General features: G+C 40.4%; 1 long non-coding RNA gene across 2 annotated transcripts; it reads left to right on the forward strand.

Moving 5' to 3' along the window:
* The first annotated feature begins 31,515 nt into the window (after nucleotides 1–31,515).
* LOC131358866 (uncharacterized) lies at nucleotides 31,516–55,948 on the forward strand. Of its 2 annotated transcripts, none has more exons than XR_009205702.1 (3): nucleotides 31,516–31,798; nucleotides 48,651–48,827; nucleotides 54,178–55,948. It is a non-coding gene; the product is annotated as an uncharacterized LOC131358866 (long non-coding RNA). The 2 variants fall into 2 exon arrangements; XR_009205703.1 differs by lacking the exon at nucleotides 54,178–55,948 and adding an exon at nucleotides 52,360–52,845.
* Nucleotides 55,949–63,973: the final 8,025 nt, after the last annotated feature.

Consider the following 63,973-nt stretch of genomic DNA (forward strand, 5'->3'; position numbering starts at 1 on the left):
CGTTTGTCCATGTGTTTCGGAAATGTGAATCTCCATTCTGTTTCCAGGGGGGGTGTTTTTATTAGATACATCAGATACTGTTGAAAGTTGAGAGGTAATCAATTGTTTTTGTCATTTTGTTTGTGTGTGTGCTTATCTCTTTATGTAAGTGTTTTTATCTTATTCATATCTATATTGTATTTGTGAAAAGCAATAATACATTAAAAAACTACCCTTTATCCATCATTCTTTATCTCATCTTTTTGGATGTGGATTTTTTGTTCCAAACACACAAATTTAAAACATCCCATGGATGGATAGAACAACACACAGTCTCACTCAGACTCTTGCTAGCTTTTGTTTTTTTGGCATTCAGTCGCTGTATCTTTGCCAGGACGGTGCATTTGGCTCCTCAGAACAGCGTCACCTCGGTCACCGCAGCCCTCGCTAATGAACCACATTATTCACTAATATTTGGCAGAGCTTCACGTTTGTGAGCTTCACTGTGATGGAAAAAGCTACAGTACTAGCATGTGAGAGAGACCAGCTAGCTAATTAGTGTATCCGTTCTAGACAAACAAACCCAAACTCTAGTTGCATGACTCATTTCAACTTGTCTCATTGTTTCATTTAGAGAGAAGACAAACTCACAAAAGGTTATATAAAGCTTATGAAATAAAATAATATTTTGCTGTGTTTTAGCTGAAGACTGTAATTAGATTCTGGGCTGAGAATCCAAACAAATCTCTCTGCTCTTGGGGAAAAAATGTGCGGTTTATTTTTACACCCTGTTCGAGAACCACAGCAGACTCAGATATTAAGCTGCTAAATCTGGAACATTACCACATTATTTGCTACTCTAACAGGACAAAAAGTGCAGGCTTGAGTTAATTACTCGCTCTCCATTAATCTGGGATAAGTGAATTGTGATATTAGAGAATTATCAGTGTGCAGTTATCAACAGGTTTGCAGTGTTTATGCTCATGTTGTTCGCTTGTTAACAGGGTTAATGTGGATGTGATGAAATTCTGCTAAGCTTGAATTTAGCATGGTGCAAGAGTTTAGAAAAAAGAAAACTTATTCTGTCTTATTATAGAACTGATGTAAATGCTGATGATACGCTATAGAGGGCAGCAAATCAGCCATGTGACTGTTTCTATGGTGATACTGTCACATATTCCACCATTACCACATTACTAACATGCTAGCAAGAAAATGTAGCTGGGTTAAGTGGGGTGTTTTTTTTTTTTGCTGTTGCAACTGTAGCAGGAAGCTGCAGGATTTTCTCTTTGAAATCCAAAGATTCCTGGTTTGAGTCCTCTTAAGCCATTCCTGGCTGGCTCACTGATTGCTGTATTATGATGTAGTCTTTAGTCAAAATGCTGGATCATTATAGTCTTTTGTAGATCCCCTCTTGCCAGATTGCTAGATTATCATAAACATTTGGATCTCCTGGCTGGCTCACCAATTGTTAGATTATTGTATTTTAAGATCTTGGCTGGCTCAGCAATTTTAGATTATTGCAGTCTTTTTAATTCTTCCCCTGCCTCACCATTTGTTAGATTTTCATGGTGGCTTTGAAGCCTTTTGCATTTCATGGCCGGATTACCAGTTCTTTGACTTTCATGGTATTTTAAGATCCTGTCTGAATCAGCAATCCTATTGGATATCATACCATTTTTGAAGATCCTAGCTGGCTCAGAATGTGTTAGATTACCATAGTATTGTGGATTATCATAGTAACTCTTGGCTGGTTTTCTGATTTTTAGATGATCATAGTCTTTTTGCATATAGTATAACAATATCATACTACTTGGCTGGTTTGCTAATTACTAGATGATCATGTTCTTGCAGCTCATGGCTGTTTATGCAGATTATAATGTACACTATATATTTCTGTACACAGACAAACAGCAAGCAGTGAAAGATATTATTTCCTTTTTCTGCAAAAATGTTCTCAGCAATGAAGTTTTTTTTCTCCACACAAAATTATGGCCAATGAGGAAGAAAAAGCTCACAGAGTGATCCAGTTAGCCAGCACTAATGCTTATAAAGTCTGCAAAAATTGTCATTCAGTCATTTTCCTGTGTAATAGTTGTCGAAATTCTGGTTCTGCTGTTATAGAGCTGTGTGTGTGTGTGTGTGATGTGCTGATCTCATTATTTCTTATTATCCAGCAGGCTCAAGGCTTCAGTGTTCAACATGGTCCTCGTATATCTGAAAGTGCAATACTTTAAAGACTTCATCACTTATTCATTAATGGTGGTGTTTGATGGTTAATAATTCAGAAGCTTGGCGTCATTCCTGACTCGTGCAGACGTAGAGGCTGATTTACAGTTTGGCGTCGTTAACAAGTGCCCCCCGGATACCATCATAAACACAGGACACACCGTCGCTTAAAATAACTAATTCATCTATTTAGGTCATGTGCAGTAAAAAATATCATGGAATATTAAAGTCTGTTACTTTAATCTCATACTCTACTTCTCTGTACTTATTCAGTTTTTTTATCTCCCATGTTAAATGATAGTATTTGTGCTCATCCTGGCTGGCTCACTAATTTTAAAATGCTCATAGTCCATTTCTCCTATTCCCTCCCTTGGTCCTTTGCCTGCTCTTTTTCCCTCTTTTTCATTACTCTATCCTTCTCTCACCTCCACCCCCTTGTCTTTTAATGTTCTTTTTCCTTAATCTATGTTTAGTTTAGTTTTTTTTAATTCCCTCTTCCAGTTTTTCCTTTTATTTTCTCTCAGTCTGATTCAGGCTTAAGAGAACCTGAGAACCGAAACGAACTTATGTCACAGACGATCCACGACACTAAATGTAACTATAAACTGATAAAAAAACACTCATCATTCTTTAATATCTGAAAGCAGCTGTGGTTAGAGGAGTAACATCAGCACTATACTCTGATTTATTCTTTACTTCTTCTCGCCTCTCAGTTCTTTTCAAGGGTAGAGAGGAGAAGAGAAACAACACACAGCATTGCAGTAGTTAATGGAGCATTTAGTTCCAGTCTGGCTAAGACTCTGTGTGTGTGTGTGTGTGTGTGTGTTTGGCTCACTTCTAGCTAATAACACGCCCTTGCAAAGCATCTAGATGGCACATGGTGTCTGAAGAGCACTTTGACTCTGAAGTGCCCATGCAGTGAGGATGAGTGTGTGAAGAAGATTTGCAGAGAATCCAGGGTTACCATCCAAACCGCAAGGCATCATGGGTAATCATCTGAGATCCGACTGGCACTTCTCAGGAGGATTATCTGCAGTAGATGCATGAAGAACCATGAAGTGTGAACGTGATTGTAAACAGATTAGACTCTGAGCTTGCTCTATGACCTTGCTAGACACTCGGTCACTTGGCCGCCGTACTGCTGTCTCTCCGTTACGCTCCAATTGCAGAGATGTTACACGTTGGTTAATAAAAATGGCGGTTAGCCGTTGTGAGTTACACACCTACAGAAGACATGCTAAAGTTCATGCTGAAGGAACGTCATACTTAATACATTAAACTTGTGAAAAAGTCTAGACACTTCACTCCGTGTCACTTGAGGCTAATGCTGAATGTGTGTATTTATTCTTCATTCTGAAGTGTAATGTTATTATATCCATCCTCAGCTTCCTGTGGCCACACCCCATACCTCCACATGTCTCACTCCCTTTAAAATACTGTAGTTTAGGCCACAGCATACTCCCAATGGATTCATGTCAGCACCATGTCCCTTCAGCAGCTTTGTAGCCTCTTTTCTGATATCAGTTTTGTATTTGCGTATACATTTCATACACCGATCATTCATAACACTGTGAGCAGTGCCAGGTGAAGTGAATAAGACTGAGTATCTCCTCATCATGGCACCTGTTAGTGGGTGGGATATATTAGGCAGCAAGTCAACATTTTGTCCTCAAAGTTGATGTTAGAAGCAGGAAAAATGGACAAGTGTGAGGATTTGAGCGAGTTTGATGAAGGGCCAAATTGTGATGTCTAGACCACTGGATCAGAGCATCTCCAAAACTGCAGCTCTTGTGGGGTGTTCCCGGTCTGCAGTGGTCAGTATCTATCAAAAGTGCTCCAAGGAAGGAACAGTGGTGAACTGGCGACAGGATCATGGGCGGTCAAGATGGGTCAGGGCTGTCTTGGCAGCAAAAGGGGGACCAACACAATATTAGACAGGTGGTCATAATGTTATGCCTGATCTGTGTATTTTATAATGAGAAGAGCAGCCAGTAAACAGAGCAGACATGCAGCAGGATTTTAGCAGGATTGATATACACCCCATGTGTCAGTGTCACCCCTTGGCAATGTGCCCTCCTACACAATTTTCCTGTCTTTCCAAGAAGGCCAGATGGTAGCAGTGTGTGTTCTGCAAATAATAACAGTGAGGATGCTCCAAATATTACAGGCAAGGTTTAAAAATATAGCTTGAGATGATGTGCTCTGCAGTGCTGCGTTGGTTTTACTGTATGCTTTGTTAATTATTGTGTCCGGCTGAACAGAGCTGCATGAACACCGAAAAGAATCTGTCCTGAATATGTCAGAAAGCTTTACAGCTTTAAGCTCGGACAATGGAGACTCCTTCCATACATTAAAAAAAAACCCTCATTAATGAATGATGTTAATAAAGGATGATTAGAAACTGCGGAGTGAACCTGCATACGATTTGTGATAGCTGTTTGAAATAAACGCTCTCAGGCTTTTAGACTGGACTGTAGATAAAACACACATCAGGACAGAAAAAAACCCCAGAGTGAAGCCTTTACACATATTTAAAGAGAAGAGGAGATCCCAGGCTGGGAGAGGAGGATGATGAAGACTTCAGAAGAATTGAAATGACAAGTGATTTCTGAGCAGTCTGCATCCACGCTGACCTTTAAAACTTTAATAAGCTAAATACAGCAGCGATGCAGCTCACATTCTCACTTCATTTAAGAGGCCAGTGAATGCTTCAGAAAGCCAATGAGCGAGTGAGCGGGCGTGTCAGGTGAGCGAGGGAAAAATCACTCTGCTGTTTGACGTTCTCTTTAAACACGCTGGACTTCTTCTGCTTTAGTGTTAATCAATAAAAAAGGTTGAATTTAAACAAAACTATATCATATACACTACATTGTCAAAAGTTTTGGGACACAGGGGTTCAGGGGTTCGGCTCGGCACAGTCATGTTGGAACAGGAAGGGGTCATCCTCAAACTGTTCCCACAAAGAGCATGAAATTGTCCAAAATGTCTTGGTATGAAGCTGAAGCATTAAGAGTTCCTTTCACTGGAACTAAGGGGCGGAGTCCAACCCCTGAAACACAACACCTGAACTCAATGATCTGGAGGGGTGTCCCAATACTTATGGCAACATAGTGTATTCAAAGACTTTGAGACTTTATGATCACAGCAATAAGTAGATCTTAAGAGAACTTAATCTTGTGCTCTATTCATGCGCTTGCTTTAACGTTATCGTTTCTATAGCAACGGCTCACTCATGGGGCGTGGCCAGCACACAATCCATTGATAATGAACTGATTAAAAAATTTCTATTATCAGTGAAGTTTCTTGTGAGGAGAAATGCGTGTGTGTGTGTATGTGTGTATGTGTGTGTGTGTGTGTGTGTGTGTGTGTGTGTAGGATGTGGTGAAGGAGTCCCCAGTGTCAGTGCTGTGTATCAGTTTGTATATCAGTGTGTGTATCAGTGTGTATATCAGTGTGTGTATCAGTGTGTGTATCAGTGTGTATATCAGTGTGTATATCAGTGTGTATCAGTGTGTGTATCAGTGTGTATCAGTGTGTGTATCAGTGTGTGTATCAGTGTGTGTATCAGTGTGTGTATCAGTGTGTATCAGTGTGTGTATCAGTGTGTATCAGTGTGTGTGTCAGTGTGTGTATCAGTGTGTATATCAGTGTGTATATCAGTGTGTGTCAGTGTGTATATCAGTGTGTATATCAGTGTGTGTATCAGTGTGTGTATCAGTGTGTATATCAGTGTGTGTATCAGTGTGTGTATCAGTGTGTGTATCAGTGTGTGTATCAGTGTGTATATCAGTGTGTATCAGTGTGTGTATCAGTGTGTGTATCAGTGTGTGTATCAGTGTGTGTATCAGTGTGTGTATCAGTGTGTATCAGTGTGTGTGTCAGTGTGTGTATCAGTGTGTGTATCAGTGTGTGTATCAGTGTGTGTATCAGTGTGTATCAGTGTGTGTATCAGTGTGTATCAGTGTGTGTGTCAGTGTGTGTATCAGTGTGTGTATCAGTGTGTGTATCAGTGTGTGTATCAGTGTGTATCAGTGTGTATATCAGTGTGTATATCAGTGTGTATATCAGTGTGTATCAGTGTGTGTATCAGTGTGTGTATCAGTGTGTGTATCAGTGTGTGTATCAGTGTGTATCAGTGTGTGTATCAGTGTGTATCAGTGTGTGTGTCAGTGTGTGTATCAGTGTGTGTATCAGTGTGTGTATCAGTGTGTGTATCAGTGTGTATCAGTGTGTGTATCAGTGTGTATCAGTGTGTGTGTCAGTGTGTGTATCAGTGTGTGTATCAGTGTGTGTATCAGTGTGTGTATCAGTGTGTATCAGTGTGTGTATCAGTGTGTATCAGTGTGTGTGTCAGTGTGTGTATCAGTGTGTGTATCAGTGTGTGTATCAGTGTGTGTATCAGTGTGTATCAGTGTGTGTATCAGTGTGTATCAGTGTGTGTGTCAGTGTGTGTATCAGTGTGTGTATCAGTGTGTATCAGTGTGTGTATCAGTGTGTGTATCAGTGTGTGTATCAGTGTGTGTATCAGTGTGTATCAGTGTGTGTGTCAGTGTGTGTATCAGTGTGTGTATCAGTGTGTGTATCAGTGTGTGTATCAGTGTGTATCAGTGTGTGTATCAGTGTGTATCAGTGTGTGTGTCAGTGTGTGTATCAGTGTGTGTATCAGTGTGTGTATCAGTGTGTGTATCAGTGTGTATCAGTGTGTATATCAGTGTGTATATCAGATGTATATATCAGTGTGTATATCTGTTTGTGTATCAGTGTGTGTATCAGTTTGTGTATCAGTGTGTGTATAAGTGAGTATCAGTGTGTATCAGTGTGTGTATCAGTGTGTGTATCAGTGTGTGTATCAGTGTGTGTATCAGTGTGTGTATCAGTCTGTGTATCAGTGTGTGTATCAGTGTGTGTATCAGTGTGTATATCAGATGTATATATCAGTGTGTATATCTGTTTGTGTATCAGTGTGTGTATCAGTGTGTGTATCAGTTTGTGTATCAGTGTGTGTATAAGTGAGTATCAGTGTGTATCAGTGTGTGTATCAGTGTGTGTATCAGTCTGTGTATCAGTGTGTGTATCAGTGTGTGTATCAGTGTGTGTATCAGTGTGTGTATCAGTCTGTGTATCAGTGTGTGTATCAGTGTGTGTATCAGTGTGTATATCAGATGTATATATCAGTGTGTATATCTGTTTGTGTATCAGTGTGTGTATCAGTGTGTGTATCAGTTTGTGTATCAGTGTGTGTATAAGTGAGTATCAGTGTGTCAGTGTGTGTACCAGTGTGTGTATCAGTGTGTGTATCAGTCTGTGTCAGTGTGTGTATCAGTTTGTGTATCAGTGTGTGTCAGTGTGTGTATCAGTTTGTGTATCAGTGTGTATATCAGTGTGTGTATCAGTTTGTGTATCAGTTTGTGTATCAGTGTGTATATCAGTGTGTGTATCAGTGTGTATATCAGTGTGTGTATCAGTGTGTATCAGTGTGTGTATCAGTGTGTATCTCAGTGTGTGTATCAGTGTGTATCAGTGTGTGTATCAGTGTGTATCAGTGTGTGTATCAGTATGTGTATCAGTGTGTGTATCAGTGTGTGTCAGTGTGTGTATCAGTGTGTGTATCAGTTTGAGTATCAGTTTGTGTATCAGTGTGTATATCAGTGTGTGTATCAGTTTGTGTATCAGTGTGTATATCAGTGTGTGTATCAGTTTGTGTATCAGTTTGTGTATCAGTGTGTGTATAAGTGAGTATCAGTGTGTATCAGTGTGTGTATCAGTGTGTATATCAGTGTGTGTATCAGTTTGTGTATCAGTGTGTGTATCACTGTGTATCAGTGTGTGTATCAGTGTGTGTATCAGTTTGTGTATCAGTGTGTATCAGTGTGTATCAGTGTGTATCAGTGTGTGTATCAGTGTGTATCAGTGTGTGTATCAGTGTGTATATCAGTGTGTGTATCAGTATGTGTATCAGTGTATATATCAGTGTGTGTATCAGTTTGTGTATCAGTTTGTGTCAGTGTGTGTATCAGTGTGTATCAGTTTGTGTATCAGTGTGTATATCAGTGTGTGTATCAGTTTGTGTATCAGTGTGTGTATCAGTGTGTATCAGTGTGTGTATAAGTATCAGTGTGTATCAGTGTGTGTATCAGTGTGTGTACCAGTGTGTGTATCAGTGTGTGTATCAGTCTGTGTATCAGTGTGTGTATCAGTGTGTGTATCAGTGTGTATATCAGTGTGTGTATCAGTGTGTGTATCAGTGTGTATATCAGTGTGTGTATCAGTGTGTGTATCAGTGTGTATCAGTGTGTATATCAGTGTGTGTATCAGTGTGTGTATCAGTGTGTGTATCAGATGTATATATCAGTGTGTATATCTGTTTGTGTATCAGTTTGTGTATCAATGTGTGTATAAGTGAGTATCAGTGTGTATCAGTGTGTGTATCAGTGTGTCAGTGTGTGTACCAGTGTGTGTATCAGTGTGTGTATCAGTCTGTGTCAGTGTGTGTATCAGTTTGTGTATCAGTGTGTGTCAGTGTGTGTATCAGTTTGTGTATCAGTGTGTATATCAGTGTGTGTATCAGTTTGTGTATCAGTTTGTGTATCAGTGTGTGTATCAGTGTGTGTATCAGTGTGTGTATCAGTGTGTATATCAGAGTGTGTTTCAGTGTGTATCAGTGTGTGTATCAGTGTGTATCAGTGTGTGTGTCAGTGTGTGTATCAGTGTGTGTATCAGTGTGTGTCAGTGTGTGTATCAGTGTGTGTATCAGTTTGTGTATCAGTTTGTGTATCAGTGTGTATATCAGTGTGTGTATCAGTTTGTGTATCAGTGTGTATATCAGTTTGTGTATCAGTGTGTGTATCAGTGTGTGTCAGTGTGTGTATCAGTGTGTGTGTCAGTGTGTGTATCAGTTTGTGTATCAGTGTGTATATCAGTGTGTGTATCAGTTTGTGTATCAGTGTGTATATCAGATGTATATATCAGTGTGTATATCTGTTTGTGTATCAGTGTGTGTATCAGTTTGTGTATCAGTGTGTGTATAAGTGAGTATCAGTGTGTATCAGTGTGTGTATCAGTGTGTCAGTGTGTGTATCAGTGTGTGTATCAGTCTGTGTATCAGTGTGTGTATCAGTGTGTGTATCAGTGTGTGTATCAGTTTGTGTATCAGTGTGTGTATCAGTGTGTGTATCAGTCTGTGTCAGTGTGTGTATCAGTGTGTGTCAGTGTGTGTATCAGTGTGTGTATCAGTGTGTGTCAGTGTGTGTATCAGTGTGTGTATCAGTGTGTGTATCAGTGTGTATATCAGTGTGTGTATCAGTGTGTGTATCAGTGTGTGTATCAGTGTGTGTATCAGTGTGTGTATCAGTGTGTATATCAGTGTGTGTACCAGTGTGTGTATCAGTTTGTGTATCAGTGTGTGTATCAGTGTGTGTATCAGTGTGTATATCAGTGTGTGTATCAGTGTGTGTATCAGTTTGTGTATCAGTGTGTGTATCAGTGTGTATCAGTGTGTGTATCAGTGTGTATATCAGTGTGTGTATCAGTGTGTGTATCAGTGTGTGTATCAGTGTGTATATCAGTGTGTGTATCAGTGTGTGTATCAGTTTGTGTATCAGTGTGTATCAGTGTGTGTATCAGTGTGTGTATCAGTGTGTATATCAGTGTGTGTATCAGTTTGTGTATCAGTGTGTATATCAGTGTGTGTATCAGTGTGTGTATCAGTGTGTATATCAGTGTGTGTATCAGTGTGTGTATCAGTGTGTATATCAGTGTGTGTATCAGTGTGTATATCAGTGTGTGTATCAGTGTGTATATCAGTGTGTGTATCAGTGTGTGTATCAGTGTGTGTATCAGTGTGTATCAGTGTGTGTATCAGTGTGTGTATCAGTGTGTATATCAGTGTGTGTATCAGTTTGTGTATCAGTGTGTATATCAGTGTGTGTATCAGTTTGTGTATCAGTTTGTGTATCAGTGTGTGTATCAGTGTGTATCAGTTTGTGTATCAGTGTGTGTATCAGTGTGTATCAGTGTGTATATCAGTGTGTGTATCAGTGTGTGTATCAGTGTGTGTATCAGTGTGTATATCAGTGTGTGTATCAGTGTGTGTATCAGTTTGTGTATCAGTGTGTGTATCAGTGTGTATCAGTGTGTGTATCAGTGTGTGTATCAGTGTGTATATCAGTGTGTGTATCAGTTTGTGTATCAGTGTGTATATCAGTGTGTGTATCAGTTTGTGTATCAGTGTGTGTATCAGTGTGTATATCAGTGTGTGTATCAGTGTGTGTATCAGTGTGTATATCAGTGTGTGTATCAGTGTGTATATCAGTGTGTGTATCAGTGTGTATATCAGTGTGTGTATCAGTGTGTGTATCAGTGTGTGTGTCAGTGTGTGTATCAGTTTGTGTATCAGTGTGTGTATCAGTTTGTGTATCAGTTTGTGTATCAGTGTGTATATCAGTGTGTATATCAGTGTGTGTATCAGTGTGTGTATCAGTGTGTGTCAGTGTGTGTATCAGTGTGTGTATCAGTTTGTGTATCAGTTTGTGTATCAGTGTGTATATCAGTGTGTATATCAGTTTGTGTATCAGTGTGTGTATCAGTGTGTGTATCAGTGTGTGTCAGTGTGTGTATCAGTGTGTGTATCAGTTTGTGTATCAGTTTGTGTATCAGTGTGTGTCAGTGTGTGTATCAGTGTGTGTGTCAGTGTGTGTATCAGTTTGTGTATCAGTGTGTATATCAGTGTGTGTATCAGTTTGTGTATCAGTGTGTATATCAGATGTATATATCAGTGTGTATATCTGTTTGTGTATCAGTGTGTGTATCAGTTTGTGTATCAGTGTGTGTATAAGTGAGTATCAGTGTGTATCAGTGTGTGTATCAGTGTGTCAGTGTGTGTATCAGTGTGTGTATCAGTGTGTGTATCAGTCTGTGTATCAGTGTGTGTATCAGTGTGTGTATCAGTTTGTGTATCAGTGTGTGTATCAGTGTGTGTATCAGTCTGTGTCAGTGTGTGTATCAGTGTGTGTCAGTGTGTGTATCAGTGTGTGTATCAGTGTGTGTCAGTGTGTGTATCAGTGTGTATCAGTGTGTGTATCAGTGTGTGTATCAGTGTGTATATCAGTGTGTGTATCAGTTTGTGTATCAGTGTGTATATCAGTGTGTGTATCAGTTTGTGTATCAGTTTGTGTATCAGTGTGTGTATCAGTGTGTGTATCAGTGTGTATATCTGTGTGTGTATCAGTGTGTGTATCAGTGTGTGTATCAGTGTGTATATCAGTGTGTGTATCAGTTTGTGTATCAGTGTGTGTATCAGTGTGTATCAGTGTGTGTATCAGTGTGTATATCAGTGTGTGTATCAGTGTGTGTATCAGTGTGTGTATCAGTGTGTATCAGTGTGTGTATCAGTGTGTGTATCAGTGTGTATATCAGTGTGTGTATCAGTTTGTGTATCAGTTTGTGTATCAGTGTGTGTATCAGTGTGTGTATCAGTGTGTATATCTGTGTGTGTATCAGTGTGTGTATCAGTGTGTGTATCAGTGTGTATATCAGTGTGTGTATCAGTTTGTGTATCAGTGTGTGTATCAGTGTGTATCAGTGTGTGTATCAGTGTGTATATCAGTGTGTGTATCAGTGTGTGTATCAGTGTGTATCAGTGTGTGTATCAGTGTGTGTATCAGTGTGTGTATCAGTGTGTGTATCAGTGTGTATCAGTGTGTGTATCAGTGTGTGTATCAGTGTGTATATCAGTGTGTGTATCAGTGTGTATCAGTGTGTGTATCAGTGTGTGTATCAGTGTGTGTATCAGTTTGTGTATCAGTGTGTGTATCAGTGTGTATCAGTGTGTGTATCAGTGTGTGTATCAGTGTGTGTATCAGTGTGTATATCAGTGTGTGTATCAGTGTGTGTATCAGTTTGTGTATCAGTGTGTGTATCAGTGTGTGTATCAGTGTGTGTATCAGTGTGTGTATCAGTCTGTGTCAGTGTGTGTATCAGTGTGTGTCAGTGTGTGTATCAGTGTGTGTATCAGTGTGTGTCAGTGTGTGTATCAGTGTGTGTATCAGTGTGTGTATCAGTGTGTATCAGTGTGTATATCAGTGTGTGTCAGTGTGTGTATCAGTGTGTATATCAGTGTGTGTATCAGTGTGTGTATCAGTGTGTGTATCAGTGTGTGTATCAGTCTGTGTCAGTGTGTGTATCAGTGTGTGTCAGTGTGTGTATCAGTGTGTGTATCAGTGTGTGTCAGTGTGTGTATCAGTGTGTATATCAGTGTGTGTATCAGTGTGTGTATCAGTGTGTGTATCAATGTGTATCAGTGTGTGTATCAGTGTGTGTATCAGTGTGTGTATCAGTCTGTGTCAGTGTGTGTATCAGTGTGTGTCAGTGTGTGTATCAGTCTGTGTCAGTGTGTGTATCAGTGTGTGTATCAGTGTGTGTATCAGTGTGTGTATCAGTGTGTGTATCAATGTGTATCAGTGTGTGTATCAGTGTGTGTATCAGTCTGTGTCAGTGTGTGTATCAGTGTGTGTATCAGTGTGTGTATCAGTGTGTGTATCAGTGTGTGTATCAATGTGTATCAGTGTGTGTATCAGTGTGTGTCAGTGTGTGTATCAGTGTGTGTATCAGTGTGTATCAGTGTGTGTATCAGTGTGTGTATCAGTGTGTGTATCAGTGTGTGTATCAGTCTGTGTCAGTGTGTGTATCAGTGTGTGTCAGTGTGTGTATCAGTGTGTGTATCAGTGTGTGTATCAGTGTGTATCAGTCTGTGTCAGTGTGTGTATCAGTGTGTGTCAGTGTGTGTATCAGTGTGTATATCAGTGTGTGTATCAGTGTGTGTATCAGTGTGTGTGTCAGTGTGTGTATCAGTGTGTATCAGTGTGTGTATCAGTGTGTGTATCAGTGTGTATATCAGTGTGTGTATCAGTTTGTGTATCAGTTTGTGTATCAGTGTGTGTATCAGTGTGTATCAGTTTGTGTATCAGTGTGTGTATCAGTGTGTATCAGTGTGTGTATCAGTGTGTATATCAGTGTGTGTATCAGTGTGTATCAGTGTGTATATCAGTGTGTGTATCAGTGTGTGTATCAGTGTGTATCAGTGTGTGTATCAGTATGTGTATCAGTGTGTGTATCAGTGTGTGTCAGTGTGTGTATCAGTGTGTGTATCAGTTTGAGTATCAGTTTGTGTATCAGTGTGTATATCAGTGTGTGTATCAGTTTGTGTATCAGTGTGTATATCAGTGTGTGTATCAGTTTGTGTATCAGTTTGTGTATCAGTGTGTGTATAAGTGAGTATCAGTGTGTATCAGTGTGTGTATCAGTGTGTATATCAGTGTGTGTATCAGTTTGTGTATCAGTGTGTGTATCACTGTGTATCAGTGTGTGTATCAGTGTGTGTATCAGTTTGTGTATCAGTGTGTATCAGTGTGTATCAGTGTGTATCAGTGTGTGTATCAGTGTGTATCAGTGTGTGTATCAGTGTGTATATCAGTGTGTGTATCAGTATGTGTATCAGTGTATATATCAGTGTGTGTATCAGTTTGTGTATCAGTTTGTGTCAGTGTGTGTATCAGTGTGTATCAGTTTGTGTATCAGTGTGTATATCAGTGTGTGTATCAGTTTGTGTATCAGTGTGTGTATCAGTGTGTATCAGTGTGTGTATAAGTATCAGTGTGTATCAGTGTGTGTATCAGTGTGTGTACCAGTGTGTGTATCAGTGTGTGTATCAGTCTGTGTATCAGTGTGTGTATCAGTGTGTGTATCAGTGTGTATATCAGTGTGTGTATCAGTGTGTGTATCAGTGTGTATATCAGTGTGTGTATCAGTGTGTGTATCAGTGTGTATCAGTGTGTATATCAGTGTGTGTATCAGTGTGTGTATCAGTGTGTGTATCAGATGTATATATCAGTGTGTATATCTGTTTGTGTATCAGTTTGTGTATCAATGTGTGTATAAGTGAGTATCAGTGTGTATCAGTGTGTGTATCAGTGTGTCAGTGTGTGTACCAGTGTGTGTATCAGTGTGTGTATCAGTCTGTGTCAGTGTGTGTATCAGTTTGTGTATCAGTGTGTGTCAGTGTGTGTATCAGTTTGTGTATCAGTGTGTATATCAGTGTGTGTATCAGTTTGTGTATCAGTTTGTGTATCAGTGTGTGTATCAGTGTGTGTATCAGTGTGTGTATCAGTGTGTATATCAGAGTGTGTTTCAGTGTGTATCAGTGTGTGTATCAGTGTGTATCAGTGTGTGTGTCAGTGTGTGTATCAGTGTGTGTATCAGTGTGTGTCAGTGTGTGTATCAGTGTGTGTATCAGTTTGTGTATCAGTTTGTGTATCAGTGTGTATATCAGTGTGTGTATCAGTTTGTGTATCAGTGTGTATATCAGTTTGTGTATCAGTGTGTGTATCAGTGTGTGTCAGTGTGTGTATCAGTGTGTGTGTCAGTGTGTGTATCAGTTTGTGTATCAGTGTGTATATCAGTGTGTGTATCAGTTTGTGTATCAGTGTGTATATCAGATGTATATATCAGTGTGTATATCTGTTTGTGTATCAGTGTGTGTATCAGTTTGTGTATCAGTGTGTGTATAAGTGAGTATCAGTGTGTATCAGTGTGTGTATCAGTGTGTCAGTGTGTGTATCAGTGTGTGTATCAGTCTGTGTATCAGTGTGTGTATCAGTGTGTGTATCAGTGTGTGTATCAGTTTGTGTATCAGTGTGTGTATCAGTGTGTGTATCAGTCTGTGTCAGTGTGTGTATCAGTGTGTGTCAGTGTGTGTATCAGTGTGTGTATCAGTGTGTGTCAGTGTGTGTATCAGTGTGTGTATCAGTGTGTGTATCAGTGTGTATATCAGTGTGTGTATCAGTGTGTGTATCAGTGTGTGTATCAGTGTGTGTATCAGTGTGTATATCAGTGTGTGTACCAGTGTGTGTATCAGTTTGTGTATCAGTGTGTGTATCAGTGTGTGTATCAGTGTGTATATCAGTGTGTGTATCAGTGTGTGTATCAGTTTGTGTATCAGTGTGTGTATCAGTGTGTATCAGTGTGTGTATCAGTGTGTATATCAGTGTGTGTATCAGTGTGTGTATCAGTGTGTGTATCAGTGTGTATATCAGTGTGTGTATCAGTGTGTGTATCAGTTTGTGTATCAGTGTGTGTATCAGTGTGTATCAGTGTGTGTATCAGTGTGTGTATCAGTGTGTATATCAGTGTGTGTATCAGTTTGTGTATCAGTGTGTATATCAGTGTGTGTATCAGTGTGTGTATCAGTGTGTATATCAGTGTGTGTATCAGTGTGTGTATCAGTGTGTATATCAGTGTGTGTATCAGTGTGTATATCAGTGTGTATATCAGTGTGTGTATCAGTTTGTGTATCAGTGTGTATATCAGTGTGTGTATCAGTGTGTATCAGTGTGTGTATCAGTGTGTGTATCAGTGTGTATATCAGTGTGTGTATCAGTTTGTGTATCAGTGTGTATATCAGTGTGTGTATCAGTTTGTGTATCAGTTTGTGTATCAGTGTGTGTATCAGTGTGTATCAGTTTGTGTATCAGTGTGTGTATCAGTGTGTATCAGTGTGTATATCAGTGTGTGTATCAGTGTGTGTATCAGTGTGTGTATCAGTGTGTATATCAGTGTGTGTATCAGTGTGTGTATCAGTTTGTGTATCAGTGTGTGTATCAGTGTGTATCAGTGTGTGTATCAGTGTGTGTATCAGTGTGTATATCAGTGTGTGTATCAGTTTGTGTATCAGTGTGTATATCAGTGTGTGTATCAGTTTGTGTATCAGTGTGTGTATCAGTGTGTATATCAGTGTGTGTATCAGTGTGTGTATCAGTGTGTATATCAGTGTGTGTATCAGTGTGTATATCAGTGTGTGTATCAGTGTGTATATCAGTGTGTGTATCAGTGTGTGTATCAGTGTGTGTATCAGTGTGTGTGTCAGTGTGTGTATCAGTTTGTGTATCAGTGTGTGTATCAGTTTGTGTATCAGTTTGTGTATCAGTGTGTATATCAGTGTGTATATCAGTGTGTGTATCAGTGTGTGTATCAGTGTGTGTCAGTGTGTGTGTCAGTGTGTGTCTCAGTGTGTGTATCAGTGTGTGTGTCAGTGTTTGTATCAGTGTGTGTCAGTGTGTGTATCAGTGTGTGTGTCAGTGTGTGCCAGTGTGTGTCAGTGTGTGTATCAGTGTGTGTATCAGTGTGTGTATCAGTGTGTGTGTCAGTGAGTGTCAGTGTGTGTATCAGTGTGTGTGTCAGTGTGTGTATCAGTGTGTGTATCAGTGTGTGGGTCAGTGTGTGTGTCAGTGTGTGTGTCAGTGTGTGTATCAGTGTGTGTATCAGTGTGTGTATCAGTGTGTGTATCAGTGTGTGTATCAGTGTGTGTATCAGTGTGTGTATAAGTGAGTATCAGTGTGTATCAGTGTGTGTATCAGTGTGTCAGTGTGTGTATCAGTGTGTGTATCAGTGTGTGTATCAGTCTGTGTATCAGTGTGTGTATCAGTGTGTGTATCAGTTTGTGTATCAGTGTGTGTATCAGTGTGTGTATCAGTCTGTGTCAGTGTGTGTATCAGTGTGTGTCAGTGTGTGTATCAGTGTGTGTATCAGTGTGTGTCAGTGTGTGTATCAGTGTGTATCAGTGTGTGTATCAGTGTGTGTATCAGTGTGTGTATCAGTGTGTGTACCAGTGTGTATCAGTGTGTGTATCAGTGTGTGTATCAGTTTGTGTATCAGTGTGTGTATCAGTGTGTGTATCAGTGTGTGTATCAGTGTGTATATCTGTGTGTGTATCAGTGTGTGTATCAGTGTGTGTATCAGTGTGTATATCAGTGTGTGTATCAGTTTGTGTATCAGTGTGTGTATCAGTGTGTATCAGTGTGTGTATCAGTGTGTATATCAGTGTGTGTATCAGTGTGTGTATCAGTGTGTGTATCAGTGTGTATCAGTGTGTGTATCAGTGTGTGTATCAGTGTGTATATCAGTGTGTGTATCAGTTTGTGTATCAGTTTGTGTATCAGTGTGTGTATCAGTGTGTGTATCAGTGTGTATATCTGTGTGTGTATCAGTGTGTGTATCAGTGTGTGTATCAGTGTGTATATCAGTGTGTGTATCAGTTTGTGTATCAGTGTGTGTATCAGTGTGTATCAGTGTGTGTATCAGTGTGTATATCAGTGTGTGTATCAGTGTGTGTATCAGTGTGTATCAGTGTGTGTATCAGTGTGTGTATCAGTGTGTGTATCAGTGTGTGTATCAGTGTGTATCAGTGTGTGTATCAGTGTGTGTATCAGTGTGTATATCAGTGTGTGTATCAGTGTGTGTATCAGTGTGTGTATCAGTGTGTGTATCAGTGTGTGTGTCAGTGTGTGTATCAGTGTGTGTGTCAGTGTGTGTGTCAGTGTGTGTCAGTGTGTGTATCAGTGTGTGTATCAGTGTGTGTATCGGTGTGTGTATCAGTGTTTGTCAGTGTGTGTATCAGTGTGTGTGTCAGTGTTTGTGTGTCAGTGTGTGTGTCAGTGTGTGGGTCAGTGTGTGTATCAGTGTGTGTCAGTGTGTGTATCAGTGTGTCTATCAGTGTGTGTGTCAGTGTGTGTATCAGTGTGTGTGTCTGTGTGTGTGTATCAGTGTGTGGGTCAGTGTGTGTATCAGAGTGTGTATCAGTGTGTGTCAGTGTGTGTGTCAGTGTGTTTTTCAGTGTGTGTATCAGTGTGTCTCAGTGTGTGTATCAGTGTGTGGGTCAGTGTGTGTGTCAGTGTGTGTGTCAGTGTGTGTGTCAGTGTGTGTATCAGTGTGTGTATCAGTGTGTGTGTCAGTGTGTGTATCAGTGTGTGTATCAGTGTGTGTATCAGTGTGTGTATCAGTGTGTGTATCAGTGTGTGTATCAGTGTGTGTATCAGTGTGTGTATCAGTGTGTGTATCAGTGTGTGTATCAGTGTGTGTCAGTGTGTGTATCAGTGTGTGTCAGTGTGTGTATCAGTGTGTGTATCAGTGTGTGTCAGTGTGTGTATCAGTGTGTGTATCAGTGTGTGTATCAGTGTGTGTCAGTGTGTGTGTCAGTGTGTGTCAGTGTGTGTATTAGTGTGTGTATCAGTGTGTGTATTAGTGTGTGTATTAGTGTGTGTGTCAGTGTGTGTGTCAGTGTGTGTATTAGTGTGTGTGTCAGTGTGTGTCAGTGTGTGTATCAGTGTGTGTATCAGTGTGTGTCAGTGTGTGTATCAGTGTGTGTATCAGTGTGTGTGTCAGTGTGTGTATCAGTGTGTGTATCAGTGTGTATCAGTGTGTGTATCAGTGTGTGTATCAGTGTGTGTATCAGTCTGTGTCAGTGTGTGTATCAGTGTGTGTCAGTGTGTGTATCAGTGTGTGTGTCAGTGTGTGTATCAGTGTGTGTATCAGTGTGTGTATCAGTGTGTGTATCAGTGTGTGTATCAGTGTGTGTCAGTGTGTGTATCAGTGTGTGTGTCAGTGTGTGTGTCAGTGTGTGTATCAGTGTGTGTATCAGTGTGTGTATCAGTGTGTGTATCAGTGTGTGTATCAGTGTGTGTCAGTGTGTGTATCAGTGTGTGTCAGTGTGTGTATCAGTGTGTGTATCAGTGTGTGTATCAGTGTGTGTCAGTGTGTGTATCAGTGTGTGTGTCAGTGTGTGTATCAGTGTGTGTGTCAGTGTGTGTATCAGTGTGTGTCAGTGTGTGTATCAGTGTGTATATCAGTGTGTGTGTCAGTGTGTGTCAGTGTGTGTATCAGTGTGTGTATCAGTGTGTGTATCAGTGTGTGTATCAGTGTGTGTATCAGTGTGTGTATCAGTGTGTGTATCAGTGTGTGTATCAGTGTGTGTATCAGTGTGTATATCAGTGTGTGTATCAGTGTGTGTATCAGTGTGTGTATCAGTGTGTATCAGTGTGTGTATCAGTGTGTGTATCAGTGTGTATCAGTGTGTGTATCAGTGTGTATATCAGTGTGTGTATCAGTGTGTGTATCAGTGTGTATATCAGTGTGTGTATCAGTGTGTGTATCAGTTTGTGTATCAGTGTGTGTATCAGTGTGTATCAGTGTGTGTATCAGTGTGTGTATCAGTGTGTATATCAGTGTGTGTATCAGTGTGTGTATCAGTGTGTATATCAGTGTGTGTATCAGTGTGTGTATCAGTTTGTGTATCAGTGTGTGTATCAGTGTGTATCAGTGTGTGTATCAGTGTGTGTATCAGTTTGTGTATCAGTGTGTGTATCAGTGTGTGTATCAGTGTGTGTACCAGTGTGTGTATCAGTGTGTGTATCAGTGTGTATATCAGTGTGTGTATCAGTTTGTGTATCAGTGTGTATATCAGTGTGTGTATCAGTTTGTGTATCAGTGTGTATATCAGTTTGTGTATCAGTGTGTGTATCAGTGTGTGTATCAGTGTGTATATCAGTGTGTGTATCAGTGTGTGTATCAGTGTGTATATCAGTTTGTGTATCAGTGTGTATATCAGTTTGTGTATCAGTGTGTATATCAGTGTGTGTATCAGTGTGTATATCAGTGTGTGTATCAGTGTGTGTATCAGTGTGTATATCAGTGTGTGTATCAGTGTGTGTATCAGTGTGTGTATCAGTGTGTGTGTCAGTGTGTGTATCAGTTTGTGTATCAGTGTGTATATCAGTGTGTGTATCAGTGTGTGTATCAGTGTGTGTATCAGTGTGTATATCAGTGTGTATATCAGTGTGTGTATCAGTGTGTGTATCAGTGTGTGTATCAGTGTGTGTATCAGTTTGTGTATCAGTGTGTGTATCAGTGTGTGTGTGTGGAGGAGTTTACACGTCTTTACAGTTTCTCAGTGAGCTTTTTTCATTTCGTCTTTAAGTCTGTAGAGGAAACGACTGCGTTCAAATTAATAACTGAACTAACTTGTTTCTTAAACATTACACGCAACTAGAAATAGATAAAAATTCTAACATGTTCTTCAATAACATTCAGCTCCATCATTGTCGAGTTCTTGTTGTTTAAGAGGATTAAACCCCCGGGGGTCAGGCTGTTACAGGAAAATGATCAACATTAAAAGTGTCTCTTTTTCATCACACCACTCTTATTACTACCACTCTGATTATTTTGCTCTAACAGCATGATAGGAAGTGTTTTATTTCTAATTTATTAGTGTTTTGTTAGCGTTATTGTATTGATGCTGCCTCTAAAGTCTGCTTTAATCCTGTAGATTTCAGCTCTTCTTTTCACGGAGCTCAATCTCATTACAGCGCTGTAATGCAGGACATTAGGGAGGATGTGCACTTGGACAGGAAATCTATGCGATTAGAAATTAGCTGCGATTCCCCGGAGTGCAGTTGAAGTCTAACAGAATGATGACGCCGACGCAGGACTCCGGGACGTTAGAGTCCGAACGTTTCATACGGACAGAAGATGTGTTCTGTGAGGCAGGTCTGAGTATGAGAGGAATGTCTCGTGTTTCTTCGTAACGAGCTTTTTTTATTAAGTTTGTTAAAGAGAAAACGAGCGAAGATTTCACCTGGACATTTTCACTGTGTCATGTTTAATAATAGCATGGAACGTTCTGCTCGTGTCCTCGCTGTGAGTCAAAGTTTCCATGAAAAGCCGAACTGCGGGGAGTTGTGCTGCTTCAGCAGAGCAGAAATACACCGTTCCCGCTCCTGACAAAAAGAATTAACCCACCGTTTAAAATACCAAAATACCCCCACGCTGCACTCGATTCACTCAGGAAGACGCCGTGCGGATCGGCAGGTCCCGCTGAGAGCTGGAGGTATTTATAGTCACATTAGCACTTTTATCCTGGATTGGGAAAATAAAATCTTAAAAAGCTTAAGGTTCAACACTCAGTGTAGTGGTAATGAAGAAAGTCAGAGATAAATGAGTAGAAAAATATACTTTCAGGTCCTTTTCCCTGCACTGATGAAACACTGGGCACTTTTCAGTGTGCCGTGACTGCAGCATAGTGATGAGAGCTGGGAATTACGTTCACGACTGAATCTGTCTCGGTGTTTCATAATCAAATATGTAATCAACCTAGTGGTTGTTTTTCCTTCAAGTGATGTAAAATTAATTTAAAAAATTTGCTTGCATTTCACTCCAGGTTGAAATCCTTGTGAAATAAATAAACGAAGAAAAAAAATCATCTGGAAATTTTTCAAGTGAATCATGAAAAAGTGAATCATGGATCAAGTGAATTATGAAACAAATGAATCATAAACCAAGTGAATCATGAAACAATTGAATCTTGAATCAAGTGAATTATTAAACAAGTGAATAATGAATAAAGTGAATCATGAATCAAGTGAATAATGAATAAAGTGAATCATGAATCAAGTAAATCAAGAAACAAGTGAATCATGAAAGAAGTGAATCATGAATCAAGTGAATCATGAATCAAGTGAATAATGAATAAAGTGAATCATGAATCAAGTGAATTATGAAACAATTCTTGAAACAAATGAATAATGAATAAAGTGAATTATGAAACAAGTGAATCATGAATCATTAATCAATTAATCCCGAGCTCCTAATAGTGTATAATAAGCAAACTTTACCTCCTAACTACTTCACCCTCCTCGTGCCATTGTGTTGATGTGATGAAGCTGATGTGTTTAATCGATGAGGCGGTTTCGAAGCCCAGAGGCTTGGAGAAGAAGTGCAGTCTGAAGAAGCCAGATAGAATAGAGAGAATAAATCTGTTTTTTTTTTTTCACCTGTAAGGCTTCTGAGTTTATGTACCATGAAAAAGCTCATCTCTTGGACAAACCCTTACGAGATAAAAATCAATTTAACAGGTGATATGGGAACCTCGTTCCCCTGAGCGACATCACAGCTGGGAAAAGAAGAGTAAGAATGGGCAGGAAATACAATCGTACCCACAAATCCCTGCCATATTGTGGAGGGGGGAAATGTGTTTACGAGTAAATAACGAGGAACAGATTTCTTTCTCTTGCATGAAGATAACAATTAAAATATTTGCCTTCATATGAATCCAACATTCGGTTTAGTTTCTGTTAGGATCTGAAGGTTTATTCAATAGAACTGTTTATACAGAATTAAGGAAAATTTACAAAGAATAATTACTTTGTAAGTTTGTAAGATCATTTTTTCTTCAAATGAAAGAAACTTTCAAGGTTTTCACTCATTTTAACACATGCTGTTCCACATACTCAGCTGTTTCAGGCAGGAACCACGGAGAACCCGTAGGAACCCATGGAGTAAAGATGTGGAACTCCACACTGAGCTCAGGACAGGAAGCAGTGACCCTGGAGCTGTGAGGTGGAAACACTTCCCTTTACACCATCGCCAGAACCGTCGACTCTTCACCCACATTACGACCTGTCCACTTCCTCATCACGTCAAAGGCAGAGTGTGAGGAAGCCTTCGCTCTCAGCTTTCCACTGGCTGACTGCAGTAGAGAAGATAAGCTCCTCCTCGGTGTGTATCAGTCACGGCTTATTGCAATTTACATTCAGTTTACATTCCTCCAGGGCCAAGACGCAGTGATCCGAGCTGTCCGAGATGCCACGGAGTTGGAGTTAACCTCAGAGGATATTTCTATACCTGCAGCACATGAAGATATGATGGCATTTTCAAACTCCTGGAGGCATTTAATATAACATACATGGAAAAAAAGCACCATCAGTGACGCAGGAGCAGTGGAGGAGGAGGTCATGTCTCTCGGAAACTATGTCCAATATCATGGTGTGTTTTTTTTTTTTCGGATGCCATGTTTCCTTTCTTAATGACCATCGTGTTGGTGTTTGGATGCATCCTGCTGGATGTTTATGCAGAAAATATGAAGAAGTTTAGTAATAATAAAGATAATGTTAATAATATTTATTTTGCTCATGTGAAATATTTGGTGTCGGTGTGATCACGTTTGCAGCTTCAGTAAATCAGAGCCTCAGTGTCGTATTGCTTTAAATAAAAAGTATTAAATTCTCACTCTAATGGGAAATCAAACTCTTCCACTTGGTCATGAACTTTTTCTTTTTTTTCTCGTGTCGCTGTAGTCACTAAGCTAGAAATCCTCTGTATTTATTCTAGCATCATATTAACAACACTATAAGCTCCTGTATCAGTTTTCCATTCTTAAATATAAGAATTAAAACCATTCTACAGACAATATCACGCTAGCACACGCACATTAATACAGGACCAAAAGTAAGTGCACCCCTGACCATCACACCCATGTGTGTGTTAAACGTCTCAATCCAGATTTATTCCTCTTTACTGTTATAATCAGCTTCAGTCTTTTCTGGAATGTTTAAACTAGATGTTGAATTGTGTCTTTGGGGATTAGTGTTCATTCAGTTATGAGAGCATTAGTGAGATCAGACTCTGATGTTGGGATGTTGAGTAGACTCCACTTCCAGTTGATCCTGAAGGTGTTCAGTGGGGTTGAGTCAGGGCTCTGTGCAGGACACTCCAGTTCTTCCACTTTCTTCAACCTTTACCTCCACACCCGGTCTTCATGGAGCTTAGGGGCTTCGTCATGCAGGAACAGGGTTTGGGAATCTCAGTTCTACACACACAGAGATGTTTGATGCAAGTGTAGTGATGGTCAGGGTGCACATGTTTAGTGTTGATTGGGAACAGTCTTGCTGCAGGTCCTTCATGAAGGATTCCTTGAAGAGTGGTGGTGGTGAGTTGTGTCGGAGGCTTAAAGGGAGTTGGCTCCATAGGCAAGGCTCAGTGTTTTAAATTGCAGATCCTCTCCTTAAACATACATTACCAAGAGAGTTGGTAGTCCAGAAGGATGTGTCTGATGCCTGATGGTGAAATCTGAGAGTTCTCCAGGGAAGCAGACCACAAGATCTTTATGTATAGATGCATCTCCAGGGAGGTCCAGCAGTTCAGTCTTGCTGAGATCCATGATGGGATTTCCAGCAGAAACATGAGTGTGTGACAGAGAGAAAGACAAAGAGGGATGAGTCCAGTGTTATCAGCACAGGAGCATGAGGAACCATGTGAACAAAAAAGACATGTTGCAAAACAGCTTTAGGGCTAGAAACTGGTACCTATGACTAGAACATAGGGATTAAGGAAAACACTAGGGGACCACACAGACCTGGCTCTAGACCAGGGGTGTCCAATCTTATCCGCAAAGGGCCGGTGTGGGTGCTGGTTTTCACTCCAACCAAGCAGTAGCCACACCCGAGTCCACTGAAAGCCAAGATCAGTTGATTAGCCTGTTGGAATCAGGTGTAGCTTCTGCTTGGTTGGAATGAAAGCCTGCACCCACACCAGCCCTTTCTGGATAAGATTGGACACCCCTGCTCTAGACTGTAGGAAGCCCAAGGCAAGATTTTACTCCAGGGAATCCCGGCAGGGAACACTATTTTTACTCCAAGTCACCAAACCTAAAGTTCTACCAGAATAAAACCTAAAGTTCTACAACATGTAGGATGCTAACAAACTGTTGAGAACACTCAGAACATAAGATTGTGTTATTTGGGCCTCGTAATGCTCAATGCTGTAATTCTGACTGTGTTTATCTTACAAGAAATGACTTTGATGGCTGAACTGGTAACTGGTACGCTGGATACATGTAGCATCAGTAAGATTCGTTCTGACTTTTACCACTTTATTTAATTTCAGTCTGAAGTTCAGTCTGAAGAGTAGACCAGACCGAATATGACTACAGTATAAAAGTCCTAGATTTTTATAAAAGTCCTTTGTTTGAGAAATTGGAGTTTTAATGAAGTAAAGAACCCTAGTGGACTGGTCTGATTTGGATTTGTTGATTTGTTTCACGAGAGAACTAATTTGCATCGAGTTGAGAACATATCAGCTGAAATGTCGCTCTGTCTTTGTGTCACTTGCTAGTTGCTGGAACAGCATCCACACAAAAGGTTACCTGTCGCTACGTCGCTTCCTCGTGTGAACACAGGGTTAGTCTTGACAACCGACATGAATCTAAATAAAAAATAAAAATAAAAAAACAGGAAGTGAATCATCTCTCAGTAGAAGGTTTCTGTTGACAGCTAACATAATGGCCTTGTGCTAGGATTGCTATATGGTTGACTAGCATCCTTACTTATTCATCATTCTGAAAAGACAGGGTGGTAGGTAGGTTACATTTAAAGGGAACATCTTAAAGGGATATTTTACCATCTACCAATAACAAATGTGTTCAAGCATGCATAAAGGAAACAGGAAGTGAGTAAGGAAACTTTCTGTTGATTTTAAATAGAAATTTGGGCACTGACTGTTGAACCCTAGCGACGGTTAAGGTGGACCTGGAGTCTCTCTCTGGAAAACTGCATGGAAACACAACCTGGATGGAACCCAGGACCTTTCACACTTACACAATAAATCAGCATAGCCAATCTGTATTACTGTGAGGTAACTAGAAGACCTCAAGGAAACAAACATGGAGATGATGAGAACATGTGAATCTCCACTCAGACAGTAAAGTGCTGAGAAGAAGTGCTAATGGTATAAAATCATCCAGAGCTGGTGGAGACTCCAGCTTCAAAAGGCTGTTTGTTTTTTTCATGAGGACATATTTACAGCAGAACATGTAAACATGACCCAGAAGGCTACGGTGCTGAAAGGATTCAGATCAATTAGAAATCGTAATAATTACTGTCTTCTAGACAAGCTGCGTTTGGGATTTATTTGGACTTTACTGCCCTCACCACCAGTACTGTTTACTTCTTTACTTCATTAACTGAATGACGGGCAGCGACCTGGAAAGCAGAGATTCTCACTGGCATCATTTGCAGCATCATCTCGAGGTGTTGGTGCTGGCTGGCAGGCTGTGAAATCGAGCAGGTTTTAATTTCACAACAGCGGAGAACAGCAGAGACACCGCGGCTTCGAAAAATCGCCTCAGCGGCTGAAGAAAACGGAATTTTGAAAAGGTCTGTGGTCAGAGTTTATCGCGCAGCGTCGGCTAAATCGGCCGCTGGGAAGTGCTTTAATTATTTGGGTTTATCAGAAGTAGCTTTGTGCTGTGAAGCTCTAAATCCACTGCTTTATCAGATGTGATGGAGATCAGGCTGCAGCTGAGCAGCACAGATAAGAAGTGTGACCACTAAATACACAGAGGGCTTTTAATGGCAGATCTGTTTATCACTGAATCATCGGCATGACTCGGCGATAATAACGAGATACGTCAGTCCACTTCAGCGGCAGAACAATTCCAGCAGAAGCCGAGGCACTTTAGCGCTAAACTTTACTCGGTGATCAGGACGTTATTTAAAATGGAGAAGTTTGCGAGTGAAAGAGTGTATAAATATTTACCCCAGTGAACTTTTCCACATTAAAACCTGGAATTGATTTGAAGTTCATCAAGATTATATCTCACGAATGAATAAACAGGACAAAGTGATTTCAATCGCAATGAATTGTGATCACGTTAGTATTGACCTCACGCTGGTTTAATCTGAACCCTGTTAGAAACATCTCAGTTTAAACACAGCTGTCCTGGAACAACCCAGAGTTAAAGAGGGCAAGTGGGAGGCTACCACCACTTAACATGATGCTACCACCAGCATGCTTCATGATAGAGATGATCTTCTGAGGATGATGAGAAGTGTCAGGTTCTCGCTAAACATAGTGGCCAAAAAGGTCCCTTTGTCATTAGACTACAGAACCTTTTCTCCACACGGATGCTGAGTCTCCAACGTGTGGGCTTTATGGAGCGCTATGCTTTTTTAAAATTATCAGGAAAATGTAGCAGGGAAGCGAGATGACCAGCTCACCTTCCGCTACAGCTACACGAAAAAAAGAACTCCAAACTTCTTCCTGTTTTAAAGATTTTAGCCAGTCCTAATGTGCGTAATCTCGCTATCAAGGTTAGTCACTGCTTATGTTATAGTACACAGCAGCGTTTAGCTAATTACGATGGATCATATGTGTTTGTAATCAGCAGCAATCATTTCCTCTGCTCCTAAAAATAAAGCGCTGAGTGTGGCTGAGACACTGCTAGGAGATTAGCGAGTGTGTGAGCGTGGGCACTTCATCCATTTTTAAAGGCAGATGGGAGACGAGCTGAAAGGCTGAGAAATTGAAGGTTACTGCTGACAGGTGAAGTGGAATTGGGAGCAATAGAGGGGAGGAAGGAGGCGTGGACCAGCCTTGAGATGGCGGATTAGTGGAGTAGCAGTGCTGTTCTCTTTCTCTTCATCATCCCTTTCATCACAAATGAGTGGTGAAGACCTCCTGAGCACAAATACCTCTACTCGTCCATAACCAATCTGTTTGTCCTGGCTCTTATCGACTGAAAAACATCATCATCATCACTGTGACCCTGTGTTACGCCTTGGTCTCCACAGTCCGACTTGTAATCAGCCCGGATTTGCATTTGTTAACGTATCTGGTGGAAGTTCTCAGAAGCAGTTGCTTCTTAAATTTATACCCTGAAATCCTCTTCCTCACAACTTCACCTTACTGAAGGCCAATGAATAATATATCATCTTTAAAATTGGATTCTGCCGTATTAAGCAGGAGAGAACTGAGAATCCCATCAGCGCTTTATATATAAATGAACAGATTACTGAAGAGAGAGAGAGAGAGAGAGAAAGGGAGAGAGAGAGAGAGAGGTGAAGAGAGACGTGGGCAGAGAGCATGAAGGTTCCTTGTCCATACTTAGAGAAATATTTTTGAGTTTTTTTAAAAACTAATTTCCTTAATAAGTGTCATGAGGCTGAATATCATTTACCAACTGTAATTCTGCTAGATAACGGTGTTTCTCACAGGCTAACGGGACGTCAGAAAGCGTGACGTCCAGAACATAAAAAGACTCCTGATGAGTGAGGACACATCTTGTGTAGCCGAAATGATGTTGTGCAAAAGTATTGGAAAGGCTGCACGGATCTAATTGGGCTGGTGGTTTCTACTCACTAGAGCAGCAGCAGCACACGCCATCTATCACACGTATTTCCTGCAGAATTCCTGCCACCGAGCTTCCTCCAGCCTGCTGCGTCGTCACCTAAATAAAAATTTACTGTTTCACGGAAAGTGAAGAGATGCTCTCGGGCACGGCTCGGAGCCGGCGCTCTGCAGTCAGGAGTTGATTTAGGGAAAGGGAGGGGAATAATCATGCTCACGCAGAGATGACCAGAGGAGGAGAAGACGACGAGAGCTGCGTCACGCATGAACACGGAAGACGATGAAGTCATAATGTCGCCGCGCTAGAGCAAGCGTTTACAGGGTAGTGGAAAAAAAACAACAACTCCTGTATCTCCACAGTACGCTTTTTTTTCTTTATGTCTGCATTCCGAGTAGCAACACTTTTAAAAGAAGAAAAAAAACCCTGATTCTGCTATAATCCTGTTTCCTATTAGCATTTTCCTGTAGAATCTCATTAATCACAGTAATGCATCAGCGTCGCCGCTGCCGTCGCGCCTCTGCGCTCATTTTTCTCTCAGAAACAGCCGATAACACACTGCTCCCCAACACGTGACACGTCTGCACATTAGCCTGAATCGCATTTGCATCACATTAGCATTTGAAAAAATTTATCCAATAATCCAATTTAAAATGGCATTTTGTAAAAAGTTTTAAATGACTGTGTACATGCTCCGTAACCAACGCGTTCTGAGGAAAAGCCACGTCCTTGCAGAAGTGACTCGGCTCCTGCAACACGGCCTGTGTCTGATTTCTTCTTCTTCTTATTATTATTATTATTATTATTACTACAGGAAATGATGCGTCAGACACCCAGTGAGCAGAGCTTAGTTTTTTTTTTTTTGAAGATTCGTATCTCTCAAAGACTGGGCTTCGTTTATCGAGCTGTTTATGAAGGAACTGATTCACAAATCATTCGCAGGAGCTGAGACACTGGACATACGCTGTTCATGGAACTCCAGTTAGATGTGGAAAACATTTCTATCTCACATTTCTGACACGAGTTACATCTGAGATTCAAGAATTAACTGATGAGTTACTGAGACGGAAAACACACAACTGTTTTTTATCAAACTGGTGGCTAAACTGATGGTTAAACTGATGGTTAAACTGATGGTTAAACTGATGGTTAAACTGATGGTTAAACTGCTGGCTTAACTGATGCATAAACTGCTGGCTAAAGTGGTGGCTAAACTGGTGTTTAAACTGCTAGCTAGACTTGTGGCTACACTGGTGGCTAAACTTCTGGCTAATCTGGTGGCTAAACTGCTAGCTAAATTGGTGGCTAAACTGCTAGCTAAATTTCTGGCTAAACTGGCGGATATATGTTTCTATTGCTTGTTAGCTACATTATTGTGCAGAACTAAAGAAGGAGAAGCTTTAAATCATTGGTTCCTCAGAGACCTTTTTTTCCAATTGTGGAGGCCTTGAGATCTCCTCCGGTCCTCTCCAGCACAATAACCCTGTCCTCATTCTCCTGAGATTGACTCTGATGCCATTTTCCTCTTTAGTCACGCCTGCTAACATGCTGCAGGATTCATTCAGAGGCGGAGAGGCATCGCAGGACGGATCTGCCACTACGCTGCTAGAAAAATCTCTTTCCAGGAAACATTTCAGAACGTTTCAGCTCTTAGGGCTTTCACCTGACTTCCTGTCAGTCGCATCCATCAAACCCTCACAGCTCTAACAATAGCATGTTAATAAAAGAGAGCTGACTAGTGACGGCTGACGATCTGAAATTTGTGCTTGTTGTGTAACGCTGACTCTGTTCTTTAATGACTGAAGGGAAATAACACGAAACCTGTCAGCGATTGTCAAAGCACAGGAGCAACGTCTACACCGTCACTCTCAATCAAAACTCTAACATATCTACGAATTTAAACAAATTAGAAAACATTCTCTTAGCATCCTGTTTAGCTCAATATCACTTATTAGCTAACTGAGCTGGAGTCATAATCCACTGCTAGATCGCTAACTCATCAAAAATAACCACTAGCAGTAGCATGATTAGCATGCAGGGTTTATGGCTAAAGGTTTACCATGTCACCGTGTCTTCACCTGCTAATCATTTGCAAAGCTAATATGATTGGTCAAAGTGGTGAGTTTGTCTGATGACATCACTAAACCCCGCCCTAACTTGCTTTCTTTAAAGGAATCTGGCTTGACACTGAGAAATAACAACGCTACCCACAATTCAAAAACCCAGCCCGCTATTTAGAGGCAATACTGTAACCATGGAAACAGCCTGGATTTCTGCTCTAAAGGTTCCTTATCCAAGCTGTGTGGATTACAAAGCATTGACACTGGAGTCTCCTTCCATAAATACTAAATAAACACCTCACAGAAAACCTGCAATCCACGATTACACACCCTGTGGACATGGAGCATCTGTTGCTATAGAAACACATCGACTGGTTCCAGATCCTGTCCTGCAGCCGTGTTCGAGTTCTCTTGAAGGATCTTCATCATCCCAATGTTGCTGTCAGTTTGTTTGTTTTTTTAAGGCTCTTGAGTCTTTCAGGCCTGCTGAGATTTTGTGAATAAACGTGTCATTAATCATGTGAAGCACTCTGATGTCTGTAAACAGAATTTCCAGCAGCGCCGAGATGTAGCCTGCTCTCAATTAAAGGCCAAGCAGAAACAACAGCTCCAACACTGAGGAGCGAGAAGAAAAGACCAAGGAGAAGAACCTTTGTCTGTTTCTCTCTTATTGTCCCTTTCTTCTTTTTCTAATTCTTCTTCTTCTTCTCTATCATCCTGCCCCCCCCCATAGATATATATCTCTCTCTCTCATTGTCCTTTTCTTCTTCTTCTTCTAAATCATCATCCTGTTTCCCTTTCCCTCTAGCTCTCTCTCTCTCTCTCATTGTCTTTTTCTTCTTCTTCTCTATCTCCCTGTTTCCTCGTTTTCTCTACACATGATTTTTTCTCCACTCTCTCTCGCTCTCTACTCAGGGGGCAGTTTCTTTAGTGCCCCTGCTTTTCCATGTCACAACACTTTTTGTTAGAATCTTGGCACAGTGCAGGCTGAGAGTCTGCTGGTTTTCCGGAACTCGCAGCAATCTCCCAGCACCTGATGAACGTCTCCACAGGATGACCCGGAGGAACCACACAGCTCTTTGAGAAAGACCCGAGCGAGCGGTTTGGCCAGGAGGAGAACGTCTATTCTGTCTACCACTCCAGCTGTGAGCCCGAGCCAAAATCATGCCCCTGCAGCTGGATCATGGTCACGTGAATAGAGCCAAACTTCTGCAGCCAGAACGGATATTTTTAGCTACAGCCGCTTCAGAATCTTGAGAATGTTGTTCAGAAATCTCCTGATGTACCGTCACTAACCAGACTCGCCCTGGACTTCCTGTTCTTCACCTCATGCTGAAACTCGTCAGCACCGTGGTTCTGATTGAAGAGTTTTATTTGCCTAAGAACATCGCCAGGAGCGTGTGCTTTCCTCAGCGTGTATCAACAAATCAGAACACAAACACACTGCCACATTATGATGTTGTTGCTGTCAAAGACAATGACTCATGGGTAATTTGGCTGACAGGTCATTCCAGGCGAACAGAGACCATTAGCGTGAGGCGTGTTAAATGACGCCCGTCTCTATGGGTCTCTCCTGACAGACTGCTCCGTCCCCCCTGTCTCTCTGCTTGGTCAGTGGAGCAGTTTGCTTCAGTCCCACGGCGAGAACCCGTCTCCTGGTTCACTACTGCGCTTGATCATCTTTAATCGACTGGCGTTTCTCAGGCGAGCGCTGGGAGGAGTCTGCCTCATCACTCATCCTCAACAGGTAAGGTCCTGTTGAGTAATCAGACAAAATGGCAATGTTATCATCTCATACATTTATAGGATTGAAGCTGTTTCAGTACCGAGGTTCAGGGGTCAACGGTGGCATCTGAGTAATAAATGGAATAAACACCGAAGCAGACGGATAGAGTCATTTTCTTTTTCAGTGCAATTCAGAGTGGAAGCTCATTTGGAGACAAAGCAGCATGAAGTGGAAAATGTGAAGGGAGTCATCAAAAGGAATCCGATTAGCATAATCAGATCTGATCAGGAGCAGGCTGAAGGGCCTCCAGCTCCAACGCTGTCTCTCAGAAGAGATTTATAGACTCTTCAAATCTGAAAGTTCTCTCAGCTACTAAACTTCTGTGTTTGTAACAATGTGTTCAAACCCAGGTATTCTTACTGACGGGTCTTTTGCTGCCAAAACAGCCCTGACCCGTCCTGCACTGTGTATTCTGAGCCCTTTCTATCAGAACCAGCATTAACTTCTTCAGCAGTTTGAGCAACAGTAGCTCGTCTGTTGGATCGGATCACACGGGCCAGCCTTCTCTCCCTACGTGCATCAATGATCCTCAGCCACCCATGACCCTGTCACCGGTTCACCACTGTTCCTTCCTTGGACCACTTTTGATAGATACTGACCACTGCAGACCGGGAACACCCCACAAGAGCTGCAGTTTTGGAGATGCTCTGATCCAGTGGTCTAGACATAACAATTTGGCCCTTCATCAAACTCACTCAAATCCTCACACTTGTCCATTTTTCCTGCTTCTAACATCAACTTTGAGGACAAAATGTTGTTTGAGGTGCCATGATGATTCACTTCACCGGTCACTGCTCACAGTGTTATACATGATTGGTGAAAAATATAATAAATATCTGCACATTCAGTAAAAACTGTTGGTATCTTTAACTCACACAGTCCTCAGTGGAGCTCAGTCTCTCTGAATTACTGCAGATTTGTTCTTGAGCCGCTGCTGTAGTCATAAAGACTCATCCCAGGACTCTTATTATCACTCAGATCAGAGCTCGTCCTGTTCCTCTGTGTTCATTTGCTCATATGACTGTTTTAAATTTTCTATGTATTTCTACAGAAGAACTCGTAGGTTTTAAGCTCTGCACCACCATGAGCTCAGCATTAAGGTTATTTGTTTGTCTTTGTGTCTGTAGATCTATTGAATGTTTTTACTGCAGATGCTCCTGCTGTCCTTCGTTGTGGTCATTAATGTCATGTCACTTTATTGAAATCAGATTTGTCGAATTTGAAGCTGGTGATGTGAATGTAGCTCCTGATGTGCTGTACGCTTGATATCGTATTTATGATAATATTGAGAAGAGGAAGGTGTGAAGTGCAAGATTCACTCAAATGTTTTTCCTCGTAACGACTGTTCAGACGTTCTGTAGACGTTCCGGACACCTCAGCATTAACATCTTCATTTCCTCACGCTGAGATTCACCTCGTGTCCTTCATCACCTTATTGTTAAATCTGTCTGTGGACAAGAAGCCGAGTGCAAAAGCATGTCAATGTTCTTCGACTTGTTTATTTACTTGTTAAGTCTAATCCCCTGCAGAGAAAAGCTCTTCTAGCTCATTTCCCTTTGTCTTTAATTTTAAGAAACAGTGACATGCATTTAATTAACACAAACAAAACGATAGCAAAATCCCACTGCCACTCCACATAACACTCTGTGATTGTGTGCTAAATTTGTTTTATTCTGATTAAGTTTGGATCTATCGGCGTCCCGGAAGACAAAGCAGACAAACTGTTATGATGCAGGGAAGTGAAATTCATTTCTCCAAAGCCGTTAAATGATTAAATTGTGATTAAATCAGTTTCTCTCGAGTAGCATGCGATGAAATCCACTGTATTTCACTTCTGTGTGCTAATTAATTACAAAACTTTAAGTAAACCCTGCTAGCATGAAGAGAAACACATAAAAGCTGATGTGCCTCAGCTAGCATTAGCCTAGCGCTTGGTTAAATGCTGATGACCACAAGCAACACGTTTGCTAGCAGTAGGCTCAAAAAACAGCAGAAGCTAGCAGTTTGGAATTTTTTGCAGTGTGGATTCTGATGCAGTCTTCTGCAGTCAACCAATTAACACACTTAGCTTTAGCATAACACTCGCTCTAGCATCTCACACAGTAATGTCTGTAGTTAATGGAGGTTTTTGTGTTGTTTGTGCGTTAATGCGCTCAGAGTTTATCAGATTTGGAAAATACGCTGTGTTTGTGCACACTTTTTATATTTCCCAGCATGCATCGCCATGCTAATGTGTCTCTAATAGAGCAGTGAACACAGACAGGGGCAGGAAGCCACAAATCACCACTCGGGTACGACGCTAATCTTTCTACACACAACGCCAAGCGCTCCGGAGAGTTCCACTCGCTTCCTCTGGCGGCGTGCAGCTTCCTGTTCAAGACACAAAGGAAGACGTTAACAATTATATTCTATTTCTATTTTGATTTTTTTTCCCTCCTCCCTATTAAATTATTACTCTGCATGTCAAATAATTACGTGTGATTACGCTCTTTGTTCAGCTTTTGGCTCGCAAAATAACAGTTATTACATTTTATTTAGATTTTCCTCCCATTCTGTGCTTCAGCTACCTGCAAATAATAGAAATTATATTTCATTATCATATTTGTTTCACTCAGTTGCTCGCCAACAGCCATAATGACAGTGAACGTTTGAACGGTTTGCACAGAAGTGCTGTTTAATAAATATTTATACATAGAAGGCTAAAAGTTTTGGCACCTGGTCATATTAATTCCGCTTGTGTCAGTTTCGCTCAGTAAAACTGCACTAGACATCTGTTTTTATTTCTAAAACAATATTTTCTCTGTGTCTTAGCGAGGATTAATATAAACACTGAAGGAAACTGATGAGCCAGTGAGAAAGCTATTTGACTCTGAATCGACTCGCAGGAAGTGACATGCAGTGTGTTCCGTGTTGCAGTGATTTTTTTGGAGATTTTTTGCAAGCTGTTGAACTGAACTGTGAGGGAAAAAACGAGCCAAAGGACAGAGCTGTATTGCTGCCATGTGGTTTAGGATGGGAAAACATTTTCATCTCATTACAGATATAATTATTTAATGTTCTACATATACTGACCAGGCATAACATTATGACCACCTGCCTAATATTGTGTTGGTCCCCCTTTTGCCCTGACCCATCCTGACTGTGTATTCTGACCCCTTTCTATCAGAACCAGCATTAACTTCTTCAGCAGTTTGAGCAACAGTAGCTCATCTGTTGGATCGGATCACACGGGCCAGCCTTCTCTCCCTACGTGCATCAATGATCCATGACCGCCCATGACCCTGTCACCGGTCCACCACTGTTCCTTCCTTGGACCACTTTTGATAGACACTGACCACTGCAGACCGGGAACACCCCACAAGAGCTGCAGTTTTGGAGATGCTCTGATCCAGTGGTCTAGACATCACAATTTGGCCCTTCATCAAACTCGCTCAAATCCTCACACTTGTCCATTTTTCCTGCTTCTAACACATCAAAATGTTGACTTGCTGCCTAATATATCCCACCCACTAACAGGTGCCATGATGAGGAGATCATCAGTCTTATTCACTTCACCGGTCACTGCTCACAGTGTTATGGCTGATTGGTGTATATCGTGTTTCTTGTGCTCAGGGTAATTATTGTGATTTCTTGTTAAAAGTTTGTTTTTCTGAATGAATGAGTTTCACATGAGCTTTTGTTTGTTTGGTTTGTTTAGCCAACGAATCAGTTCCACTCTGATTCGGATCAGTAGGTGTGAACGCAGCTCTAATCTGTCACATTCCAATAACATGACTCTTGTTGTTCATCTTGCTACTTTACATGTAGAAAATCAGGCTTTTGCTCACAAACATCTTTCTCCTGGTGTCATCGATCCTGCTGAAGGTGAAGGGAAGCCATGCTGTTTGGACTCCTTCAAAAAACCCAGTTAAATCCGAGCAGAAGGCGAGCGTAACAGGATTTAGACCCTAGAAAATGTCGGGTTGGTTCCAATTTGGGTCTTGTGTGCTCCGGAGGTCCCCTGGGAGCCTGGATCCTTCTCAGAGACATCCTGTATCTCTGCCAAACCCTGGCCTCGGATTTCACCCTCTGAATACAGAGTAGACGAGGTCCTGAGTGCAGTGTCCTCACTTTTTATGGCTTTTTTCCTCATTACCGCATAAAAATGACGGCAGGTTCCACTTCCCGCAGCTGTCCTTCAGCGTAACTGCTGATTTAATCAGGCGTGATTATATTAGCAGCGTCACTGTGGGGCTACACGACTCAAAGCTCAGCTGAATTTCTTTAAACAATGAAAAATATTTGACCCCTTAAGGTTTCTTTGGATATCCAATTAAGGGAACTCTTAAAGGTTCTAAGTAGAGGTGTGTTTTCCTGTCAGAGACGCTGAAACCCCTTTATTATCCAACCAACACACAGAGAACCCTTTACTCTCAGAGTGTGTGTGTGTGTGTGTGTGTTAACTGGGTAAGTGTGTGATACACACCTTTTATTATTACTAATGACTTTCTTCCTTTAAAGGTTCTGCTGTAAGAACCCTTAATTAGCTAACAAAACTTTAAAGCTCCCTTAGAGTGTAAATTAAAGGTTCTATGAGGAAACTCGGGAAAACATTCCAACATTTTTTGGAAGCTAAGAAAGCTTACTTATAGAATAAACTATTAAAGAACCCTCAAAGAACCCTTTACTCTTGAACTGAAAGCTTCAAATTATGGCTCATTATTTTCTTTACATTTGAGGTTCCCTTTAACGATCTGTTTTTGGACTGACGCTAGAAACCTTTAATATTTTAGAACCCATGAAGAATGCTTTTCTTTCCTCTAAAATTCTATGTGTTATGTAAAACCTTTATAGACAATGAATGGACGTCTGGTGACCAACCAGAATCCAGTGCTCTGAGGTGAGGTATGAACTGAAACATAGACTAAATCTGCATGAAAATGACGGAACGTCTCAGAAGACGCTCGTGGCCGTGTTTTAATTGGCCGCTGAATGCTGTAAAATCTCCATTTCGAGCTAAATGACCCTGAATCGCTCATCAACATTCTCCTGCTTTTTATTTAATCACTCGGAGCAGATGGCTATGGTGCAGAATCAAGATGGAGGACATTAAAGGGGTAAATATCAGTGTGTGTCTACGGGACCGGAGTGTTTACCCTTACGTCTGCTGCTCAGAATCGGAACCGATCTGTGTGACGGATTAAGAGGAAATGAATCTGATAACTGCAGCTTTCTGAGGAACGCGGAACAAAGAGGAACGCTCGCGTTTATACAGACAGGAGAAAGAGTTCAGATTTAGACGAGGCATGAGTCGGGTGGAAGAGCGACAGATCACACAACCTCACAATTATACAATCCCACAGTTACACAATTACAGTCTCACAATCACACTATCTCACAATTACACAACCTCAGCTCTTAGAAATTGCAAAAGATTGGGAGGAAGTGTGAATGGACATCCCGGTCATTAGTTCCTGCGTATGAACAGTGAGGTACGCATTAACTCACTCTTAAATGTTTGCATATAAAGTCAAAGTCAATGAGACGACATTAATCAGAAAAGACAAACATGTTTATTCACTCAGTCAAGAAGCAATTAAAGCGTTATTGCTAATGATCGTTTTTATCCCGATGAGAAACGCGACATCAACCGAGCGGAGATAAACACTCGGCTTTCCGCAGAGCGCCCCGTTACCCGAGTGATTGCGACCCGCGGATCCGCATCTGTCTAATCAACGCCTTTGTTTCATAAGCAGTCGGATATTAATTCAATCCAGAGAAGGTTAATTATTAATAAAAGTCAAATTCCTGTAATTTGAGTTATTTAGACGCTTCAAGTGGATCGCGTCGTCACCCAGCGGATCCTCTCCCATCAACTCACGGTGCTTTAATCGTCCAATTAAACCAATTTACAGCCGAACCTTTAGATAGAGGACTGAGATTTCTGCGAGTAGTTTTTATGATGAGTATTTTTCTAAATTTAAAACATTTATCAATGAAGACTCTTTTTCACAGAATTTTTTGCTCATATTTTCCAAAGGTGCTGATATTAGTGGAGATGGAAGATGTTCTCCTCAGAACCCTACGTTCTCCATTTTACTGTTCAGACTGCTGAATGTAAACGGATCAGTGATCAGTTTTCTCCATCATATAGTTCCTCAGAGAAACCTCTGAACTTCCTGAAGGTTCCTGTAACTGATATATTTATATACATTATATTGCCAAAAGTATTGGGACACACCTCCAGATAATTGAGTTCAGGTGTTGTTTTTCAGGGGTTGGGCTCGGCCCCTTAGTTCCAACGAAAGGAACTCTTAATGCTTCAGCTTCATACCAAGACACTTTGGACAATTTCATGCTCTTTGTGGGAACAGTTTGGGGATGACCCCTTCCTGTTCCAACATGACTGCACACCAGTGACCAAAGCAAGGTCCATAAAGACATGGATGAGTGAGTTTGGTGTGGAGGAACTTGACTGGCCTGCACAGAGTCCTGACCTCAACCCCATAGAACACCTTTGGGATGAATTAGAGTGGAGACTGAGAGCCAGACCTTCTCATCCAACATCAGTGTCTGACCTCACAAATGCACTTCTAGAGGAATGGTGAAAAATTCCCATAAACACACTCCTAAACCTTGTGGAAAGCCTTCCCAGAAGAGTTGAAGCTGTTATAGCTGCAAAGGGCAGGACAACTCCATATTACATTCATGTGCAGGTGAAGGCAGACGTCCCAAAACTTTTGGCAATATAGTGTATATTCTTAATTTTTCTCTTGATTCCTAACAGCTGCAGCTTTCTTTGTTTTGTTTTTTTATCGATTCAGACTTTAACAATCTGTCCACATCGCTCATATTTCCGTCTCGCTCCACTTCTCTCTTTCACCGAGCTGACAGCAGAAACACTGAGAACCAGGAGAAATCCAATAATTTAACACTTTAAAAGAAATTAAAGTGAGCTGTTTGTACTTTCGTTTGTTTTTGTGGTTGATCTGATGAAGCACCGTGATCTTAATCGCTGTTAGCAAAACACTAAGCGCTAATCTGAGTACTACCTCCATGAGCTGTTTTATTTAAACTAACGCTTTACGTGTTGGTCTCAGGGATCTGCTGCTTCTCCTTTCTGCAACTCTGAACTGTTTTTTTTTCCAGACTTCCTCCACTTCCATATCGACTGAACCTGGTGATCTTTGTTATCTCTCGTTTCTTGTTAATAGCCTCGCTTTGTCTCCTCAGTGGTCATTACTGCGGGAATCAATGATGATAGATCACAAATAATCCATGTGTTTTAAATGGCTCTTTGAAGCAAATCCCACAAATTGATTTGCAACCAAGAACTAATTGGAATTTCTTCTTCTCGCATCCGCACGCAGAGCGTCTCCAGGTGGCGAAGGAAGAGATTTAATTCACCTGAACACGTTCGAATCACAAAAGACCAGCAGCCGCGGAGCTAACATGACGGAGAAGCACGAAGTGGAGGAGATGATGGAGCTCGTAATGGAAGAAAAGCTCCATCTGCTCCTCTGAAGCTGCCAGCAGAGAAGAAGCGCTGCCAGATGACCAGGCTGATTCGATGGACTCGTGTTACACCGTGGTCAGTGTTAAACTGCGCGTAGCCCGAGCAGCGGCCGGCATTTCGCTCTAATCTCTGGAACTCGGGTGTAATGTCTGAAAATCCTCCTTCGGTTTCGCAGCTCAGTGATGCAAGAACATAAATCTGGTGTTTTGGCTTTAGCTTTTAATAAGAAGTGTCTTCATTAGGCAAATCACTGATCCTGACATGTTTAACTCCAGAACCACACGGTAACCACAACTCTTTCCCATTCTTTCTCTTTGTCACTCCGAGCCCCGGAGCAGAGTATTCCTCACGTTTATCATCACAGAGATGAAGAGAGATTTCTAATTTTAAAATTTTAAACATTTTAAAATAAATCTCAATGTTTCATTGATTAAAATAGAGTTAGTAAACTTGTCACATCAGACACTTCACCTCCAAGCTGCCAGGGGGTGCCATGTCAAGAGTTTTTCAACTTATTTTTCTGTTGTTCTACTCGTTTCATGCATTTTGGTCAGAAACAAAACGACAATAAACAATGCCATAAGTGGGTCTAACACTAAAGATAAACTAGAACAAATCTAACTCTGACACCTGAAACCTAAAAAGGTCTAACTCTACCCTCTAACTAACTCTAAACATTTACCCCAACTCCAAAACATAACTCAGAACATTAAGTTTAATCCTAAGAGAGGAACAAATCCTAGAACTTCTCATCCATCCACCCATCCATCCATCCATCTGTAGCACTTTTTCTACATGGGGTCCACTCGGGCACAACACAGGGGTCATCCTGGACAGGGCACCAACGCATCACACACTACAGACAATTTCAAGATGCACATAAGGAAACACACACACACACACACACACACTCAACCTCCACTGAGGCAAAGCTGCTAACAACTAACCATAAAACATCTGATCTAAAATCTAATTCTCAACTCTAAACTCCAAGCCTAAATCTTAAACCCTAACCCCAAAACATCAAACCCCAAACCTCAGACACTAAACCCAGCCTTACACCCTAACCCACAGCTCAAACCTTACATTATATCTCTTTAAACACTAAACTCTTCACACCTAGAACTAAATCCTCACCTCCAAATTTCAATTTAAACCCAAAGCCTTAACTCTAATCATAAACTCTAACCTTAATCCTAAACTCAAACCCATAACCTCTACATCAGACTCATCTAATCATTGAATTCCAAACCAGAGCGCTAAACCGAAGGTCGAACCAGACCTTCTCGAATCCTGATCTCCATAAGGTCTCCATGACCCTGAAGATAAACTCGAAGTCCTAGTCCAAACTCTAAATCCTGAACTACTGTATACCCCTGAAGCATCTTAAACCATGAGCGTAAACATTAAACCCGAGACGTTTCATCCCATCGTGCTTCATCTCACTCTGCTGCTCTCTGAAATCACAGAGAATTTATTCGTTTATTCTTTTTTTTCCGCTGCGTTCTCCCCACTGAGCTTTATATTGCCGATGCTAATTAGCAAATAAAACCCGCTGCATAAAAGATGAAAGTTTTTCATGCCCCACTTTAGAGAGAAACCCATTTAAACTGAGCCAGGTGTCGGGATATAAAGTTTCTCTCTGCTTTAAGATGCTTTTAGCTTCTAATGTGTTAGAAAGAACTCCAGAGGACTCGATAATATCACAGGCCAATTTTTAAACCTAAATATATCTTCTAATGGTTTCATCAGCAGAGCGGTTTTACTGAAAAACCCTGTTTCAGAGACACTCGTTACTTCAGAACTGAAATCTGTCTGTGAACCAGAGCAACAGGTCAGAGAGTTTAGAGAAACAGAACAAACTAAGAACATGAAGGAGAGTAGACATGCTAAGGCTAAGGCTAAGGTGGCTGTTTTGCTAATTGTTTAAAAGTGAATACACAAGTCAAATACTCTGGATTTACCTCAATCATATTGTACATGTATACATAGAGATATATATATATATATTTATATATATATATACATGAGAGAGACAGAGAGAGAGAGAGACAGAGAGAGGGAGGAATTAATTTGGCTGGCTGCTTAAACCCCAAAACATTGACACGGATGCGAAACCAATTAAGCGGCGCTCCTAATGACTGCATCTATTAGAGATCTGTAATGATTGACTGAATTCCTTCGTTCGGCTAAATGAATGCCTCTTATTTACCAAAGACTCCAAATCCCATTTTTGTTTATTTTTTGTGTGTTTTTTTTCCCCTCACAGGATGAGTAGATGGCTAATGGAGTATGGCGTCTTCTTCCTCGCTATTTTCTCTGCTCTAGTCTTCAGGGAACTAAATAAATAACTAGATAACTAACCGTTTTCACAAATGAACTCCTCACATGCATTGCAAATGCCACTTTTTTTATTTTGCTTCAGAAAAACGGTTTCTGAGCGCAGCGTTGCGTTGCATTATGAATGATTTCCTGCCTTCCCGTGGCAGCAGCTCGTGTGTTTAAATGGCAGGCGGGACGACGGAGCCCATTACGCCAAATAAGAGAAAGTAGCCAAGCATTAAGTTTTGTCTGATAAACAATCCGTCTTCACCCCAGATATTATCCAGAAGCGATCAGATCTCCATCAGGCTCCGTCTCGGACAGGACGCAGCATGAAAATGGAGGAAAAACTCCTGATTAATAACGCTTTCAGAACATGCGCTCCATTTCTTCAAGCTGAAGTCCTGATTTACTCCACTGACCTGCTGAGTTCTGGACTCTGATTGGTGGACCAGTGTTGATTAATTCTCTCTAACAGCAGCTGTGACTGTAGCACAGGTTTATATTAATGTATTCACTCTCATACCTTATCGTTTCCATAGCAACAGCTTTTTCACAGGGACGTGTACATCGCATAAGATAAAAAAAGACAATAAAAACACCATGTTATGGTGAAGTTTCCTGAGATCTTCAGGACTGAGCTCGGGTTCCTCTCTCAGCAGCTTCATGGGGTTTTGTGTGTCTGTGTGGGCTTCCTCTGGGTTCTCCAGCTTCCTCCACATTCTCCGGGTTTTCTCCTGGTTCTAAAGTTTCCTCTGGATTCTTCAGTTTCTTCCTGGTTCTTCAGCTTTCCTCTGCAGTCTCCAGGTTTCCTCCCATCAGCAGGTGGTTTTACTCTCTGTTAATTTGACTCTCTGCATGCAAGATGCTCTGGATGCTTTTCGGTTGTGTACCCAGTGTTTCTGAGAATAGACTCTGGATTAGATCAGAATTAGACTCTGGATTAGATTCTGGATTACACTCTGGATTATATTGGGGATTACACTTGGGATTATAGTCTGGATTACACTGGGGATTAGATTTGGGATTATACTCTGGATTAGACTGGGGTTTACACTCTGGGTTAAACTCTTGATTATACTGGGGAGTAAACCCGAGATTAGACTTGGGATTACCCTCTGGATTACACTCTGGATTTGACTCTGGTTTAGACTCTGGATTAAACTCACAATTATGCTGATGATTAGGCTCGGGATTACACTCTGAATTAGACTCTGGATTAGACTGGGGATTATGCTGAATATTAGACTCTGGATTAGACTGTGAGTGTGTCCTGATTAATTCCTCTTTTGCAGCTCAGTAACAGAGCTTTAACATCATGAATCTGAGTTTGTTTTGTTTGTCAGGATTATTTTTAATGAATCCTGGACGTTGGTTCTGATTTTTACGGCGCAGGATAAACGTGTAGGAGGCAGATGAGTAAACGCTCTCAGATTTTTTATAAACCATCTGTTTTGGCCATGAAAAGTTCGAAAATTCTTCACTGTTTACCCATCTGCCCCAGCGTGGATCAAAGCCAGAGACATCCATGTTGCAAATTGACAACAACACACACACACACACACACACACACACACACAAAAAAAATCTATTTTAGCGCCTATTTACTCTCGGTGCATCTGCGGAATGTTTCCTGCGGTCACTCACAATTAACCCCAAAGCGCTTGTCCCTTCTGGCGTGATCCAATTTAGCATATGCTGCTAAAGTTTGAGAACGAGAGAATAGAAACATGGCCAAAAGACTGAAACTGCTCTTCCTTCCTTCCTTCCTTCCTTCCTTCCTTCCTTCCTTTTGTCCTGACTGTAACGCAGAAGACTGTAACGTAGAAGAAAAGCTGAAGACCTACTGTTCAAACTGCATTAAAAGTCTGGCAGGGTTTCACTTCACGCCGTTGCTGGAATAAAAAAATAAAGTCGACAGGAAGCGCGGCACCGCTAATCAGGAAGTCCAGACTAGATTCGTAACCACGGAAACTGGAAATCTGAACCGACCTTTTTTTTCTCTCTTCAGGCTTTTTCACTGGATGCTTGATGTCTGTGGAATACTAATCACACTCATTCCATCTGTGTGTGTGTGTGTGTGTGTGTGTGATGTATTGCATTCAATATCAAAAAGCTCAACTGTCCAGCGAGTGTGAAAACCTCAGCTAATCAAAGCTCCAAATTACAACTCACTTTTAATAAAGAAGCAGTAGAAAATGGACAAAAGCTCATCCAGCACTGATTAGTAATGATGAGGCATTAATCTGGTGAATAATCCAGGAAGAAGAGCAGAAATGGAGGGATTAGGAAGCAATCAGTTTGGAGATGGAAGTGGAAACGTTCTCGGCTCCAGGCGGGGTCTCGCCTACAGTCCTCCCTCCCTCTCTCTCTCCCTCTCTCTCTCTCTCTCTCTCTCTCTCTCTCTTTCACCACAGTGTGATTAAATATCATCAAACGTGCAGTCACTACAGGTGCAGCAGTACACACACACACACACACACACACACACACACTGGTGTGATACTGGTGCCCATAAACCCCAGCGTGAGGACATTTTATGTGAGATTATTGCTGGGATCCCTGGGGACGGATTGTGGATGTCAGCAGGACCCCAGATGACTTTCCTGACCTTCATCATCCGCCCATCATCTTCTCTCCTCATCTGAAACCCCTGGTGTAATGGATGTCAACAACTCACACACACCACCGCAAATCTGGTGATGAAGAATCCTTCATTTTTAAACGGTGTGAGGTTAACGATCGTAGCTTCAAGAACCTTCTCAGTCTCTGCTTCATCGCGTCATCGTGTGGGAAAATGAATTAAACAAGTGAAATAAGATTCTACGACTTCATATCACTCCTCACCAGCTAGTTTTACACCAAACTACAGATTAGACGTGTTTATTTTTGCAGTTAAATGAAACTTTTTGAACATAAATAGCAAATAAAAAGAGCGTGACTGAACCCACAATTATTTAAACTCAAAATCGTTCTAACTCGATCCTCCTTTTGATTTAATCCTTGAATATTTTTCTAGACATCTCCAGGGCCCCAGAAAGTTCTCTTTAATTCTTATTAAAATACTTTAAAAAGTCAGATATTAAATTAAGTTTGTAAAAATGATCTGTAATGAGAATTGATGAGAATGTTCTGGAATGTAAAAGTGCTGAACAAATAATCTTCAGTTTAAATGAGATTTATACTTTTCATTCAGTGACATCATAAGATAAGGTATGGACACTAACCCCGCCCCAATCCACAACTCTGTCCCAACCCCACCTTCAACTACGTCCCTAACACCACCCTCAACTATATCCATAACCCAACCCTCAACTCCACCCCAACTCAACCCTCAACTCCACCTCTAACCCAGCCCTCAACTCTGCCCCTATAACCCAACCCTCACCTCTGTCCCTTACCCCACCTTAAACTCCGCCCCTAACACAACCCTCAGCTCCATCCCTAACCCAAAACTTCAACTCCGCCCTCCAACTACATCCCTAACCCCACCCTCAAATCCGCGACTAACCCAACACTAAACTCCACCCCTAACCCCGCTCTCAACTCCGCCCTTAACTTTTACCTTTAACTTTTTTCATGAGACATGAGCTGTACCATTTATTTTTATGTATATATGTTTAACACTACAAGGTTTTTTCCTTTTTGGGTCTCATTTTTGCAGGACTGATGTTATTTACCTCAATTAAATGTAAAATGCGACCACAAAACTTTCATCTGAAACACTTCTATGTGATTAATGTACACCTCCACCTTTAAACTTTAGGCCACGCCTCCTTCCTGAGTCTGATGCTGGACTGGAGCGACATGATGAGTTGTTACTCATCACGATGCTAAACCTGTAGCTTTAGATATTACTTGTTAGCTCTGAAGCAAGCTTCCTGGTGCTTCACTGACCTCATTTTGAGGAAGTAGACTCCATGTTGGATAAACTGTTCATTTTCAAACTTTTCCTTTTCACAATTAGGCCGCGTTACCTTTCTGGAATTTTTGATCTGGAGACGATTCATTAAAAGCTCGCGGTCGTCGTCGCTCTTATTTCAACAAGCGCTTCATTTAAACAAACAGATACGCTCTCGTGTCCAGACTAATTAGATGGAAAGTAAATCTTCTCTATGGAGGATCAGTTTCAAGCCAATTATTCTTTTCGCTCCCTCGCTCATTTCAGCTCTCACTGGTGGATTATTTTACCGTCTCAGGTTCTGGGCCAAATTACAAGGGCAGCAAACACCGGATCAGCATTTTAACAGCTCTCGCCTGGAGCGGCCACTGAGCAGCTTATTAAGTAGTTTGGGAATTAATTCAGTATCAGGATGAAGGAAGTTCCTCTAATGTTTCATCTGAAGGACGTCTTACAAGTAGTAGGACGCAAGAAGTCCAGAAGTTTGGCAGTTTATCTTAGTGTGTGTGTGTGTGTGTGTTCGTATTTGCATCACGTGTTCATGGTTTATATCTAAAAAAAAACTCAGAAATTTGTAATAAATAATTTAATGACACTGTAACTACAGTTATGATTAAATAAATTTAATGAATATTTTAAAAATAATTAAAGCTCATTAAACCTGGCTGGATCACAGCAAAATACCAGAGCTGCTTATGAATGAATGAATAAATGAATGAATGACTGAAGCTGAAAAGAAAATTAAAACTAGTTTATTGTTTTATTTGATTATTTAAATTGTTATTTAATAATAAATCATTCCTTATTATTTTAGCTTTTGCTCATTTTATGGCATTTTTAAATTATATTCTTTCATAGTTTTATTTAATAAATAAATAAATAAATAAATAAATAAAAAGTTATTCTAAACTACTAAAAACATTTCTGACTTAAAAGATCAATAAAGGAGAGTGCTATAGCTGCTGATTTATAGTCTTAATTGATTTTAGAGTTTTAACAGAGAAAAAAATAAATCAATTAAATAAGTTAATTAATTAATTAATTAATTAATACATTAATAAATTCTATCCATCTGAAGGTGTATCTGTCTTTATTGATTGTAGAGTATAGATTGTAGATTGTATTATATGGTATAGAATAATAAATCAATGAAATAAATAAATAAATCATCTGCTGACCTTGCAGTAAAGTTCCTCTGTGATTTATTCTTCTAAAACTCTATTTATATCCTTTAATACATTTACATGCCACAAGGCCGAGTCTCTGACTTTATTTTCTATTCCACAAAGAGCTTCGTCCTCGAGTGTGTGTCAATTGACGGGGTTTAAATTGCCTTCTCGACCGTGTCCGGGGCGATTTTAATGCTTGTTCAGTTTAATAAAACTCGGCTTCACCGATCTGAGGGAATGTTTGCTGAAGGCGAGACGCTTTATTCCGCTGGGCTCGGCACATCCCGACCCGCTGAGTCCAGCCAAATGTTAATGAGCAGAACTCACATTAAACCCATCTTCTGATGGCATGAGATTGTAGACACAGCCGTAGACAGCTAGCAGCGTAACGCCGGGCCTCCATAACACATTCATAAGCAGCGCATAAATATTGGATAGAGACGATGCTGAATGATGCATGAGAGGCTTTGTGTCAGGCCGTGTAAAGGTGGCACGGGGGTTCACTGAAGATTTGAGACTCTGATAAAGTTTGCTGATAAAATAAAAGGGTTCTGCCGTAGGGTTCTGTGTGGAGTTGGAATAAAACACTCAGCAGGGGGTAAAAGGTTCTGGATTTCGGGTTTTATTTGAAGCCTTTATCAGTCCTGCAGGATTTCTCTCATGGCTCAGTGGTAATGAAGTGCAGTGTGTCTTTATATAAAGGACAAAAACTTTAAACGGAACAATAAATAGATTAAAAAAAGGATGATGTTGTCGTGTCTATAATAACGACTTGAGTCTGGTACAGAGGAGGCGCTACTTAATAAACTGTTATATAATGAGGTGTGTATGTGTGTGTGTGTGTGTGTGTGTGTGTGTGTGATGTGGTGAAGGAGTCTCCAGTGTCAGTGCTGTGTATCAGCCATTGAAGCTGAAGCTGGAGCTTGAAGTTGAAGTTGAGAGACGGAGAGAGAGTGTAATTGAGCGAGAGAGAGAGAGAGAGAGAGAGAGAGGGATGCAGAGGGAAGGGGGGGGCAAACAGAGGGAAAACAGAGAGAGAAAGAGAAACAGAAGGGAAATGAGAGAAAGACAGAGAAAGAGAGAGAGAGAGAGAGACTACGCTGCACACAGAATCACAAAACTTGAACATGAGCTAGTTTCGTCTGTTTGCTTTCTTTTATTGTAATTGAATTCGTTGAGAAAGCACTTAATGAAAATAAGCAAAAAAAAGTTAAAATAAAGTGCAGAAGCGAAAGCTCCGCCCCCGAGCACCTGATCCTGAGCGCTCCTTCACTCACACCTCTGGGACGAGCTGCAATGTTTTTGTCTGATTAAGTTTAAGAAAGCGGAATAAAGAGAGTGAAATGTCTTTCTGTTAGAACGTAAGCGAAAACAGAAACTAACTTTCTTTACAGAAAAACTATGATATTATTCTTACATATGTAAATCAGCTTCAGGGTAATTATAATAACACCGCTTCATAACTCCACCCCATCGTTTATGTTTTGACTGTAACATCACTTCACACGCTGTGTTTATTACTTAAAACCTGTTCGCTCACAGCAACGCTAGCCAGCTAGCTAATACGAGAGAGTATCTTGAAAGGTTTTCCTGCTAATTTATAATGCTAACCGCCAGCTAGCTGTTTAGCCATTTGTTTTAGCTAGCTTATTTTATAGCCGGATAAGTCAAGCTAGTTAGATTTACTGAACAGATGATTAAAAACCTGGCCTTATATAAAACAGAGAAATAAAGTGTAAAACATTTATTTAGCCCTGAACAGAATTTCAGGAGAAATGATACATGAGTTCAGAGCTGGGAGAAGTGTTTTACTGGAGGTCCAGACCTGCATGTTGGAGTTATCTGCATGCTGCTAATATATATGTCGTTTTGCGCGGCTGTGCCCGGAGCATTTATATATGATTAATATTTCTACGTCTCTTGTAGGACACTGAAGGAGAGAAAGACTGGAGAAGAGAAGTTCATGCTGAAGGTCGTGCGGTAAGAAATGACTGTCGTTCATCATCTCCTCCTCCTCCTCCTCATTATTAATGCTGACGGAGCAGATTGAAGAGAGAAGGTGCTGCGTGCTGTGCCTTCACCAACTTTTTGGACATTTGAAAGGTGAGAATAAACACCAAAATTGAGATTTCTGAGAACACCGCAGAGCTGTAAGGTGGAATTATGTTAAACAGATCTTCAAATAAATAGATAGCTTCTAAGATATTAACAGGAAGTGGAGGCTCCTTCCAGAAATCTAGCTAAGTATCAGGAGAAGTGCATGAATATAAACCTGCGATTTGGTCACGTGGTAGCCGACAATCCTGATATTAAAGGATTAAGCTTAAAGGGATTTCTTTACAGATTTATCATCAAAAAAAGAAGAAGAACCCGTGGTAAATTGATTGCTTTAAATGCTTCATCATCCAACATTCTTTCCTTAAAACCATTTCCTTCCGAAGGTCTCGGTCGGATTACGATTAGGAAAGCACGAATCCTAAATATACCTTTAAAACCTTTAAAAAGAAATGAGACATGGGGAAGAACAGAAGGTAGACTTTAGTGTTCTCCTGTCTTTAACAACTCGTATTCTTCCCACGCAGTAGTATATTCAGGAGATCGCTGACAACCAGAAACGGCAGCACTATGAGTCCTCCTACGCCTAAACTCCCCGTGAACTCAATAACATCATGTTTAAACGTTTTAAACTCCTCTCAAATGGATGATTCTGATTATACAGGTTCGGGTGGATTCATTTTCCGAAGAACACTGTTGCTAAGCAACTGGGAAATCACTAATAACCCACTAATCTGTGAGGCTAATGGTTATGTAGCTAGCATGAGGTTTATGCAAACAATGTAAAGGGAGATTAACGGTGCCAATGAGACAGAAAGGTCAAGAGTATCATAATTTCTCTCAGATGAGCTGATAAATGGCAGAAAAAGGACTCGGTTTGACAAATATAACGTTTTAATTACAATTAGCATCAAACGCTAATTTCTGAGGGTTCCACCTTGCCAGAAATGAGACAGGAACAACCAGAACATCGACATTTCTCTCAGATGAGTCAATAAATTGTGGAAAAAATCATTCTGTATGACTAAAGTAACATCTTAATTAGATTTAGCATCAAGCGCTAACTTCTGAGGGTTCCAGCGTACCAGAAATGAGTCCACAGAAACCTCAGGAATATCTACGTTTCTCTGGTAAATTGCTGGGAAAAAAATCTATATGATAAAAAGAGTCTATATGATTAAAACTACACCGTATTTACACATAGCAAAAAGGCTAACTTCCAAGGGTTTTCTGTCACACTGGAAATGAAACAGAAGCTTCAGTAATATCAATAATTTTCTCTGATATCTTGGTAATTTGCTAAAAAAAAAAAAAAAAAAGATTCTATCTGACTAAAACGACGTTATAATTACACTTAGCATTGAGCGCTAACTTCCGAGGGCTTCACTGTACCAGAAATGAGTCAGGAAGGTCAAGAATATCAATATTTCACTCAGATTTGCTGGTAAATTGCAGAAAAAAAGCACTCAAATTATATTGTAATTACTCTTAGCATTAAGCGCTAACTTCTGAGGGTTCTGTCATACCAGAATATCAACATTTCTCTCAGACGACTTGGTAAATTGAGGGAAAAAAGAAAAGATTCTGTATGACTAAAACGACATTGTAATTACATGTAGCATAATTGCTAACTTCCGCCTTACCAGAAATGAGTCAGGAACACCAGCGTGGAGTGTGGCTATGACAGATGTAGCTGTGGTGTACGCGGTAAAGAATAACAGCCCGTGGTTTTTCTTTTTTTTCAGATTGAACTGCACTTTATTCTAAAAGCAAGGTTACAATAAAGCTTATTTAAAATAAGACAGAATGTCGTGCTGCGCCGCCGCCGCCGCCGCCGCCATAATTACACCCACTTCAAGTGTTTCATTTCCACAACTTTTTATAAGCCAGTCTCTGATCTGAGACACTGCTATGAGACTAATGGACACCACATTATATCTGTTCATATCTATATAGATATTGAGAGAGCTTTACATTATCACCATTACACCGTAAACACAGCTGTCAATCAAAGGCTTTTACATTTTTTATTTAATAATAAAATAATTTTATTTAAAATAAATTTAAATTTTGTATTTAAAATAAACACCGATCAGCCATAACATCATGACCACCTGCATAATATTGTGTCGGTCCCCCTTTTGCTGCCAAAACAGCCCTGATCCATCCAGACATGACATGGACTCCACTAGATCCCTGAAGGTGTGCTGTGGGATCTGGCACCAAGATGTTATCAGCAGATCCTTTAAGTCCTGTAAGTTGTGAGGTGGAGCCTCCATGGATTGGACTTGTTTGTCCAGCACATCCCACCGATTCTTCCACTGATATGTGGTCCAGTTCTGTTGCTCACGTTGCCCATTGTTGGTGGTGCACAGGGGTCAGCATGGGCACCCTGACCGGTCTGTGGCTATTTCAGCAACAGTAGCTCATTTGTTGAATCGGATCACACGGGCATTAATGAGCCTTGACCACCCATGACCCTGTCGCTGGTTCACCACTGTTCCTTCCTTGGACCACTTTTGATAGATACTGACCACTGCAGACCGGGAACACCCCACAAGAGCTGCAGTTTTGGAGATGCTCTGATCCAGTGGTCTAGCCATCACAATTTGGCCCTTTTGGTCAAACTCGCTCAAATCCTCACACTTGTCCATTTTTCCTGCTTCTAACATCAACTTTGAGGACAAAATGTTGACTTGCTGCCTAATATATCCCACCCACTAACAGGTGCCATGATGAGATACTCAGTCTTATTCACTTCACCGGTCAGTGCTCACAGTGTTGTACCTGATCAGTGTAAACACTGCATGGTGCTAAAATAATCAGTAATATAAAATAATCAATAATAATAATAATAATAAATCTTTTTTTGTGTGTGTGATGAAGAGAAAGTAGATTGTTTTAACAGAAAAAAAAGTGTTTTATTCCCCTTATACCACTAATTTTTTTTATTTGTTAAAGAGTGTAAAAGCCCCACCCCACCAAATCAACAATTCTATATATTTTTCTAAAATTAAAATTAAAAGTTAAAATTAAATTTGTATTAATACTGTGTTTTAAAATTGGTAGAAAGCTGTACATCACTGTGTAGAATTTTAAACACAGATGTGAATTATAATTTAATTTAATCCTTAATTCTATCCTTTAATTCTAATTTAACATTGTTTGTTTTATTAATATTACCTTAACTGTTCTCTTCTGTATATTTAAATACATTGTCACATTACAGGATTTCTGTAGATGTAGCTTTGCAGATCTTAATATAATAAAACATGTAATGCAAGTTTATATGTGTTTGAATCGTCTTCTTCTTCTTCTTTCGGCTTTTCCCTTCAGGGGTCGCCACAGCGTATGTGTTTTTTATTGTAATGTTTGTATTTATTATGATTAAAATGATTCAAATTAAATTAATCAAATGTGAGTGAATTTTTAAAAGATGATTATTAAATGATAATAACAGTAAAAAGAATGCAATAAAGAATGAATACCCAGGTGCTTTGTGAGGTTTTGCTTACAGGTGATGGGTCAGAAACACCATCAGCTCTGCTCTGTTCACAGAAATGTGTTTCTAAATCCCCAGAATACAGTGTGTTCATCTCAGAGAAGATCCCTATAAAGAGTCCTGATGGAAATGGAGCCCCAAAGTCCCTTCCTTCTGCTCAGGAATCCTCCTGATGTCCGGCGTTAAGAATTCGGGTAATAAAGGTCAGGACACGGAGTCTTCATATTTATTGAGTGCTGACAGAAGATCAATACAATGCTCCTGTGGAACTGTGTGCTATACAATGCTTCCAGAAGCAGTTTATTTATGTGCAGAGGGAAAAGAGGCAAAAGTAAAAGAATAAAGATAAATATCTGGACAGCTCACAGTACCACAGGTCCTTTCTCACGCTGAGACACAGAGAGTTATTGTCCTGTAAATCCTCAAACTTAAAACAGGTCACTCTGAACATGGCAGGGATGAAAATAACCCTGTTTGGGTGAGTGTGAAGGTAAACATCACGACATCACGGGACATCAGTTTCAGAGTCAGATGGCGTTTCAGGTTTGAGTTTTTTCTGCTTGACGTCTTGTGCAGCAGAAAATTCCAGAAGAATAATCCTAGCATGCCTGTTCCCTTTCAGATCCACATCCTGGTCCAGCACTCTGAGCTCCACCATTTGAACCCAATTTGTGTCACATGACCCCACAGGCTTAACCGATTTGTTAAAATGAATTCATAACAGCGCTGCTCTACATGACATCTACAGGAAGTGATTCTCTCAGCTTCTGTCAAGAGAGGGTGCCTGCACAGGTATAGAATCCAGACCCAAATGAGGGATAAAAGGAGAAACGGGGGATTTATTAATAAAATAATAAAACTATAGACACATGGAAACACTAGGAAAAACTAGGTACAAAATAACAAACAGAAACCAGGAGGAAAAACCAGCTAGCAAACACAAGGACTCGGCTAAAGACAGCAGGTATATATAGGGAAGGTAATTAGGTGAAACATACGGAACATGTTTGCAGAGGATCGGACGGGGCAAACACATGAGAACACAAAACAAAGACCCATGGCGCAGGGTATGAACAAACCAGGAGGTCTTCCAGCTGGGAATTAACCAAGCCATCCATGACAGCTTCTCTGAAGCTCTCATGCCTCACCAAATATTATCTGTGAGGGTGGAATACTTAAGCAGATTTGTTTTTGGATTTTCAGGAAAGGTAATTAACTGTACATTTTTATAATATGTGAGGATGTTTTAAAGTTTTGCTGTTAAACACTGAGGTGTTTGTTCTCAGTCCTGGTCCAAAGCCCAGATAGAATGCATCAAGAAGGGCATCCAGGGTAAAACTTGGTAAAACAAATCAAATATGTGGACCAGACGATCCAATGTGGTCACCCCGGTACAAGGATCTCCTGAAAAGAACAACAACACTCCTCATCCAGAGTGACTTACAATTTATCACATTTTATACAAGTGAGCAGTTGATGGGTAAGGGCCTTGCTCCAGGGCCCAACAACAGCAGCTTAGTGGACCTGGGATTTGAACTCACAACCTTTTGATCAATAGGCCAATACCTTAACCACTAAGCCACTATATCCCCCAAAAAGACATTCTTTAGATCCTGGGTGGTTTTGTACAGAGCTCAAGAAGCTACAAAAATCACTTTTCACTTTTTATAAAACAATCAGCTAAAAATGACCTTAGCCTGGACTCAGTAATAGAACTATGGGTTTCAAGTGCACTTTTTAATGTTCATTAGAGGAACTTTTTTTTTAATCACGTTTCCACTTCTAGTAAAAATGTCAGCTGTGTGATTTTGACCCGAACAGAACAGGCTGCTAATTGGTTCGTCACGCTCGTTATGAGATCTCTCTCTCTCTCTCTCTCTCTCTCTCTCTTTCCAGTTCAGCAGTGCAGTAATAAAGGTAGCGATGGAGAAAGAGAGTGTGGGCTGTGATTGGCCGGCCCCTGGACGAACACTTCCTGGGCAGGGAGCCGAGCGTTGGCGCGGCACCAGACTGATAGAAACCCTGCGGCCACTGAACAGACTTCATCCTAATGACTGGAGGTGAAACGATTAGAGAGGGAGGCGAGCGGGAGGCTGCTGATGTTACTGCTGATTTTCCTGATGAGGGTTAGCGTGGACAGGTCCATGAGAGCAACAACATTCACTTCACTTTCATTCTACTCACTTCATTTCTCTGCTATTTGATTTTGTTTACATTTTTACTGGCATGAGTGTGTTTCATTACAGCGCAGTTCAGAGGTCCAGAGCTTTTGTGGATGCTGTAATGATCATCATGTTTATCTGAAGTCGGAGGTTGTGTGGAATGAACCTACATACAGTATGTTTGGCAACATCAACACTTCCTCATGGTTTATTTCTCTTAAAGCACAACAATTTAACCATTACTGTGTTATTTACTAAAAAAAAAGACACATACGTCTTATTTGTTTCTAGAATTTCTGAAGCAAGATAGTTCCTTTTAGTTAGTTAGTTAGTTAGTCTCGAAACTGTAAACTTCTCTTTATTCTCTCACACGAGGTAAAAAGGTCACAGCTGAGAAACTACCAAGAAGAGTAAACTCCTCTGTCCTGAAGACATCAGAAGAGTTTAAGTCACAGATTTTGTTCATTAACATTTGGCAGACGCCCTTATCCAAAGCAAATTACATCTAATCACACTTTATACAACTGAACAGTTAAGGTTAAGGGCCTTCCTCAGGGGCCCTTGCCTAGTGGATCTGAGATTTGAACTCACATCCTTCTGCTCAGTAGTCCAGCACCTTAACATCCCCATATCCATCATATCAACAGCTACACACTGTGAATGAGCCGTTGCTAAGGAAACGATAAGGTATGAGAGTGAGTACATTAATATAAAGCTGCGCTCCAGTCAGAGAATTAGAGAGAATTAATCACCACCTGATCCACCAATCAGAGTCTCAGCATGTCGGTTTGTAAATTACATTTAATAAGCAGCTTTGTATTGTTTCCTTTCACTACAGTCATTACATCATCATTTTATTTTTAACAGTAAACAAATCTCTTCCTGCTTCTTTCTCTTTCACTGCAGTGTTTATTTCAACATTCCTCTGTGTGTGTGTGTGTGTGTGTGTGTGTGTAGTGATTTCCTGCCCCATTTGTGTTGTAAGAGTCATTGGCAGAACACAATATGGAGGAGAAATCGATAACCCCGCTCTCTCTGAGAACACTAAACACTCATGTACGTGTTCTTGCTGTGCGGCTGAAGGCTGTGGAGAATTCATTGTGTTGTTTTTTCCCCTTTCTACTTGCTCAGGATTGTGTGTTAACTGCATAGCGCGACAGCAGCATTGCCATTGTTTGCTCGTGTCCTTGTTAGCGAAACCGATCGGCACTCGTGGCTTATTTATTTGTTTGCGAAAGCTGATTTGCGTCTGTGTTTAAATTCGTCTCCACGGGAGAAAATGAACCTCGGAGCTCCGTCTGAGAGCAGCACGTAGAGGCGACGCAGCGGGGAAGTGCAGCACTCAGTCTGAGAGCCAACACGCAATTCAGTCTTCAGAGCAGAACATTCAGAACATTTACTGTTTCACACACTTCATCTGAGGGAGAAGGAGAACCGGGCCAACTAGAAACGTATAAGGAAAAATAAGAATTAATTAAACAAACAAACAAACAAATAAATAAATATCACAATAAAACAAAAAATACAATAAAACTAAACAAAAATAAAAATAAATAAAGAAAATCTTAAACAGGTATATTAAACAAAAGTTAATATAATATAATACAATAATTATTATTATAATAATAAAAAATGCAAACTTTTAAAAAAATATATTTCAATAAATTATATAATAATAATTATATTAATTATATTTAATAATATAATAGTATAAATTATATTTATTACATTTATACATGAAATTTATATTTATATAGTAAAGATCACAAATATTAAATGACTATTATACATAATTACTACAGTATTTATCATAGAAAAAAATCTATAAAGAAAATTGAATTGTTACATGATTGATTTTATTTTTTAATATTTAAATATGAGTAAATATGAATAAACTAAGTGTGGGACCTTACAACCTCTGCTTTTAAGAATTCAGTTGAAATACATATCAAAAAATATCTTCATATAAAAACATTCATGTTGTAGAAATCGATTAATTTTCCCATTTTAGTGAAAATAGAAATAGGTCACGGCTCTTTACGTCTCAGATGATTTATTTCGGCCTCAGTGAGAGTGTTTATTACATCCATACATCACACTGCAGATGTGTCGCTGTTCATCAGTGCTGTTATTCCTCCATCATCATAACACACACACACACACATTGACTCTAGCTGTGTGTGATGAAACACAGATCAGGTATTTAAAATAATTTTCGGAGAGAAGTTTAAATCAATTCCTCTACACAAATGATTATAGACATCACATCTCCTGTGGCGTTACAGCTGTTACAGCTTTATTTTATTCCTATATCATCTATTTCACTATGTCATGGTTTTTCACACATGTTTATGTTGCTACACAAACATTAGAATACAACAACACACAATTTACTAACGAGTTTTGTTTACAGCTGACCAAAAATGCTGCTTTAATCCTCTGTGATAAGGCATGTGCCTGTCAGTGCTGAGGAAGAGGTGGGGCCTCTGTATGTCTTAGACCAGGTGAAGAGGTGGGGCCTCTGTATGTCTTAGACCAGGTGAAGAGGCGGGGCCTCTGTATGTCTTAGACCAGGTGAAGAGGTGGGGCCTCTGTATGTCTTAGACCAGGTGAAGAGGTGGGGCCTCTGTATGTCTTAGACCAGGTGAAGAGGTGGGGCCTCTGTATGTCTTAGACCAGGTGAAGAGGTGGGGCCTCTGTATGTCTTAGACCAGGTGAAGAGGTGGGGCCTCTGTATGTCTTAGACCAGGTGAAGAGGTGGGGCCTCTGTATGTCTTAGACCAGGTGAAGAGGTGGGGCCTCTGTATGTCTTAGACCAGGTGAAGAGGTGGGGCCTCTGTATGTCTTAGACCAGGTGAAGAGCTGGGGCCTCTGTATGTCTTAGACCAGGTGAAGAGCTGGGGCCTCTGTATGTCTTAGACCAGGGGTTCCCAAACTTTTCAGCCCACGACCTCCAAAATAACGGTGCCTGTGACTCGCGACCCCCACTATCCTCGTAGATGGTTAAAATATACAAACGTTGCGCGCAACAGCACACACGCACCAATTATCCTATCCAAACACGAGACAACACTAAAAAGCACAACAGTCTAACAGCCATATAATCTTTATTGTAATTTACTCGTTAAATTTCAACATTAACCTCACCGTCTGTACACACACACCGATGCACTCACTCCAAGACAGTCCATCTTCTTTTAGTTTGTGGTCAAGTTTTGAGAAAATGTCCTCACCTGTGCATGTTCCCTCCAGCGGGGTGCAAAACAGAACGTCCTCGTTAAGTTTTCTGGTTAAAACTGTATCTGATGAATACAAGCAGCTAGACAGTTTGATACATCTGTGGCTTCATCTAACTGTAAAGCGTATTTCCGTTTCTTCACTCTGTCCACTTTATGTCCTGGGCCATGTCAGAGATGCGCCGGGCAATAATCCTGTTAGACAGTGGCACCGATTCTAGCTCACGGGCCAGTTTATCCCCATTCATAGCCTGACTTATAGCTATAGCAGCGGGTTTAATTAGGTTTTCCCTGATCACGTGTGCCTTTTTTGCCCGTGCAATTAAATATGCCACCTCATATGATGCCTGTTGAGCTTTTGTGGGGATTGTTGTTTGTTTAGTTAGGACTTTCTTTTGGCCTTGTAACTGTCGCTCCTTTCGCCTAAAAAAATCTACTGGTTTAGCAGTAAGAGAGGGGGGCTTGGTTTTCAAGTGTCGTAGCATTTTTACAGGCTTTAGGCTTTCATGTGCAAACACCTCAGTGCACACTACACATTGGGGATGTTGTACTTCGTTGACGATGACGCATGTGAATCCATACTGGATAAATTCCTCTCAATACTTTCGACACTTAGAGTAAGGCTGACCCGACTGCTTATGGATGTCCTCTTCATGCACACGCCGGTCTCTTTCCGTACCTGAGGTCGATGGTGTTTCTGACGGTGGTGCTTCTCCGCTAGCCTCTCCACTGGCCTCCCTGTGTTGTCTTTGGTCAATATTAACCAACGTTTCATTTTAACAAAAATCTCCTAAGCCTAAATAAGATGGTGCTGTAAAGTGATCTGAAATAAGATGGTGCTGTAAAGTGATCTGAAATAAGATGGTGCTGTAAAGTGATCTGAAATAAGATGGTGCTGTAAAGTGATCTGAAATAAGATGGTGCTGTAAAGTGATCTGAAATAAGATGGTGCTGTAAAGTGATCTGAAATAAGATGGTGCTGTAAAGTGATTTGAAATAAAATGGTGCTGTAAAGTGATCTGAAATAAGATGGTGCTGTAAAGTGATTTGAAATAAAATGGTGCTGTAAAGTGATCTGAAATAAGATGGTGCTGTAAAGTGATCTGAAATAAAATGGTGCTGTAAAGTGATCTGAAATAAGATGGTGCTGTAAAGTGATCTGAAATAAGATGGTGCTGTAAAGTGATCTGAAATAAGATGGTGCTATAAAGTGATCTGAAATAAGATGGTGCTGTAAAGTGATCTGAAATAAGATGGTGCTGTAAAGTGATCTGAAATAAGATGGTGCTATAAAGTGATCTGAAATAAGATGGTGCTGTAAAGTGATCTGAAATAAGATGGTGCTGTAAAGTGATCTGAAATAAGATGGTGCTGTAAAGTGATCTGAAATAAGATGGTGCTGTAAAGTGATCTGAAATAAGATGGTGCTGTAAAGTGATCTGAAATAAGATGGTGCTGTAAAGTGATCTGCTGCAACTGACACTATTGCTGTGTCGTTTACCTGTCGTAATCACCTCAGGGGTCGCGACTGAACGGGGAAAAAAAGCTAATCTAATTTTTAAAATAATCTAATCTAAATCTAAAAAGGCTAATGGCTTTTTTACTTGCATGTTTTTTTGTAAATGTTACTATTAACTACAATTTTTGTATCTTTTGTTAGTTATGGATAAAATATGCTATTGTTAATAGTTTAAAAAGTTTATTTGATTTCTGGAAATCACCTCGTGACCCCCCCTCACTGTCTCACGACCCCCACTTTGGGAACCACTGTCTTAGACCAGTTGAAGAGGCGGGGCCTGTGTAGATGTCAGTGTTGAGGAAGGGACGTACCTGTTGCAAAGGAGGGCGTGGTCTCTGGGTCTGTTATAAATACTCAGGGGGTGTGCTCTCTGTGTCTGTTATTAATACTCAGGGGGTGTGGCCTCCCAGTCTGTTATTAATACTGAACGGGTATGCTCTTTTTGTCTGTTATTAATACTGAGGGGGCGTGACCTATGTGTTCATTATTAATACTGTGGGGGCGTGGCCACTGTGTTTGTTATTAATACGGTGGGGGTGTGGTCTCTGTGTCTGTTATTAATTCAGAGGGGGTGTGGTGTCTATTATTGTTATTAATACCTTGGGGGTGTGGCCACTGTTTCGGTTATTAATACGGTGGGGGTGTGGTCTCTGTGTCTGTTATTAATTCAGAGGGGGTGTGGTCTATGTGTTTATCACTGTAGATAAAAATCTATGAATTTGGTCTGATAATTTGTTGTGAATCAGCTGCAAAATGTGAACCCTGTGTGTGTGTGTGTGTGTGTGTATGAATGATAAATGGTTTGTGTGTGTGTTTGTGTGTGTGTGTATGATAAATGGATTGTGTGTGTGTGGGACTGATTCTGAAGAGTAAAGCGTGTTTTATGTTACAGATGTGACACGAAGCTTTACATAAACCTGGTGTGTTACAGTAGATAACAGTCTTTCACACAGCTCCGCCCCCTACAGGCTTCCACACAGCACAGCTAATGATACAAGCATCAAACATGACACTGTGACGCTGTGTGTGTGTTGTGTGTGTGTGTGTCTGTGTGTGTGTGTGTGTACCTGCTATTATTAGTGGTTTAAAATAAGAATGTGAGTCTGGATTTCTCTTGAGACGTGCTACAGGAAATGTATGTCTTATTAATTCTGTGGTGTGTGACATTTGATTGCGTGACGATTGTGAGCTTAATTTATCTGAGTGTTAATGTAAGGCTGGGGTTCATTAACCTTCCAGCAGCTAAAACATCTCCGTGCGCTCTGACTCAGACATTCATTACTATCTTCTTTAGACTTCATTAACTTAAACCGGCTCGTTTGGGGAAGACAGAGAGAAAGAAAGTATGTTCCTGAGTCAGGTTTGCTTTTCTACCTTCTGTTTTGCCAAAAAACTCTTTAAAAAAACCTTGAAATTATTCATTGTTTATTCTCACGGTTGAACGGCGACAAGAGGAAGACATTTAATTAAAAAAAACAAAACAAACAAACAAAAACAGATCTGAAATAAATCAACTATGAACTGAAAAGTTACACCATCTTCAAATACAAGATTTATTTATCTGTGTGTGTGTGTGTGTATGTGTGTGTATGTATGTGTGTGTGTGTGTGTGTGTGTGTGTGTGTTTGTGTTTGTGTGTGTGTGTGAGAGAGAGAGAGAGAGAGACTCTACTGTAATGGCAGCAGAACTAAAAATCAGCACCAGAGGAATAAAAATTTAATATTTGATTTATTTAAGATATATTTAATATCGACTAATAGTTTAAGTTTAACTTGTATGTTTGTTTGTCTGTTTGTTTATTTGTTGTTTTAACAAACAAAGGAGTAGCAGCCAATCAGAGAGAGGCATGGAGGAGTAGCAGCCAATCAGAGAGAGAGGCATGGAGGAGTAGCAGCCAATCAGAGAGAGACGCATGGAGGTGTAGCAGCCAATCAGAGAGAGAGGCATGGAGGAGTAGCAGCCAATCAGAGAGAGACGCATGGAGGAGTAGTAGCCAATCAGAGAGAGAGGCATGGAGGAGTAGCAGCCAATCAGAGAGAGACGCATGGAGGAGTAGTAGCCAATCAGAGAGATAGGCATGGAGGAGTAGTAGCCAATCAGAGAGAGGCATGGAGGAGTAGCATCTAATGAGAGAGAAGCATGGAGGAGTAGAAGCCAATCAATGATAGGTGTGGAGGAGTAGGAGCCAATCAGTGAGAAGCGTGGAGGAGTAGGAGCCAATCAGAGAGAGGCATTGGTAGGTCATATGATGTCCTGGACTAGAGAGAAACCAACATGATTAGATGTTCCGATGAAACGGAGGATGTTACTGATGTTCAGTTTTTTACCCAGAATGCTTTGCATGTGTGCTGTTGGTCATTGTTGGTCATTACTGTACAGAAGTGTGTATTTACCTGTCCTGTATGATGTCTGTGGAAATGAGGCACTTATTGAATAATGCAGTTTATTGTATAAGTCAATAACAGTGTGTGATTTATATCTGCTTCCTCCTTCTCCATCCTGAGCACGATCTCTCTGTGTGACATCTCCATGGCAACGCAATATGAATATCTTCATGTCGTCTGTTACACAATGTCATGGTCAAAGTCATTTTTCAGCATGATAACGCCCCGAGAATAAACAAGCAATCAGACATGTCAGAGATTACCTCTTACACCGTTTATGATGAATTCTGTAAAAGCCCAGAGACGAGAACAGCTTCTGGTTTGCTGGGTGTAATTTTACACACACACACACACACACACACACACAGAGTGTAATCATCTCCACACTGAGCTTGGCTCTGAGAAATTACAGCGGCTGAACATTTGATTACTGAGCTGAAAATACCGTGTGGAGTCGAGTCGAGGTGAGACGGACCTTCAGGACAAAAATCTGGATTCTGATTGGACAAAAGTTTTCGATAAAATAATACAGCTGCAAATCACAGGTTTATATTAATGCACTCCTAATAACATGGTATCGTTTCCGTAGTAACAGCTCACTGTACATCACACACTCCACTATTTTATATAAAATTGTTGATATGGTGAAGTTGGTGAAAGGATGGAGGTGTGTGTGTGTGTGTGTGTGTGTTTGTGTGTGGAAGGATTTTCCAGTGTTTCTAGTGTATTTATTTTGACATTTTTTCTAGAATATTTTTTATATTATTGTTATATTGTTTACAACACCTTAATAAAGTAATTCATTAAGCAATTAACTAAATAATTAATTACCTGATAAATTGAATATTGTTATTGCATTAATTGATTAATCCAGCAATTGTATAATTATTTGTAAATTTTATAAATTAATTTAAAATAATATAATAGTCCAATGTAAAATATAATTAATAAATTTAATGGTCTAAATGCTAAATAAGTAAGTGTTTAATTAATAATTTTTTTTGTCACTGTTCATTTTAATACGATTAATTATATTACCTATAATACCATATTTATTTAAATTTATGATTAAATTGCTTACAATTGCTTGAAAATAAATAAAAGTAAATACAAACATAACTACCATTGTTACATTATTTGTTTGCTGTGTTTTTGTGAGAGCATAAAGAGAAGCTGCTTTGGGGGAAAAACTGCTTTTATCTGCAAGAATGTAAATATAAACAGATAAAAAATTCTCATTTAGAAATGTCCACACTGCTGTGGTGAGAGAGGAGTAAAAGTCTTGGGGATGTGCTGTTCTAGGAAACTAATCAGTGCTTCGCTGAAACAGCGGAACAAATTAAAAATGCAGATGTTGTGAAGGTCCGGGAGGAATGGCAGTGTTATTATTATTATTATTATTATTATTATTATTATTATTATTGTACACCTCCACGTCTGTAATCTCACGCTCTCCTCTCATAATCACTTTAACATCATAATACTGTCACGTCACACCAAGGCGTTATTGTTTATTGTTATTTTCTGGAGTAAAGTGTGTCCCTGTGGCGTCTCTGCTGTCCTCACCATCTCATAATTCAGTGCTCTGTTCACCAAGCTGCTGCTTCTCATCACTCAAACACTGACTTTTCCCCCTCACTTATTTATACAACTTTATTAGGCGACTTTAAAGACTCGGGTCTCAGAAGTGCTTCATGCCGTCAGTGTCACAGCGCCGTACATCACAGTAACCACGCTTCACATCAAGCTCACGCCAAAGTGACTGCATGCTTTATCTGTAGAATAAACTCACGTCACGTGTCCAGCTCATAAAATTCGGAAATGTGACGACACGTGATGGACTGTGTGGAATCTGTGGCATTCAAAGGCATTGCACTTCTTTTCCAGCATGTGTCATGTAAATTTCACTCCAGGTAAAATTTTATTCTATCAGCATCTGTCAGTCTCGTGGCACAATAAAGTGAAACAACAACCTGAAAACTAGAACTGAAAGAAACTGATAGAATTAGACGGAAAGTAAAACTGACAACTGGGAGAGCCATGAGGCTAGATCTGAGGTGATTAAATACAAGAGAACTAGCAAAGTAGAACCTTCAGAACAAGGGACTGCCAAGTAAAGAGAACTGAGAGAACTAGCTAACAAAACTGAGAGAACTAGCTAACAAAACTGAGAGAAAACGCAAACAAAAACTGAGAGAACTAGCTAACAAAACTGAGAGAACTAGCTAACAAAACTGAGAGAACTAGCTAACAAAACTGAGAGAAAACGCAAACAAAAACTGAGAGAACTAGCTAACAAAACTGAGAGAACTAGCTAACAAAACTGAGAGAACTAGCTAACAAAACCGAGAGAACTAGCTAACAAAAACGGAGAGTAAAAACAAACAAAAA

The sequence above is a fragment of the Hemibagrus wyckioides genome, linkage group LG09 (assembly GCF_019097595.1).
Source record: "Hemibagrus wyckioides isolate EC202008001 linkage group LG09, SWU_Hwy_1.0, whole genome shotgun sequence".
Classification (NCBI taxonomy): domain Eukaryota; kingdom Metazoa; phylum Chordata; class Actinopteri; order Siluriformes; family Bagridae; genus Hemibagrus; species Hemibagrus wyckioides.